We start from the raw sequence: 72,089 nt of genomic DNA, 5'->3' as shown, positions 1-72,089 counted from the left end.
TTTTAGTTTAAGGTTCTTGAGGTAGTTAATTGTTTGGTTTCAGCTGCTATAGCTGTTATCATAGCTGCTAAAAGTAAAACAAAAACTAGAACTAGAAATGCAAAATAGGAAGGACTTTATTCTTTTAAAACGTTAATAGTTTCTCATTCTATTTGCTGTAGAGTATACAAATGTCCTTTCTCTGTTTACCAGCTGTAAAGCATGGTGGTGGTAGCATCATACTCTGGGGCTTTACCTCTGGTCATTGTTATAAATTGTACAGTGGAAAGAACAACAAAAAAGGAGGACTACCACCAAGCTCTTTAATTTCATTTCAAGTCAACCATTAGACGGTTGAAACGTGGTTCCAACTAGGTGTTCCAAGACACATTAGAACTGATTTTGGAATGGTTAAAATAGACAAACATTAGGCTTCTTGAATGCTCTTCCCAAAACACTGATTTCAGCCCTTTTTGGACTGCTTTAAAAACTAGGTCCATCCCAGACAATTTAAAGTGAACTACACCAATTCTACAAAAAAAAAAAGTGGTCAAATATGAGATATGTACAATTTTAAACCCTGAGTAAACTGGAGACAATCCAAAATAGATTTAAACTTGTGCACCCAATTCTTGTTTTCTTAAAAATACATGCTGTACAGTGGAAAACAAACATTTCAAAGAAATAGTTAACCACCATCCCCCCAAATTACCATGACGTGTGTATGATGAGTGTATGTAAAAGAATTTACATATTTTCCATGGCCTCACCAAACTCCTCCTACAACTGAGATTTTGCTTGCTTTTTGCCACTGCCCGAGCCGTATTCCGCTTAACCTGTCATTACCCATTGGCGAAGTCCCACTGGTTGACCAATTTAGCCTGATGGCTCCCTGCTACAGACCATCTAGAGACAAATTAAGATGGTTTGGAAAGGACTAGCACAAATGTCAAGCAAGTTAAACCTGATTTGATTCAACAGTAGAAACCAAAGCATGCGGTTTTCAAATATTTCTCAACAGAAACTGTGGCAGTAATGGAGTGTAAGTGTGAGAATGTTAGTGTCTGTGTAAATCATGTAGAACAGCGCTGCCAGCGGCATCTTTCAGTTATTCTGTAGATAATTTGGTTCCAAGAAACCACGCCTGCTTGTAAGGCTTTTGCTAGGAAATAATTTGTTCCCCTTTCTTGGTTTTTTTTTTTTTTTTTTGCATACAACAAAGTTTTACTTCTGTTTAGTCTTTTTTGTGTGCTAAATAAACTGCTAACCATCATTCTTTTGTTTAGAATACCTGTGAAGTGACAAAACATTGAAAGTCAAGAAAACTTGTTAATGGAAAGATTTAGAACTTCGAAAAAGACAAATACAATGCTGATTTTTAAATATTTCAAGACTTTGTGTTCCAAGCAAATTATAACTGGAGTTCAAATCCTTTATAGAATAGAATAGAATAGAATAGAATAGATCAACGAAACACATTGGTAGCATGTAGATTTACATTCAGATTCTTACAACCTAAGTATCTACAAAGTAATAGATAGTAATATAATACACACATTTAATACACTCTTATCTATTTAATGTTATTTCTAATAAGAATTTTTTGTGATTACAGATTTTTGCAACAGACCACCTTAGGAGCAAGCAGCTTGCTGGTGGTGACTGGCCTTCTCCTAACTGTTGCTATTTTCTATAAAAATATGGCAGACTCCCAAGATTCACTTCTTGAAGAAACCAGGAGAGATGATATCATTAAGCCACCCCAAATCACTCCAACTCATCATTTTTCCTGGTCAAGATGTCAACAAAACATGTCTGTTGCTAATATTAAGAACTTCAGCACTCTTCCTGATCATATAAAAGACTTTCTGTATTATCGCCACTGTCGACATTTCCCCATGCTGCTGGACATTCCTGATAAGTGTGGAGGAGCTGAAGGGTCCTCGGATGTTTTTCTTTTGCTGGTCATTAAAAGCTCTCCTGTGAACTATGACCGCCGAGAAGTACTGCGCAAAACCTGGGCTAAGGAGAGATTGCAGAATGGTGTGTGGATCCGAAGGCTTTTTATCTCAGGAACAACGGGTGTTGGTTTTGAGAAAGAGAGACTGAACACACTCCTTAAAATAGAGCAACGTGAGAACAATGATATTCTTCAGTGGGACTTTAATGACTCATTCTTCAACCTCACCTTGAAGCAAATACTCTTCCTCGAATGGATGGAGAGAAACTGTCCACATGCTCGCTTCCTGCTAAACGGCGATGATGATGTCTTTGTCAACACAGACAACATGGTTGACTATCTACTACAACTTAAGGACAATGATGGACGGAAGCACCTCTTTACTGGATGGGTGATCCAATATGTTGGCCCTATTCGAGAAAAGTGGAGTAAATATTATGTTCCAGTTCAGGTGTATGAGTCAGAGTCATACCCTCCTTACTGTAGTGGTGGGGGTTACATTTTATCTGGCTACACAGCTTTGGTTATATACAATATGTCCCACTCTATCACTGTTCTTCCCATTGATGATGTTTACTTTGGAATGTGTTTGGCCAAAGCAGGACTTAGCCCTGAGTGGCATGGTGCAGTGAGGATAAATGGACTTCATGTTCCTTCCACTACAGCTGATGACTATGACCCTTGTTATTATAGAGGAACTCTACTTGTTCACAGATTCCTTTCAGCAAAAATGTACTACATGTGGAACAAGATACATGACCCTAATCTGAAATGTTTTGCTAGTGGCTAAAAAAATGACTTTGCATTTGCTCATTGATGCTGGCTGACCCATTTCTACTTTATTTGATATACATATACAATAAACTGTCAGTGTGGATAATATAGGCTCAACTGAAAGAAACAAGTTTTTTGTCATTTCTTTATGTGTTATTGAGGTTTTTACACTGGGGTTGTACATAATTGTGCGGACATATTTGGCAAGGTGCAATAGTCTGTTACACTCAAAGGCTTAGGATGTATCTGAATATAGGTCATAAACAAGAGGGTAATTATTCACTGCATATAGGGTTCAATAAAATACTTCCTGGTTACAAGTGGTAAGGTGAGGACATTTACAAATTAAAGTTAATAAGTGTGTGCTTTAAATTGAGTGAATAAAAAATTACATAATTAACACAATCTTTACATGGTAACGGGACAGTATAACTGCATATACTTACAAATATTTCAAAATCACTGTATTCTTCAGTTATGAATCTATTTTGTGCACATTCTGGGAATTGTAAATAAATAAACACAAGAGACAAACATCCCATTGATTTTTCTGTGTGTAATCAGTTATAATCTTTTTATTTATGAACCCTTTTACCAACGTTCTCAGGGCTGAACCGAACAATAGCTTTATTGCTGGATTTATAGATAAATAACACAAAGGGAAGGCTAAGTGGCAGATGCCAAACAGAACATGCTGATACAGAGAATTAACACAAGAAAAGGACACACAACAGGAGGAAGATTGCGACACTGGATCGAGTGAGACAGACGATACATACAAGAGGGAATCAGAGAAGAAACACCTGGGGAAAACACTGGGACAACGACCCAGGCACCCTAACAATGTGTCAGAAATGTGGGGAAATTCCTCTCTGCATTTAACCCATTCACTCAAAGGCTTTGACCAGCAGGAGAGTTTGTATGGACAAGAATTTTTGGAAGTGAAACTTTTTTTGAACCAATTGGATGGAAAGTTTCAAAGCTTCCTGAGGTTTCATCTGGCCATCACTAACGAGCAACACCCCAAAGAGTCAGGTAAGAGCTGCCCAAAACACTGACTTTTTCCTGCACAACAGGGGAGCATCAAATGAAGGTCTTTCTTCTCCTTATGCAGTAGCCAGGCACAGGATTGTCAGCAAGTGAGGTAATTATCACAGGTGAGCTGGAATGAATGGTAGTAAGCAGTCTTTACAGTCTGTAGTTTTCACACTCCATTTCAATTCAATTCAATATAATTCTGAACAGTTCCCCAGTGCTCTTGAATGATATTCAAAGTCTTCTTTGGATGTTGGCTTTGTGCTGTTCACCTTAAAGGTGATCCCACTGCTTTAAAAATGTTGAGATCTGGGCTCTGAGGAGGCCAGTCAATGACTGATAGTATTGTTTTATGAGATTTTCTTTCTGTTTTTACTGGTTTAGGTCGAGATAAAGGCTGAGATCTCCTGTGGTGACCCCTAAAGAAGAAGAAGAACCATTATAATTTAGTTTGATGGACTTTTAAATTATAGAAGATGATATTTATGTATGTGATCTCCACTTTCCACAGTGTCAGTAGAACAAGAATTAGTTCAGGTAAGAGTATACATTGAATCAACATAACTGCTAAAAGTGAAACACGATCTGGACCAGCTCTTTTAAAATACCTGCACTTTAAAATATTGCTGTTTCCAATTTTTAAAAAATATTTATATTTCCATATCTGCAATTGCTTTATTGTGATGAATACCTGAACACAGCAACAATAAAACCTTTCCTGTCTTGGTTTTACCCAAATACACTAATTATTTGAAGCCTTTATTTTAACCCTGTATTTACCACAGGCTTGGCAGAGGGCCCATTTTACAAACTCTCTCTCTCTCTCTCCTTAAATGACCGTAACTCTGCTGCCTTTTGTTCTAGAGACAAATGAAAATTGTTTTGGAAGGAAAAAAAGACAAGCTTCACAGAAGTATTCAATGTATCAGTTGCACAGCTTATTTACAGGTGTTACTGTCAGAACATAGACAGGAAGAATTAGCTCCACCTAGATTTTACTATCTGCGCTTCACATTACCTCACTCAACTATTTTGACTTAGAGAGAAAATTCATCCAGTTCTTTTAGTCTTGAATGATTTAATTTCTTTATGATTTTTCTTTATTGTTATCTTAAATCAACACCCCACTGATAGCAGTGTGTGTCTATATGACGTTCTTGTGCTATTGTTTAGTTAGGGTTTAGTTGTGTAAAGATGAAAGTGACTTCATACAGCCCCGATCTGCAGACGCTGTGCAGAGGTTCGGGAGCCGAAGTCCGACTGTAAACATACCACGGCAGACCCGACGATGTTTGCATGAACATGCTTTTCAACATCTCTTCATTCATTACTTTTCACATACAGTTGCTGTAAACACACAGGCTTTCCAGCTCACAGCCCGTCACATACCAACAACAACACAACAGCAGAGAGAGCACAGACTTTAAGAGGGCGAGGCGAGATTGCGGATGCCGCTCAGATGCGTCCGGCTTCCCCTGCCTCGGCACCGCAAGACCACGCCCCGCCACTCACGTTAACTATCCATCCATTCGCTTCCGCTTATCTTATTCAGGGTCTAATTGAACTCAGGACCTTCTTGCTGTGTGGTAACAGTGCTAACCACCGTGCCGCCTCACATTAAACTGGTAAAATAAATATTTATGCAGATATTTTGCAATGTTTATTTCTCATTTTTTGGATGATTTATTGTTTAAATTCAGGTCAAGGCTCCGCTACACACTCCGGAAGCCCAAAGGCGACATAATGATGACGGGTCACGACATTTTTTGTTTTCTGCATGGTTCAGCTTTTTAACTCTTTTAAAATAGACCTTTAACTCGGCGTATTTCTTTGTTGCTATTATTTTTTAAGAGTTCAAAATGTGTTCATTACATAAATAAAATTTAATTTTCACTGTAGCACTTCATGGATTTCATAATCAACACACTATAGTTGTTTATTCAAAGAATAAAGGTTAAAAAAAACAAACAAAGACCGATATATTGTGTTATCTTCATTGTAGATGTCAACAAGTATCTGCGGCTCCCAGTGTTTTCTTTTCTGTGGAAACCGGGTCCAAATGGCTCTTTGGGTGTTAAAGGTTGCCGACCCCTGGGTTAGGTATTCATTTTTTGATGGTTAGGGGCAGGGAAAGCGGCTATAGGGAAAGCATTATGTCAAAAGGTGTTTTCAGAGGAGGTAACATGGAGGTGAGGAAGAAAAGGAGCAAATAGTGTAAGATGACATGTAATGGAGCTCTTCCAAAGTATTGTTATATTTTAGCATTTTATAAAACAAGTGGAAAGTAGCTTTTAAAGTTTTCAGTAATTTGGTTAGTGGACCTCCGGACCCAGACACTTAAACATGGATTTGGTTCTCCTCCAAAAGATGATTACATGACTATGTCTTTGCATGAAGAATCTTGTTGTAAAGTGGTTTTGAATATGTTCTTTTCTGAACAGATCCATTTTAGAGAGCATCAGATTAGGTTGACAGCAAACAAAAAATACATTGTTGCATGGCCCTAAAACAATAAAAATAATGAAAATATAATGTATTTGTATTTTTCATGTGTTTTAATATAAACATACACTGGCCACTTAATTTGCAACACCCGTTCATCTGTTTATTAACACTAATTTCTAATCACATGGCAGCAACTCAGTGGATTTAGACATGGTCAAGCCCACCGGCTTACAGTTTTTCTCGATTGCTTAAACACTATAACCAGGCCTCTAAACTAAAATTTCAAAACCATAAACGCTATTGCTCAAAAAGCTCACCCATTTCCCTGAACTATAAACACTATTCCCTGCTTTGACACATGACTCAAATTTGGTGAACTGGTACTGCAAAACTCTACACACAAATCCCTACATTTTACAGTGCTTACACCATGTAGTCATGTAGAAAGCACTAGCATGCAATAATGTTAACGTAAGTCAGCATAGCTTGAGCCCAATTAGCACACAATTAACCAGGTGGAAACACTAGGAGTCAAAATTTAGCACACACCAATCAGAACCTGCGATGGATAGATAAAAGGGCCAAAGTCAGCTCATTCAGGTTTGAAACAATGGATCCAAAGAGATGCAAAGGAAGAGGACGTGGTGGAGAAAGAGGACGTGGTGAAGGAGGAGGACGTGGTGGAGAAAGAGGACGTGGTGAAGGAGGAGGACGTGGTGGAGAAAGAGGACGTGGTGAAGGAGGAGGACGTGGTGGAGAAAGAGGACGTGGTGAAGGAGGAGGACGTGGTGGAGAAAGAGGACGTGGTGAAGGAGGAGGACGTGGTGGAGAAAGAGGACATGGTGAAAGAGGAGGACGTGGTGGAGAAAGAGGACGTGGTGAAGGAGGAGGACGTGGTGGAAGAGGAGGAGGAGGTGGTGAAGGAGGTGGAGGTGGAGAACGACGGCGACAAGGAAGGGGAAGAGCAAGGGCACGAAGACAGTCAGTCTCGGATGAAATTCGAGCCACTTTAGTTGACCATGTCCTTGTCCATGGGATGACTATGAGGGAGGCTGGGCAACGAGTACAACCAAATTTGAGTCGCTTCACTGTTGCCTCCATCATCAGAACCTTCAGGGAGGAAAACAGGTAGGTGTACTTGCAGTAAGACTGCTTTGTACAGTAACGTTTAAGTTACTGAATTTATGTGTCTTGAGTTTCAGTATGTTTCCATTATTTTCCTGTAAAATGAATGTGTGACAGTTACAGTAATGAGTGCTTCTATTTTTGTAGGACACAGAGACGACCACCTGGTGGAGGCAGGTTAAGGCTTTTGTCGGAGGAGCAAGAGAGGGAACTTGTAAACATGGTAATTGCAAATAATGTAATCCGCCTGCAAGAGATTCAAAGGAGAGTGATTGAGGATGATCATCTTTTTCGAGGCATAAATGCCATCAGCCTCTCCACAATTGACCGCATCCTCCGAAAGAATCAATTCCGGATGAAACAGGCATACCGAGTCCCTTTCGAACGAAACTCTGACAGAGTGAAAAACCAACGTGTGGAATATGTTCAGGTATGAGTTTTGATACTGTATAAGGTATTGTGTACCATCACAGCATGGCAGTTTATGCTGCCATTTCAGCACTCTTGAACTTTGGTTCAGGGTACCGATTGACGCTACTGTGTTATGTGTTTTGCAGAGAATCTTTGAGATTGAAGGACGGCCTGTTCCCCATGAAATGATCTTTGTGGATGAGGCAGGTTTTAACCTGACCAAAAGAAGGAAAAGGGGGAGGAACATAATTGGCCATCGGGCTATTGTAAATGTCCCTGGTCAGCGTGGGGGGAATGTCACTATGTGCGCAGCCATCAGCCAACGAGGGGTACTCCACCGCCATGCCGTACTAGGACCCTATAACACTATGCTTCTCCTTGCTTTTCTTGATGGTTTAAGACAACATATGTTCCAGCTGGACTACAGGGAACCAGCACAGCCAGAGCAGCCTCACTACGTTGTTGTGTGGGATAACGTCAGCTTCCATCGCGCTGCTCTGGTTCGTGACTGGTTTACCAATAACCCAAGGTTTTCTAATATCTTTCTGCCTGCATACTCCCCCTTTCTAAACCCGATAGAGGAGTTATTTTCGGCATGGCGGTGGAAAGTGTATGACCGAGAACCTTATGTCCGTGTTCACCTCCTTCAGGCCATGGAAGAGGCCTGCCTAGACATATCAGTAGATGCATGCCAGGGGTGGATCAGGCATGCAAGAGGATTTTACCCCCGCTGCCTGGCTGGGGCCAATATAGCCTGTGATGTGGATGAGATTCTCTGGCCCGACCCAGACCAAAGACAAGATGCTGTGGTGGGATAATGTTTCTGGTGTGTGTTGTACTGTATAGTACATGAATGACAATGTGCCACTGTACATACATTGGTTGCGTCTTTTGTGTTTATCATGTGACAAGGGTTTTGAAGGGGAGAACCATAAGCAACCTAATTGTTTTGGAACTATTGTTTTGAATTAATTGTACCAGTGTGCAAAACTCTGTTGTAGTGTGTGTGTTTTTGAGGGCTTGTGTTTGATGTCTGAGGGCAAAGTTCGGTTTTTCAGCAGGAGTGAATAGTTTTGGGTGTAGAGCTTCATTTTGACCTGGAAATAGGATGTTTGGGGAATTGAGTGAGATGTTATGGATTTGTGTTTACTGTTGTGCGGATATGAGGCGTAGTTTCAAGAAATGTGTTTTAGCAATCGAGAAAAACTGTAATTTCAAACCTAGTGAAGTAGATTCTGGGTTAGGATGTTACATCATGTCCATAAACGCACCACTGACATCCACACCTTCCCAGCAGACAATTACCCGGCTATAAGAAACAGCTGCGCTTCACTACTGACAGACGGCATTTGGCAGTCTTGGCAATCCAGTGTGGCTGCGAGCATTAGGCAGTCGAGCACTGCATATCTCTTAAGGAAAGCTGCTCAGAATTGCCCTTTAGAGAGTGGTAAGTGCGACCTTTGTGTTCATCATACCGTGGCATAGTAGGGTGGACTTTGACTACTGTTTCCCTCCTTTGTTGCAGGTGTGTATTATACTGCTGCTGTCTTGCCAGATGCCGTTTCGTTTGTTACGCGCTACTTTTAACGAACAGCGATTTGGGATGTGTTGGTTTTATGTGGATCTTTTACTGAATTGTTTTAACGTTTTATCTTTTCTTTTATTGCTTTAGTGGAGGTGCGGCCGCTTGTTCAGAGGCTAGGCACGTGAGGTGGAATCCCCTCCCCGATGCATGCGAGTGTACACACCGGGCATAGGTTGATTGCACCATTTAGAGTTTAGTGTGAGTGAGGTTGCAGTGAAATCACATGGGTGAGTAATTGGTGGCACCCTTGGGCACTCCTCCCTGTAGGTTGCCTCCTCAAGTGGCCGGTCTCCACCATTTTGTCTAGTTGCTTCCTTTTAACATGTTGTGCTTGTTTTAGGGTAGCATTGTGGTAGGGAGTATGTCGTTTTAATCATTGTCTGTTAATAAAGTGTTTTAATTAATTATTTTACTATTTCACTCCTGCTACCCTAGGTGCCTTTTTGATCTTATAGATATATGTTTTAGTAGTTTCTCTTAATAAACTTTTGAATTGTAAACTTCCTTTGTCTCACCTCTGCCATTAAATAACGAGTCTGTGGGCTTTGGTAGCCAGTGCAATCCTTTCACTGGCTAGAGAAATCTTTCCTGGGGGTGTAACGCCCTCCCCCAGGTGACGTTGTCACTATTTTGGTAACCGTCCCCGGTTATTTCTCATTCGTGACACCACAATCTGGCGTTGTGTCGACAGGATATTTTCAGGCAGAGATCTGTTGTGTGTGTGGGGTTTTTTTTTTTTTTTTTTTTTTTTTTTTTTTTTTTTTTTGTTTTGTTTTTTTGTTTTTGGGGGGTTAAACCTGTTCGGTTTGTTTGGTTGTTGTAGTGCAGTGGCAAGACAGCAGCAGTGGCAGCGTCGGGACGGATTTTTTTTTTTGGTTTCTATAAAGTGATATTTAAATACTCTGGTTTATTATGGAGGAAGAGCTCACACAGCTACGAGACTTGGTAGCTCAGCTGCAAGCAGAAAATCGGCAGATGCGGCAAGAGCGAGGGTTGGAGCAACCTGGCACCAGTGCTGCTGCTACAGGATCATCCACCAATGGGCATTCTGCTGCTTCAGCTCCCGCGACTGAGAGACTGATTTATATTCCTCAGGAAAGGAAGTGCCCATGGTTCAACGGTAAGACTGGTATAGGTATTGCTGACTAGGTGGAAGAGGTGCAGGCCTGTTTGAGGGTACGACATCTTTCACCAGTCGACCAAGCCCTTTTCATCTAGAAGGCGAGCCCAGAGAAGAGATTAAATATCGGCTTCCAGAGGAGAAAGACTATCCCGAAAAGATTTTGACTATTTTACAGGAACTGTATGGATGTACTAAGTCATATGTCTCTCTGCAGGAAGAGTTCTTTTCAAGACGACAGCAGGAGGGAGAAACATTGCAAGAGTTTTCGCATGCTCTTATGTGCCTCATGGATAGAGTTGCGAAACAGTCCCCTCATGTTCTGCTGAACAAAGATGTGTTGCTTAGAGACCAATTTGTTGAAAATGTGCTTGATTGTTTCTTACGCAGAGAATTAAAACAGTATGTCCGCAGCCACCCTACTGCCACCTTGATGGATGTTCGTCATGAGGCTATATTATGGGAGCGTGAAGGAAGGTATTCCAGGGGGTGGGAGGGGTAGAAGCTATTCGGTCCCCTCGGTAGCTGGGTTTCAGCACACTGTTCAGGAGATCCCTTTTAGCAGTAACCAGGCAGGTACTGCACCCTATCACCCTGAATTACATGAATTGAAAGAGATTCTCAAAGATCAGCAAAGGCACTTAAATCAGCTTACAAGGAGTCTTGCAGCCTTGAACAGCGTTCCCAAAACTTATACAGCTTCACATAACAGGGCAGCAATTTGCCGGCGGTGTCAGAAGGTTGGGCATTCTGCTAGGGAATGCACTGGTGCGCCCACAGTAAAATATGCACAGCCAGCTGGTACGGTAGCACAATCCAGCTCAAATGATATTGCTTGGTCCTCCCATCAGGGAAGCTTCTACCCCCCTGAAGCATCGAGTCAAGGTTCAGGTGAGGGCTCCTTAAGCTCAGGGGCTGTAGTATCTAACCCTGAAAGTTTGGTATCCGCATGCCCTTACATGAAGGTACTAATGGGTGGGGTATGGGTGCCTTGTTTGGTGGACACCGGGTCCATGGTGTCCACAATAACAGAGCTTTTTCAGAGAGCATTTCGCGTCATGCGGCCTGGATAGCCTTCGGTCGTGCAACTGGTTGAAGTTAAGTGCTGCTAATGGGCTAGCCATACCTTACATAGGCTATTTTGAATTAGATGTGCATCTGTGTGGTAAAGAGATTACCTGGCGGGGTGTGCTGGTCGTGAGGGGACCCCCCCCCACAGGGTACAATGTCAGCACCTGGGGTTTTAGGAATGAATGTTATTAGGGAATGTTATCACGAGTTGTTCGCACAACATGGTTCTTCCCTTTTTAACTGCCCCCCCAGTGGCTCAGGCCCCTATTTTAATACAACAAGCTCTCCAGCAGTGCCATCAGATCCAGGATAAGGCCCCCCCAGAACGCTCAAGTCGGGTAAAGGTCAAGGGAGGTAGAGTTTGCCGCGTCCCTGGTGGTACCATGAAAATTGTGGCAGCTACATGTTCACAACATCTGGCAGGAGAGGCTTTGTTTGAGCCGCTCAGTTGTGGTTTACCTGCCGGCTTGTTGGCATCCCCTGGTCTTCTTTGTGTTAACAGAGGCACAGTGTATATCCCAATTGTTAACGTTGGTGTGCAGGATGTAGTACTGTCTCCTCGTACTATGATCGGCACCCTGAGCTATGCTCATCTAGTTAGCTCCCCCCAGGGTCTCCAAGAGGAGGGTATGCCAGCTACCGTCACCTCACAGACTGTAGTTAGTCCAGTGCAAGATAAGATTGCTGCTATTGACTTATCTACTCTTACTGCACCAGAGCAGGGTCATGTGAGGTCATTACTATATAAGTATAGTGGCGTCTTTTCCGATCACGACAGGGATATAGGCTGTACTAACTTGATTTCTCATGATATTCCCTTAGTGGAAGACACCCCGGTATGGCAGAGGTATAGGCGTATCCCCCCCCTCAGAATATGAGGCCGTAAAAGCCCACAATCGACAGCTTCTTGAGGCCCAGGTAATTGGGGAAAGCAGTAGCCCCTTTGCTTCCCCCATTGTGTTGGTAAGAAAAAAAGATGGCAGCCTTCGCTTGTGTGTGGACTACCGGGCTTTAAACAGTAAGACCCGCAAGGATGCTTTTCCCCTGCCACGTATCGACGAGTCACTCGATGCTTTATCCGGTGCCCGCTGGTTTTCCACTTTGGACCTTGCCACAGGTTATAACCAAGTCCCTGTTACAGAAAAAGACAAATCGAAGACTGCATTCTGCACTCCTTTCGGGTTGTTTGAGTGGAATAGGATGCCCTTTGGGTTGTGTAATGCCCCGAGTACATTTCAGCGATTAATGGAGAGGATCTTTGGAGACCAACACTGTCAGTCCTTGTTGCTCTATTTAGATGATGTTATCGTGTTTTCTTCTACAGTCGAGGAACATGTGAGTCGCTTGGATGTTGTCCTGGGACGGTTGCAGCAAGAAGGCCTCAAGGCTAAGTTGGAAAAGTGTTCCTTCTTCCAATCTGAGGTGAGCTACTTGGGTCATGTTGTGTCGAGGGATGGTGTGTCTACCGACCCTAGTAAAATTGAAGCCGTATCTAAGTGGCCTCGGCCTAACCATGTCTCAGAGTTGCGTTCCTTTTTAGGCTTTGCAAGCTACTATCGTCGTTTTGTTGAGGGGTTCGCAAAATTGGCCGCCCCCCTACATCGCCTAGTTGCTGAGCTGACTGGTACTAAGTCCAGGAAACCTGCTATACAGGTTTTATCTGCAGCATGGACAGATGAATGTGAGAAGAGCTTTGAAGGGCTGAAACAGAGGTTGGTGTCTGCTCCAGTTTTGGCTTATGCTAATTTTTCTCTGCCGTTTATTCTAGAGGTGGATGCTAGCTATCAGGGCCTAGGTGCAGTGCTCTCCCAAGAACAGGCAGGGAAGATTCGACCTATAGCATATGCCAGCCGTGGCCTTCGTCCTACAGAGCGTAATATGGATAATTATAGCTCTATGAAATTGGAGTTTCTGGCCTTGAAGTGGGCCATGACTGAAAAATTCAGAGATTACCTGTTGGGGCAGAAGTGCACAGTATATACAGATAATAATCCCCTCAGTCACTTGTCCACAGCCAAGCTGGGCGCTACAGAACAGCGCTGGGCTGCACAGCTTGCTGCCTTTGATTTCACCATCAAGTATCGACCTGGTCGGAGTAATAAGAACGCAGATGATCTCTCACGGCAACATCCCGCTGAAGTTACTTCAGTTAATGAACTAGGCATAGTCTCTGGTACCCCTCTGCCTGCCCCTTTGCAACAGGTTTTTGGGGTGGAACCACTAATTGAGGCTGTTCAAGCCACTATGTCGGTCTTTCCAGGACATGCGCCGTCTGACCTTCGTGTTTTACAGGAGGCTGACCCTATTATTCAGGAGTTTCTGAAGTTTTGGATACGGAGAAGGGGGGCCTGATGCAACTGAACGTGGACAAACCTCAAGGGAGGCCCTCAGATTGGTCAGGCAATGGCGTAGGTTAGTGGAGCAGGGTGGTGTGTTATATCGCAAGGTCTCTCATCCTAGGGGAGAAGAGATGCTGCAGGTGCTGTTGCCCAAGTCACTGCAGGGTCAGGTTTTGCATCAGTTGCACCAGGAGCACGGACAGCAGGGTGTAAAGAGAACCGTAGATCTGGTTTCTCAGCGGTGTTACTGGCCGGGGATGTACCATGATATCCAACAGTGGTGCCAGGAGTGTGAGCGATGCCAACTAGCTAAAGATGTTCAAATCTATCCTAACGCTTATATGGGCCATTTGCTTGCATCCCGACCAAATCAGATCCTTGCAGTTGATTTCACTGTATTGGAGCCGTCGCGTAATGGGGTTGAAAATGTTCTTGTTATGACAGATGTGTTCTCAAAATATACCCAGGCCATCCCAACCCATGATCAACGGGCATCGACAGTGGCAGAAGTGTTGGTGAAGGAGTGGTTCTGCAGATTTGGCGTGCCAGGGCGTATCCACTCCGATCAAGGTAGAAACTTTGAGAGTAATCTGGTTGAGCAGCTTTGCCAAATGTATGGTATTGAGAAGAGTCGGACTACCCCTTACCATCCAGCCGGTAATGGGCAATGTGAGCGGTTTAATCGCACTTTACACAATTTACTGCGCACCCTTCCTACCTCTCGAAAAAGGGACTGGGCTTGTTATTTGCCACAAGTGATTTTTGCATATAACACTACCGTACATCAGTCTACAGGCGAGTCACCCTTTGCTCTGATGTTTGGCTAAGATCCCCAGTTACCCGTTGACTTTTTGTTGGGTAGGATTCAGGAGCCTGTGGCTGGTAGTACCCATGATTGGGTTGTAGAGCATCAGACCCGACTACGTCATGCCTTTGAACATGCTAATAAACGCTTGGGGGCTGCAGCTACTTGGCGCAAGATATGTCACGACCAGCATGTGAGGGATGCTCCCCTGCGAGAAGGTCAGTTGGTTTACCTTAAGGAGGTTGGGTTTAGAGGCCGTCATAAAATTTAGGATGTTTGGAGTTCGGTGGTGTATAAAGTGCTTAAGGCCCCTGACCAAAATGGGTCCGTGTACACTATTGCTCCGGTAGATAACCTGAGTCACGTGAAACATGTCCACCGTTCACTACTAAAGAATAAGGTGGAAGGCGTGACCACCTGCCCCCCCAGTGCTCCGATCCAAACATTAGAAACTGCCCCTGTAGAAGAACCGATGCAAGATGGCGAGTGGTTTTTATTGGTCTCTGAACCTATTCCAGCTCCAAGCAATCGTCAACCAAGACCAGAGAATCCTAGCCCTCGTAGACCAGACGAGCTAGAACCCTCAATGTCCTCCGCGGGGTTGGCCTGCCCTGATCAGCTGCCAGTTATGGCTGGTGTTCATAACAACATAGCCCCTTTACGCAGGACTAATCGTGGTAATGCTGGGACGCACCCAAATCCGCACCATTTGCCCCAGGCAGCAGGAAGTAGAGCAATATAGGCCGTGATCTCGCAGGCACCTGTGCCTAATACAGTTACCCTGTTTAGACCTTGGCAGTGAGTGTCAATCGTCGGGACGACGATTCAAATCCTGGGGGTAGATTGTAGTGAAGTAGATTCTGGGTTAGGATGTTACATCATGTCCATAAACGCACCACTGACATCCACACCTTCCCAGCAGACAATTACCCGGCTATAAGAAACAGCTGCGCTTCACTACTGACAGACGGCATTTGGCAGTCTTGGCAATCCAGTGTGGCTGCGAGCATTAGGCAGTCGAGCACTGCATATCTCTTAAGGAAAGCTGCTCAGAATTGCCCTTTAGAGAGTGGTAAGTGCGACCTTTGTGTTCATCATACCGTGGCATAGTAGGGTGGACTTTGACTACTGTTTCCCTCCTTTGTTGCAGGTGTGTATTATACTGCTGCTGTCTTGCCAGATGCCGTTTCGTTTGTTACGCGCTACTTTTAACGAACAGCGATTTGGGATGTGTTGGTTTTATGTGGATCTTTTACTGAATTGTTTTAACGTTTTATCTTTTCTTTTATTGCTTTAGTGGAGGTGCGGCCGCTTGTTCAGAGGCTAGGCACGTGAGGTGGAATCCCCTCCCCGATGCATGCGAGTGTACACACCGGGCATAGGTTGATTGCACCATTTAGAGTTTAGTGTGAGTGAGGTTGCAGTGAAATCACATGGGTGAGTAATTGGTGGCACCCTTGGGCACTCCTCCCTGTAGGTTGCCTCCTCAAGTGGCCGGTCTCCACCATTTTGTCTAGTTGCTTCCTTTTAACATGTTGTGCTTGTTTTAGGGTAGCATTGTGGTAGGGAGTATGTCGTTTTAATCATTGTCTGTTAACAAAGTGTTTTAATTAATTATTTTACTATTTCACTCCTGCTACCCTAGGTGCCTTTTTGATCTTATAGATATATGTTTTAGTAGTTTCTCTTAATAAACTTTTGAATTGTAAACTTCCTTTGTCTCACCTCTGCCATTAAATAACGAGTCTGTGGGCTTTGGTAGCCAGTGCAATCCTTTCATTGGCTAGAGAAATCTTTCCTGGGGGTGTAACGCCCTCCCCCAGGTGGCGTTGTCACTATTTTGGTAACCGTCCCCAGTTATTTCTCATTCGCGACACCACATAGGGAAAGCATTATGTCAAAAGGTGTTTTCAGAGGAGGTAACATGGAGGTGAGGAAGAAAAGAAGCAAATAGTGTAAGATGACATGTAAAGGAGCTCTTCCAGTGTTGTTATATTATAACATTTTATTAAACAAGTGGAAAGTAGCTTTTAAAGTTTTCAATAATTTGGTTAGTGGACTTCCGGATCCAGACACTTAAACATGGATTTGGTTCTCCTCCAAAAGATGATTACATGACTATGTCTTTGCATGAAGAATCTTGTTGTGAAGTGGTTGTGAATATGCTCTTTTCTGAACAGATCCATTTTAAAGAGCATCAGATTAAGTTGACAGCAAACAAAAAATACATTGTTGCATGGCCCTAAAACAATATAAATAATGAAAATATAATGTATTTGTATTTTTCATGTTTTAATATAAACATACACTGGCCACTTAATTTGCAACACCTGTTCATCTGTTTATTAACACTAATTTCTAATCACATGGCAGCAACTCAGTGGATTTAGACATGGTCAAGCCCACCGGCTTAATTTCAAACCAAGTACCAGAACTGGGGAGAAAGGTGATTTAAGTGACTCTGAATGTAGCATATTTGTTGGTGCCAGATGGGCTGGTTTGAGTAGATCATGTTTATCTTCTGGCATCTTCCAACATAACCATCTCTAGGGTTTAGAGAATGGTGCAAAAAGGAGAAGTTATTCAATAACCAGCAGTTCTCTGTGGATAAATGCATCGTTGATGCCGGAGGTCGGCGAAGAATGGTCTTCTGCTTCAACCTGACAGGGAGGTAACAGTTACTCAAATTTGTTACAACCAAGGTATGCAGAAAAACATGTCTGAATCCACAATGTATAAAAACGTGAACATTGCCTACAGCAGCAGAACACCCCACTGGGTGCCACTCCTTTCAGTAAAGAACAGGACGCTGATGAGACTGTTCCTGCTCAGGTGTTAGGGTTAGAATTTGGTACAAAGAAGCATGCATAAATTGTATTAACAGCTCAGGCTGCTGCTGATGGTGGAATGGTATAGGGGCTATTTTCTTGCTTTGGGCCCCTCAATACCAAATAAACATGGTTTAAACACCAGTCTACCTTGTTGCTGACTATTTCCATCTCTTCATAACCACAGTGTACCCATCTTCTTATGGCTGAGCTCAGATCGTCTTAAACATAACAACGCAGCACTGTACTCAAACTGTACAGTCCCCAGTCCTCGAACCAGTATAGCACCTTTGGTATGTCACGTAATAGGAGAGTCATGTGATGTGCAGTTAACAAACGTATCGTTTCTTTAAAATGATATATTCTCAGTAAAAATGTAATAAGTCAGATTCAAATGTGATATTTCAAAGCTAAAGACAAATTCAAAAACACATTTTAATCACACCTAAAAACTTTGGGCACTGAACAACAAAGCCCTGTAATAATTTTGCAGATATCTGCTACTTGGGAATCTTGGAGCATACCTATCAGCCTCTCCTTTCCCTGCATTATTCTAGATTTTCAGTTTTATGCACCTGTCAACCCTTCAAACAGATGAAACTCTTCAGACATACACAGTTTAGATTCTTTTATCCCGTCCAAAACCTAGCTAACGCATTTCACTTGCAGCTAATATGACTCAGCACACTCAGAAATTTGCCAAATATGACATAGTGGATTAAGTAAATTTATCCCTGTCTTTTAAAATTACAGTAGGTCCTGCCATGGCTGTAGCGCAGCTTGCTGCTGTTTTCTTTCTGCTCTTCTCTGCTCTTACCTTCTTAGTCTCTCTCTTGCCCCCAAGAACACCTACCCATCAGCTTAAAATCACAGCCATAGCATTTTGTAGACCTGCCCTCATACTGTCCACCCACTTTGTGTGAAACTGGTGGGGGTGTTTATTTGTTTTGTGTTATCTCATTCTTATCTGTACTTTGGATTCCTCACATAACCCCAACAAACTAGTTTTCTACCTATCAACTCACTTTTTCACTTGAGAATCTTAACCTGTTTGCTCAAGTCCAGGTTATACTTGCATCTTTGCTTTCCCCTAGGCTACGTGCTATTTTCTACATTCCAGTTTGTTTATGAGGACATCACAGTATATGAGAGTTAGGCCGATGCACATCATGGTGACAGTTCTCATTATGAAAAAACAATAAACATGTAAAACAAGTCAACTGTCAAGAGTTGATGCCAATCACCTTTCTTCTCCAGGTTTACATTCACCATCGCAATAAGTTGCTGTCATGTGATTGGGTGATTCCGTACGTTAAAAAGCAGTTGAACAGGTATGTCTAGTGAATTGGCCCACGAGTATACATCGTGCAATCCAGAGAGGGAGAATGAACTTGAATGTCCATAAGCAGTTGATGAAGCCAAAAGAAGTCGCTTCTTGTCATGCTTGGGTGTGTGTGTGTGTGTGGTTCACAACTTTATGATCTGCACTGTGAATTCGTACCGTGTGCTTTCTCGTCCCTCTCCACTCTGCCAACACATGTCCTGAGAAAAAAAGGATTGAGTGCTGTCCAAAATTTTGATGCAGCATTTTGTGCACCCCTTCCTATGATAACAAAGCCTTTCTCCATTGTCTTATTTATTCCTTACTGACATACCTTACCCACTAAAAAACACTCACTGTAATGAGTGTTACAGTGAGTGTTACAGCCATGCTTCCTCAGTTAAGTATGGCTGCATTTAAAATGAATGGACATATTAATGAGTTCACTGAGCTCTGTGATGTTTTTATTTGAAGGACCTTTTTCGTCGTACACACGGAACATGTAATCCTCCTCCAAGCATCTTTCCACCTCAATTAACAATCTCTTCCAAAAGGATGCTCTGCTCCTCCAAGCACAAATCAGAGTGACACTGAGAGTGCAACACCCACAATGAATAGGGTCACACTGCACCACACTGAGTAGGCAAAGGCAGTACTTACAGTGGGGTGCCTACGTTTTGAGGAGCACCAACTTATATGGAAAATTACTTTTCATTTCTGAAATTTCTGAAACACTACAATAGGTAAAAGAGAATGTGATCTTCTACAGTTGTGCAAGAGCGCGACTTAATCCTTAATCATAATGATGTCCTGCATGAATGTGAAGAAGAGAGTTTTTTTCCTTTTGTTGTTTAGTAAATTGCTGCTTCAGAATCGGTCTGTAACACGAGCTTGTACTCCTCAGATGTTTTTTCTTTCTTTGGTCAGTTGCTTTCAACTTTTCAAACTTTGCTTCCCTTCAATGCATTTATTCTTCTTATGTTTCACTGCCTCAAAACAAAACAAAACAAAACAAAAATCAAGGAATAATTAAGTGCATCCCTTTGAGAGTGCTGATTTTTTCACAACATATTATTCAAGTTTTGGACATATTCCGCATACTCTGAATAAATAAACATCCTCTTTGAAACAGTGGCTACAGTTAAATGAGACATTACCATAAGATGTAATTTTCTTTTTATAGAATTTTATTTAGCAAAAATATCAACCGAGGCAATATTATTCTTTGGCCTAACGCATATGTCTGCCTTTAGCAGCAAGTACTCTGAATTTACTGAGGGCAGACCGTTTTCCAAGAAAGAAAGAAAGACAGACAGAACTTGAACAACTTTGTAGTCATTTACTTGATAGATTCAAAAACACCGGTTAGACTGATGAGCAGGTGGATATTAAACAATAAAATTTTCCAGACTCTACAAATGCCAGAGACAAAAAATAGGAGAGGCTCGCCTGTAACTCGGTGAACAAGTTCTATTCCTTTGCACTCAACCTGAAACTTCTATCAATTCATCTTGAGATAGATGCAGGGGTGTAGTTAATATTTTCAGATGATTGATCTGTTATCATTAATTGTTTAATCATATTAAATATCAACTTTAAGTTCCTTGAGTATGTTATCTATGATTCAAAAAGGATCAAGACTTTGCATGTTCGAACAAGTGAAAGATTTCGCACTTTGTTGCTTGTATCGACAATGTGAGGATAGATGTTTATCAAGAGAAATGAGTCAGATAAGAGAAGGCATAAGAATGCCTACCACGGAGTAGTTTCATTTCGATACTTTTAAGCAACATTCAGCTTAAGTTATTGTGAAAGAACTTGTTGAAAGGTAACTTGGTGTCATGGAATAAAACACATACTGTATTTTAATAATACATATGATTTTTACATTCGTGATTTTTAGACCTTAAAAAAATGTGTCCTGTTTGAAGAGACCTAATAGGACAAACAAGCCTTTTTCATGAGAAAGGGGATTTCTTTATATTGTGGAGGTATGTAATAACGACAGGAGAGGCCTCAGTGTCTCACTCCAACTTTATTAACTGACTCTCTAGAACTTCACATACATTAAGCGCCAAAATCTCCACCCCAGCACTTCCCTTCAACCTGAATGGGCCGTCATACAGCGGCCGCAGCGGTGTCCTGTGGGCATCGTGCCTAACAAAAACAAACTTAGCAGTCTCTAAAGTCTTTGGAACAAAAGTGTCAGGCAGGCAATGGTGCACCGGACCAGGAACCCGAAGCGAGTGCAAAAGCGGGTTGAGAGATAGCACCGATGGATCGAAGCAGGGGGGAGGGTTCTCGGGCAAGAATTCTCCAGGCACGCGGAGGGGCTGACCAAAAACTAGTTCAGCTGGGGAAGCACCGAGATCCTCCTTAACCGCAGAGCGCAGCCCAAGCAAAACCCACGGGAGGCGGTCAACCCAATTGCCATCCTTTAAGGAGGCGCGAAAAGCAGCCTTAAGCGACCGGTGGAACTGTTCACACATCCCATTAGCTTGCGGGTTGTATGCGGTTGTGCAGTGGACCTTGGTCCCCAGTCCATCAGCCATGGCCGACCAAAGCTCGGAAATGAACTGGGGGCCTCTGTCTGAGGTAATGTCCGCGGGGGGGGCGAAACGCGAGACCCAGGTTGACAAAAATGCCTTGGCCACCACTGCTGCGGTAGTGGACGCCAGGGGGATCGCCTCCGGCCACCGGGTGGTGCGGTCAACAATAGTCAAAAGGTGCGTAAAACCTTGTGACTGCGGCAGAGGACCCACCAGATCGACATGCACATGATCGAAACGGTTGCTGGGTATGAAGAACTGCTCCAGGGGTACCTTGGTGTGTTTATGAACCTTCGCATGCTGACAAGGAATGCACGCCGCCGCCCATTCCTTCACCGATTTGCGAAGGCCCGGCCAAACAAACTTAGAGCTGACCAGTTTAACAGAGGCCCGGACCCCCAGATGAGAGAGAGCATGTACCGAGTCAAAAAACTTGACGACGCCATGAAACGGGAACCACCGGGCGAGGGCGGCCGGTGGAAACGTCACAGACCAGGAGAGGGCCGCCGTCCTGCACGGGTCTGTCCTCCAGTATGAGGCCCATCTGCGTGGATTTAAGCGCGAGGATGTCTGGGTCACTGCTCTGAACGGCAGCCATGGCGGAGTAGTCTATGCCGAGAAAGACGGGAGAAACCAGCGCACACGGGACAAACAGTCAGCCACATGATTGGACTTACCAGCCACGTGCTGAATGTCCGTGGTAAACTCAGAAATGGCTGCCAACTGGCGCTGCTGGCGTGCACTCCATGGATCAGAAACCTTGGGGAGGACTTCCGGTTAGGCCATGAGAGGGTGAAGACGCGTGTGCCAGCAGCTCCTACACCTGATTTGATGAAATTACGATAATCATCAAAGTAATACATTTTTCTCTTACAAAGTAATACAGGGATTGTAAAGAGTTCACTCTTCTTCAAATGCCACCAAAAAAACCAAATCCGAAGCAAGCGCGACCGAAACGACCGACTTTGGCGTGGCCTCGGCTGAAAATGACGGCGTTAAAACCGGCACGCCAGCCATCTCCGCATTTGAGGCATATACACAAGGTAACAAACAAGTGCTGTCAGCGATTGCTTCTTTGGACACCAAGATAACTCAAATGAAAGCAGACATTTGTGATACCCTACGCGGGGAAATTGCAACGCTGAGGGCTGAAAATGACGAGGCCATCTCAGCTTTGAAAACCGTAATGGAAAACCATAATGTCCAGCTGAAAGATCTATCAGAATCGGCGACAATTACTTCAAACTCCATGGTGAAATTAGAAGAAAAAGTCAAACAACTTTCTAACAAAGTGGAACAATTGTCTGAAAAATGCATTGATCTGGAAGGGCGTTCAAAGAGGAACAATATAAGGATAGCCGGGGTACCAGAAGGCAGAGAAAATGGACAGCGTGTCAGGGATTTTGTGGCAAAGTTGTTACGAGATCTATTGGACCTGGATGAAACTCCGCTATTGGACCGAGCACACAGAGCCCTGCGAGCGACCCCAGAAGACGAAGCCCCGCCACAACACTTGATCGCGAGGATACACTATTATCACACCATGGAAGAAATACTACAAAAAGTTTCTACCAGAAAGAATCTGAAGCTTGGAGATATTCGCCTTCAGATTTTCCGCGATCTACCTCAGGCAGTGGTAAAACGACGGGCTGCGTTTACTCCAGCAAGAAACCTGCTTCGAAACCAACCCGGAGTCAAATATGGACTTCTATACCCTGCTAAACTTAGGGTGACATACAATGGTACGGAGCTGGTTTTTACGGATCCTAACGAAGCACGCCGCTACGCACAAGAAAAATTTGGATCTTAACAAGGACGGCATAAGGTAGATAAATCAGAGCTCAGCCTCTGGCCTAGGGACACGTATTTACTTTGATGTAAAGAGTACGGTGGCCCTGAGAGGCCAAATGGACTGCAACTTCAGAAAACACTTGCAAAAAGAAAAATGCTGCAAAAAGAAAAATGCTGCAAAAAGAAAAACACCTGCAAAAAGAAAAACACTTGCAAAAAGAAAAATGCTGCAAAAAGAAAAACACCTGCAAAAAGAAAAACACCTGCAAAAAGAAAAACACTTGCAAAAAGAAAAATACGGTGGCCCCTAGAGGCAAAGCACTTGCAAACTCCAAAACACTTGCAAACTCCAAAGCACTTGCAAACTCCAAAGCACTTGCAAACTCCAAAGCACTTGCAAACTCCAAAGCACTTGCAAACTCCAAAACACTTGCAAACGCCAAAGCACATGCAAACTCCAAAACATAACGGAAGTGCTCCGGGACGCTAGGGGCGGTGTTGAGCTTTTGTTACCTAGTAACTACACAAGCCATGAAGTACCAATGACCGTCGCGCTTCCCAGGTTGCCTAGCAACCATGATACTAACCACTGGAAACGAGTCATACAACTTTGTTTGACAGAAATGAAGGAGAACATATTTTGTTCATTTGTTTGTTTGTTTCTACAAGAGCTTTGTGTGATTTGATAAGTATCTGAGGCTGAGACCACACGACAGTAAAACATGATTTTTGGGCTTCATTTCTGTACTGAACAGTCATTTAAGATTAGTTAATAAATAACAATTTGCTAATGTTGTTTATGAGACTAAAGTCATATCACATTGGTAATGTAAATATAATATGGCCAATATAATAGTTATTATATTGATCATTATTAGCTATTGCGGCAGTTAACATGAACTCTGTGTTAAATACTGAGCTTACAGATTCAAGTTGCAGTTATTTATGTCTTATCACCTTAAATCTTCACTCAAAGACAAGTATCTTTGACAGTGCATATATATATATATATATATATAGGTGTATCATATATAAGAGCATATATAAGAGACAAATGTTGGTGCTTCAGTATGTTGGCATTACTAAATTTGGCTCAATGCTTACATATGTGTGTAAAAAGCAAATGTATGAACTGTGATAACTGTTTCTGATAAAATGAAGAGTAGACTGATATATTAAATATTCCTTTATTGGGTGAGAAAATCAGACCATGTCATAACTGCTTTAAGTCATACAGAATAGATATCAGGGCCTTAAACAGGCTGACTTCTGCTAAATGGGTCATATTGGGCAGAAAGTAAACAAACACATAACATCCTTATAGAATATGGTGTAATACTATAGATCAACTTACCTCAGAATATATAAAGCATATAAACAATCACAGCAACATGATGCAACAAACACAGCAGGACTACTAATCCAAAATACTCAAAGCTTCATAGAACTGAAACAAACATTTATTTTTAGCTCCATTCTGCTGCTGATACATACTTTAGGTTTCTGAATATTAAACTTGTTGCTGCCTTTCATAGTGTGTAACCTGAAGGCCCTGAGTACTTTCTCCCACACTGAAAACACTGGGATGATAACATTATTTGAAAATTACCTAATAAGATTGATTCAGGACAGACATTAGTGATGTTAAACTTTCCTAGCAGTCCTTCACAAACAGGAAACAGTCTGTCTATTCTCTCCATCTGTCAGCTGCTGCTGGCTCTTCCTCTTCCTCACACACTGCTGAGTTTGTCCTGGTGGATCATCAGGGGTGCAAAGCCTCACAGATGATGTGCAGCAGTGGGTCCCTCAGTCTGTCCTCACTCTGGACACTTGCAGTTGTCACACATGGAAATCAAATGTGTGATAAGCTGCAGGATTCAAACACAAGTGTAACTTATAAATACATGTTCATACTTTTATTCCACAATCAGAGAGAAAGAAACAGAGAGAGAGTGCAGGACAGACAGACAGGTGACAGTCTCAGGTGTACACACTGCTACAAAACGGCACAGAGAAGGAAGATTTAGCGTTTGTGTTATTACGAGTGCTAAATAAGAAGAGTTCCCAGATGGTACAGTGGACACATGTGTGACTCCTGTGATTAAAGCATCTTTCTTTCAGCTTAACGAGTGAACCGTCAGCTCGTTCAAACACACGTTAAAGTCCGTTTGGCTCGACACCACCGAACAGAGGCAGCAATATAACATAGCTAACATTAACAGTGCAGTGGATCCTGCTTGTGCCGTGATATTCAGGACTGCAAACCGAGCTGCATCACTGACTTTCAGCTTGTTGTGTTTGTGGATTTATGACTGACTTTAATTATCCATGAAATCCTCACATTCTCTGTAAGACTAAGGTCGACTAATATTTTTAAGTAAAGGCTTTAAAACCAAGCTAATGTCACATAACTTTCCCAACATGTGGCCAACAGTAATGTTTTAATGATCTTCATTATAAAAATATTTGCGCATAAATAAGTGACATAATATTCAGCACTTACTTCTGAAAGTTTACTCTTCGGCCGCTCCGCTTCCGCCGTTTTTTCGGCAAAATTATCCACACCACCGCCGCACTATGAAATCTGGGGTATGTTGGGCCATGAAGGCTTCACCGACCCATCCTTAAAATTCAGGGAAATTAAGGACCGCATTTGAGGGCCGCAGTTGGAGCAGCCTTTGAATTAGGACAGCCTTCGTCGTGTCACTGTGACGTAATCGGCCTTAAAATGCGGCCTAGAGCCCAAATCCGGTACTTCATGGCTTGTGTAGTTACTAGCTAACAAAAGCTCAACACTGCCCCTAGCGTCCTGGAGCACTTCCGTTGTGTTTTGGGGTTTGCATGTGCTTTTGAGTTTGCAAGTGTTTTGGAGTTTGCAAGTGTTTTGGAGTTTGCATGTGCTTTTGAGTTTGCAAGTGTTTTGGAGTTTGCAAGTGTTTTGGAGTTTGCAAGTGTTTTGGAGTTTGCAAGTGCTTTGCCTCTAGGGGCCACCGTATTTTTCTTTTTGCAAGTGTTTTTCTTTTTGCAGGTGTTTTTCTTTTTGCAGCATTTTTCTTTTTGCAGCATTTTTCTTTTTGCAAGTGTTTTCTGAAGTTGCAGTCCATTTGGCCTCTCAGGGCCACCGTAAAAGAGACTATAATTTGTTACGGAGCTACGTTGGATAGAGGAAGTTTTGAGATAGAGTATTTTGGTAAGCTCAGTTTTTGTTACAGCATCCCTTTAGATTTTTTGTTTTTGTTTTTATTTTCATTTGGGAATGCACGGATGGGGATGCATCGCTTACGTATTTGTCTTATTTTGTTATGGTTATACATGGGCAGGGCGGTGGGGGGTGAGGGTTGGGGCCCATATCTTGACTGCATAAGTATGGAAAGTACTAGAATTAAGCCGCCTTAATTTATTCAAATGGAAGACAATGGAAATGTAAAGAATGTGGATTTAACCTTTTGTACTTGGAATGTGAAAGGTGTAAATGAGCCCGTTAAGAGAGGCAAAGTGTTGTCACACTTGAAATCTCTTAAAGCGGATATTATTTTTTTACAAGAAACTCATCTGAAAAATGCGGCTCACAATAAACTTAGGTGTAGATGGATTAAACAGGTGTATTACTCAACATTTTCCGCAAAAACTAGAGGGGTAGCTATATTAATTAAGAAAGATACCCCGTTCAAACATACTTCCACCATAGCTGACAAGAATGGTAGATATGTATTAGTGACCGGGGAGCTGCACGCTACTCCGATTATCCTACTGAACATCTATGGGCCTAATCATGATGATCCAGAATTCTATAGAAAGGTTTTCAGCTTAATTCCGGATATACCTAATGGTAATTTAATAATTGGAGGTGATTTCAACTTAGTGCTAGACCCATACTTAGATAAGTCCCTGTCCAAAAGAACTACATCGTGTAAAGGTAGCAACTTTATCAAAACATATATGAACAATATGAACATCTGTGATGTGTGGAGAACTTTAAATCCATCAGGTAGAGAGTATTCCTTCCATTCTCCTGTACATAATAGTTATTCAAGGATTGACTATTTTTTGGTGGACGGAAAAATGCTCTCCCTAGTTCGTAATGTAACCTACCACAATATTATTATTTCTGATCATTGCCCTGTTACCTGTTCCTTCACACTTAGTAATCTCACTAAAGCATACAGGAATTGGAGATTCGACCCACAACTACTGAACGACTTAAAATTTCAACAGTATATAAGTTCCCAGACCTCTTTATTCTTCGATATAAACGATAATGCCGAGACCTCACCGGACATATTATGGGAAACGTTTAAAGCTTATATTAGGGGGTCCATAATATCATATCAAGCTTCACGGAATAAAAATAATAAACTAGAACAATTAAAACTAGAAAAAATAATCCATGACTTGGACGCTAACAATGCAAAGGCTCCCTCTTTAGATAAGTACAACACTATTTGTGCATTAAAATATAAACTAAACCAGATATTAACTAGCAATATTAACAGAACGTTCATTTTTGTAAGACAGAAGTATTTTGAATTTGGGGATAAACCACACAAGTTGTTAGCTAGACAACTAAAGAAATTAGAAAATGACAGAACGATTCACAAAATTAGATCACGTAATGGAAACCTGGTCACATCGCATAAAGATATTAATGATAACTTTAGACAGTTTTATGAATCTCTTTATACCTCTCATCCCACTGCAGGGCCTAGAGATATGCAGGATTTTTTAGATAAGTGTGATCTTCCTGTGTTAGATCAGGTGAATCGCAATATTTTGAACGCCAAGATTACAACTGAAGAAATTACTAAACCTATTGGTTTATTAAAAAATAACAAGAGTCCAGGCCCAGATGGGTTAGGGAATGAATTCTACAAACACTTCAAGATTAAACTTGTTCCATATCTATCTAAACTGTACAACCATGCATACAAAGTGGGCACCCTACCACTAACATTGAATGAAGCAATCATTACAGTACTCCCAAAAAAAGGTAAAGTCTTGGAGGAAGTGGGATCATACAGACCTATTTCTTTATTAAACTCAGATCAAAAAATCCTGGCTAAAATACTAGCGAGTAGACTTAATACAGTAATAAATAAACTGGTACATCCAGATCAAACAGGCTTCATACCAAATAGGAGTTCTTTTAATAATTTCAGACGTTTATTTAATATAATTTATTCCCCCAAGGTGCAACAGGACCTACTTGTACTTAGCTTAGATGCCGAAAAGGCATTTGATCATGTGGAGTGGTCCTATCTCTTTGCAGTTTTAGAGAAATTTCAACTGGGACAAGATTTTATTTCCTGGATAAAACTACTCTACAAGAACCCCACAGCTAGAATTCTTACAAATCAAACATTATCAACTCAGTTTAAGCTCAGCAGAGGGACAAGACAGGGATGTGTTCTTAGTCCATTATTGTTTGCTCTGGCTCTGGAACCCCTGGCACAGACAATTCGAACTCATACTGATATACATGGTTATGACACAGCATACACTTCTAATACTATATCGCTTTATGCTGACGACATTTTACTATACATAACAAAACCCCTAACTTCCCTTCCAGCAATCCTCTCCGTTATTGACAAATTTAGTACCTTCGCCGGCTACAAGATCAGCTGGGGAAAAAGTGAAGTATTGCCCATCAAATTAGAAAGTAAAGAATGGCTTACATCTCTCCCATTTAAAATAACTTACAAAAAAATTACATATTTGGGCATCACAATAACAAAAAGATACAGTTCCCTAATGAAAGAAAATTTTCTCCCTCTACTGGAGAAGCTTAAAAACAACATCCAGTATTGGAGGACACTCCCTATCTCATTGATAGGGAGAGTGAACTCAATAAGAATGGTATTTCTCCCGCAGTATTTGTATTTGGTCCAAAATATTCCAATTTTCTTGCCCAAATCTTTTTTCAAAAAGTTGGACGCCATCATTATGCCGTTTATATGGAACTACAAAACACATAGAATAAAAAAAGACCACCTATGTAAACACGGATCCCTTGGAGGACTCACACTACCCAATTTCATGCATTACTATTGGGCATCAAATTTAAGAATAATTTCCCTTCTACTGGATGATACAGCGCTACTCCCTCACGGCCTGCAAATGGAGCGGGAGGATTGCCTTCCTTATTGTGTTGGTGGAATATTACTCTCTCCTACTCCTTTGACAAATACACATTATAATTCGAACCCAGTGATTCACACCACCTTGCAAATCTGGAGACAAATAATTAAGCACTTTAAATTGAAAACACTATCAATGTGTATACCTGTTACAGCTAACCCTTCTTTCCTTCCATCATGTGCAGACGGAGCTTTCAACGTGTGGCAGGAATTGGGAATTTGTAAACTAAAAGATTTATACTCAAACGACACCTTCATGTCATTTCAACAATTAAAAGATAGATTTGACTTACCGCACAGCCATTTTTTTAGATATCTTCAATTACGAAATTAATCCGTACACATCTGCTGCAGTTTGAAAACATGCCGTCTGAATTTCTGGATAGTTGCCTTAGTTATAGACGGGGGTTTGAACAGAGAATTTCATTATTCTATAACTCAATACAGGAGATGAGTATACCCTCAACTTTTTCAATTAAAGAGGAGTGGGAAAAGGAATTTGGGATCCCCCTATCAGAAGATTTTTGGCAGGAGGTCTTACGCAACATAAACACGCCTTTTATTAATTCCCGTCACTGTTTAATTCAGTACAAAATTGTACACAGGTTACACTACTCAAGGGAAAGACTTCACAAAATGTACCCAGACTGCTCCCCCCTCTGTGAAAAATGCATGATATATTATGGAAATTTGTTACATTGTTTTGCACTTTGTCCAAGGCTTCAGGGTTTTTGGTGTGACATTTTTACCTACTTGTCTAATATTTTTAAGAGTAAGATTGAGCCAAATCCGATAGTGATTATCTTTGGGATCTCCAAAGAAACACAAAATTTACAACACTCTCAAAAAAGGTTTATGTCATATGCATTAATTATTGCAAAGAAACTGATCCTGCAGCTTTGGAAAGGCAACGAGACTCCTGTATTAAAGATGTGGCTTACAGAACTTATAAATACTCTTCATCTTGAAAAAATAAGATATACTATGAATGATAATGTAAAAGATTTTGAATTAATCTGGCACCCTTTACTTACATACCTTGGGAAAATATAAACTTTTTTTTTCTGGCAGTCGGGGGATTGGGGCCCATAGTGGGTGTTTTTTTTTTGTTTGTTTGTTTTTTTTTTGTTTTGTTTTGTTTTGTAAAAAAAAAGGAGAAAAAAAAAAAGAAACCTTGGACATCGCAAACATCAAGGGTTTGTGGTCCACGTATGCGGTAAAGTGACGACCCTCAAGAAAAAAACGGAAATGACGAGTCGCCAGGTGGAGAGCCAGTAGCTCCCTGTCAAAAACACTGTAATTGCGCTTGCTGTCACGTAGGGTACGGATGAAAAAGGCGAGCGGTTGCCAAACACCCGAGATTCGCTGTTCCAGCACCGCACCCACCGCTATGTCCGACGCATCGCTGGTCAACGCAATTGGCGCCGACGGGGATGGGTGGGCCAGAAGGGCAGCATTAGCTAACTTAGCATCAGAAAACGCTTGGATGCTTTCCGGAAACCAGCCAACGTGGTCATTAGCCTTCTTACCTTTTAATGCCCCATAAAGGGGCTTCAGCAGATGCGCCGCTCTGGGGAGAAAACGGTTGTAAAAATTCACCATCCCCAAAAATTCCTGCAGTGCCTTAACATTCGTGGAACGCGGAAAATCTGAAACAGCTCGGACTTTGTCAGGCAACGGAACCGCGCCCTCGGCGGAAATACGGTGCCCGAGGAAGTCGAGAACCGGCAACCCAAACTGGCATTTAGACGGATTAATGATCAGTCCATGCTCTGCCAAACGCCGAAAAACCTGACGCAGATGGAACATGTGTTGCTCCTCCGAGCTGCTGGCCACCAGTATATCATCAAGATATACAAAAATAAAGGGCAGCCCGCGCTAGACTGTCCATCAACCGCTGGAAGGTTTGAGTGGCACCTTTCAGGCCAAAAGGCATGCGCAGAAACTCGAAAAGGCCGAAATGTGTAATGACGGCGGTTTTGGGGACATCCTCCGCGCACACGGGAACCTGGTGATATCCCCGTACCAAATCGATCTTCGAAAAAACAGAGGTCCCCGCAAGATGGGCGGAAAAATCTTGGATGTGGGGAATGGGATAACGATCGTTCTCTGTGACATTATTTAGACGGCGGAAATCCCCACAAGGTCGCCACCGACCGTCAGATTTGGGCACCATGTATAACGGGGAAGCCCAGGCACTATTCGAACGCTGCACGATGCCCAGGCGCTCCATGGTGGCAAACTCTTCCCGAGCAGCAGCCAGTTTGGCAGGGTCGAGGCGGCGCGCGCGCGCGAACACCGGGGGCTCTACTGTCGTTATGTAATGCTCCACCCCGTGCTTCGTCACAGTGCTCGAGAAAGTGGGGACAGTGAGTGAGGGAAACTCAGAAAGCAAACACTGAAAAGCCTCACCCGAATCTACTGAGTTAGCATGCACCACGGTCAATACCCCGAGTCAAACAGGGTAATGAAGAAAATGACACAGCATCAATTAAACGTCTGTTAGCAACATCAACCAGCAGTCCGTGAGCACAAAGAAAATCAGCGCCTATTATAGGCACAGAGCTAGCAGCAACAACAAAGTTCCACTGAAAGTCACGGTCATGAAAGCAAACAGTCACCAACCTTTCACCGAAGGTTTTGATGGGGGAGCCATTAGCCGCAGTTAGCAACAGCCCGCAGCCCTCAGCTAGCCTGTCGAGCCAGCCGGGGGAAGAAGGCTCTTCTGTGAGCCGGAGTCCACCAGGAAACGCCTCCCCGAGCGTGAGTCCTCTATGAAAAGTAGCCTTTCCTTGTTGCCAGCGGTCGCGGCTGCTACAGAGCGCCGGCGTGCCCGTTTCCCTGGGTCTGGAAACTGCAAGGCGGGAGACAGTGCCGTGCCTTCGCTCCAAAACGCTGGTGATAAAAAGCCCTTTTCCGCGGTGCCGCCGTGCAGCGATTCCAGCCACCGTGGACGAGTCGGAGGGCCCCTGGAGCATCGGTGAGGGGGTGGGGGAAACCACTGGTGAGTCCGGGACAATCGCCTGGACGTGTTGCCAACCCCTCAGTAAGGTTGTCCTAAAAGTCGTTAAATGACGTCATCACCTAATTTGTATAATTGGTCATGCTAATGTAATTGTAACCTACGTTGTTGGAGAGAGAAATAACATCGTGGAAGAGACATAAAGTGAGTAAAATACGTCCTAAATGCATTTAGAATTTATTTAGAACTACAAATTAAATTTCTTTTAGCAATTATTGTTTTTTAATGTCACAATTCCAACCCTTTATCCGGGCTTGGACCGGCAAAAGTGACACGAAATAGGCACTCTGGTGGAGTTACTTTGTGTGTGTGTGTTTATAAGTAGTTTTAAACCTTGTGATCCACAAAACAGCATAACAGTAAAAGAAGAACTGACAGTCAGTGCGGGAGCAGCGGCTTCGCTCTTTCGCGATTCATTTGCAGTTTGGACGCATAGGTGTGAACGTCCCCTGTGAGCGCTTTGGCACGGGTGAGGTGCCCACGGCAGCACCCGCTGCTTGTTGAGAGTAGAAGCGATACACCCTTTCACGTCAAAAAGTCGTCATAAATAAGTCTCCAATAACACCAGAAAAAGTCACCAGATTTGTCGCTAGTCGCTTTTTAGAAAAAAAATTCGCTAAGGGGGTCTGAAAACTCGCTAAATATAGCGACAACACTGCGCCGAAACTCCTGGTAGCCAGGAGGATGCGATCCGCCTCTTCCGCAAGGGAGCGGTAATCCTTCGTGGCCAATAGCGGGGAGTTGGCAAGGCCAGCACGCACCGGAGCCGGCGGCTGTCGGAGGAAGAGGTGGGTGAAGAGGAATCCTCCGTCATCTGCGCCCAGTAAGGACAGCATGCTCTCCGTGAGCTCGAGAGCGGTACCATCGCCCAGGCCCGCGGGGGAAAGGAGTTTCTCGGCCCGCTCAGCATCAGAGAGGGAGTAACGGCGCAGCAGCAGCGCCTTGAAGGCGGTGTATTTGCCTTGGGCTGGCGGCTCCCGGAGGGGAGTCATCACGCGGCGGGTTGACAGCGGATCAAGTGAGGTCTCCAAATGGTGGTATTTGGTATCGTCGGCTGAAACTCCACGAAGAGCAAACTGAGCTTCTACATGCACGAACCATGAAGGAGGGTCATGACGCCAATAGTCCGGCAATTTAAGCGCCACAGCAAACGCAGCCATCGGCGGAGGTGGAAGTCCGGCGGCAGCCGATGCTTCCAGGCCGGAGCTGGCTTCGTCTTCGAGCCTTAGCATGTTTGCCACAGGGGTCACCAATGTGGAGGTATGTAATAACGACAGGAGAGGTCTCAGTGTCTCACTCCAACTTTATTAACTGACTCTCTAGAACTTCACATACATTAAGCGCCAAAATCTCCACCCCAGCACTTCCCTTCAACTTGGGTGTGAGTGGAGCCACCTGGTGGTCCGCCACAATATGATTGAATAGTGGTTATATTGATCAAATTAATATTGTAGTTCCCAATCCCATCCCAGTTAAAACGTAGATATTTAAGCTGAAACACAAGCAGGCCATGTGTTAAAATTGAGAGATCTCTTTTTGTTTTACCTAGGACAGTCTCTGCATGGAAGCTGTTGTATGCTACCTGGATTGCGTCTCTCTAACACAAACTTTTAGCTTTATAATACCACTAAGGTATGAAAGGTGTCTTTGTATTATTTAAATATATTTTATTCTACATCAAATAATAACAAAAAATATATTTTAGAAGAATGGTTTGACTTGGGTTTAGGGCTGGCCTCAAAGACTACACCCAGTCTAAATACTTGCGGGTAACAGGCTTCAGTTAGGAGCTGTTTCTTTTCTGCACACATTTTCTGTTGACTACCTGAGGGATACTTACCAAGTGAGCTCATCTACCAGTATGTTAAGGTAACTGCTGTCTTCTACACATTCTCACACACACACACACACACACACACATAGCAAAAAACCGAAAGAGAAAATTTAAGAATAAGTAAAAATAAAAAAAACTAAAAACAGTTTTATATTGTTCATTTTGTTTCAAAATTTATCACAAGAATATTTATTAATACTCCTTTTAATACTCTACAAATTAGGTGATGTCATTTTCAGTCTTTTTGCACACACATAAAAGAAAAAACAAACTCAAACTACTCTGTAAGAAATCAGAGAAGCTGGTTTGTGCTTGAGATATCATTGATGATACCTTTCCTTGTTTAAGAAGTCAGTTAAGTCCATTGTTTTTCTTAAATATTTGTAACACTACTTCACATTATGTGAAAGTGTACAAACAAGTTTTTACTCATTTGTTGATACATATATGTACATATATATGTGCTTCATAGACATATTTGTCCATAGAACAAAAAGGGAACATTCCTTGTAATGACAAAAATATCATCTCACATTCCGTCGCTGAGTCTTAAATGCCTGTATACTTGCTATAAGTATCGGGAGATTTCAAGGCAAACAAGGAAACAACTTATGGAGTAAACAGCTAACATGACTCATGTCATTTGTTTGAAGTGTGCAGAGTTTTGTGTTTAATCTGAAAGGTAAAATCTTAAATGCTTGATCATTTGAAAGGCTCTGAAAAGTCAGAGCATTAGAAGGTGAAATGGCAGCACAGTGAGTCGGGGGTGTTAGGAATTTTAGAAGCTCTGTTATATAATCTTCTTTTTGCTTTAGTGTTTTAATTGTGTTGTTTCAGCTGATATAGTTATGTTATTACTACATCAGTAGCAACAGACCATCTAGAGACAAATTAAAATGGTTTGGAAAGGACTAGCACAAATGTCAAGCAAGTAAAACCTGATTTGATTCAACAGTAGAAACCAAAGCATGCGGTTTTCAAATATTTCTCAACAGAAACTGGCTCCAGTAATTAAGCGTGAGTGGGAGAATGTTAGTGTGTGTGTGTGTGTGTGTGTGCTATCTAGAACGCCGATGCCAGCGGCATCTTTCAGTTATTCTGTAGATAATTTGGTTTCAAGAAACCACGCCTGCTTGTAAGGCTTTTGCAAGGAAATATTTTGTCTCCTTTTCTTGTTTTTTTGCATACAACAAAGTTTTACTTCTGTGTAGTCTTTTTTGTGTGTGCTAAAACAACCTCTAACCATCTTTCTTTTGTTTAGAATACTTGTGAAGTGGAAAAAAACCCCTGAAAATTAAGAAAACTTCTTAATGGAAATTTAGAACTTTTAAAAAGACAAATACAATGCTGATTTTTAAACATTCCAAAACTTTGCTTTCCATGCAAATTATAGCTCCAGCTCAAATCCTATAGAATAGAATAGAATAGAATAGAATAGATCAACGAAACACATTGGTAGCATGTAGATTTACATTCAGATTCTTACAACCTAAGTATCTACAAAGTAATAGATAGTAATATAATACACACATTTAATACACTCTTACCTTTTTAATGTTATTTCTAATAAGAATTTTTTGTGACCACAGATTTTTGCAACAGACCACCTTAGGAGCAAGCAGTTTGCTGGTGGTGACTGGTGTTAGAGTAGATTGTTAAATGTTTGTCATTTTTATGCTTGCCAACTTTGATGAAAGGGATTCCACTGTCCTTCCCCCCAGATTCTCGGGGTTCTGGGTAGGGGGCTGTAAGGTTTTATTGCAGATACATCCTATCTGGAGGATCTACTTCTTTTGATCTAAGCTTCCTGAGGTTACGACCCTTTGGTCAGCAGGAGGTCTAACACACACACACACACACACACACGCGCGCACACACACACACACACACACACACACATTCCTACTTACATATAGAAGTTCACACATATACATACAATGCGGGGGGCGTTGCTTTGCTGTGTTTTGTGTGAACTGTCTCTCAATAAAAGCCAGCGAGAGGAGGCCATCATGGGGTTCATTGTCGTGCTGGACATAGATGTGGCCTCCCTTGCGCAAGTAACACTGTTGCCTTGTTTTTCTTTCATGGGAATAAGTCCTGGATACAGCGGGGTCTGTGTTTAGACCCAACAACTGGCCTTCTCCTAACTGTTGCTATTTTCTATAAAAATATGGCAGACTCCCAAGATTCACTTCTTGAAGAAACCAGGAGAGATGATGTCATTAAGCCACCCCAAATCACTCCAACTCATCATTTTTCCTGGCCAAGATGTCAACAAAACATGTCTGTTGCTAACATTAAGAACTTCAGCACTCTTCCTGATTATATAAAAGACTTTCTGTATTATCGCCACTGTCGACATTTCCCCATGCTGCTGGACATTCCTGATAAGTGTGGAGGAGCTGAAGGGTCCTCGGATGTTTTTCTTTTGCTGGTCATTAAAAGCTCTCCTGTGAACTATGACCGCCGAGAAGTACTGCGCAAAACCTGGGCTAAGGAGAGATTGCAGAATGGTGTGTGGATCCGAAGGCTTTTTATCTCAGGAACAACGGGTGTTGGTTTTGAGAAAGAGAGACTGAACACACTCCTTAAAATAGAGCAACGTGAGAACAATGATATTCTTCAGTGGGACTTTAATGACACATTCTTCAACCTCACCTTGAAGCAAATACTCTTCCTCGAATGGATGGAGAGAAACTGTTCACATGTTCGCTTCCTGCTAAACGGCGATGATGATGTCTTTGTCAACACAGACAACATGGTTGAATATCTACTACAACTTAAGGACAATGATGGACGGAAACACCTCTTTACTGGCTCGGTGACCCGAAATAATGGCCCTATTCGAGAACGGTGGAGTAAGTATTATGTTCCAGTTCAGGTGTATGAGTCAGAGTCATACCCTCCTTTCTGTAGTGGTGGGGGTTACATTTTATCTGGCTACACAGCTTTGGTTATATACAATATGTCCCACTCTATCACTGTTCTTCCCGTTGATGATGTTTACTTAGCAATGTGTTTGGCCAAAGCAGGACTTTCCCCAGAGTCACATGGTGCAGTGAGGATAAATGGACTTCGGGTTCCTTCCACTACAGCTGATGACTATGACCCTTGTTATTATAGAGAAACTCTACTTGTTCACAGATTCCTTTCAGCAAAAATATACTACATGTGGAACAAGATACATGACCCTAATCTGAAATGCTTTGCTAGTGGCTAAAAAAAAAAACATGACTTTGCCTGTACTCATTGATGCTGGGTGACTCATTTCTACTTTATTTGCTATACATATACAATAAAATGTCAGTGTGGATAATACAGGCTCAACCGAAAGAAACTATTTTGCTTCAATTATCCCTTTTAAAACCTACAAAGTTTTCTGTCATTTCTTTATGTGTTATTGAGGTTTTTAAACTGAGGTTGTACATAATTGTGTGGACTTATGTGGCAAGGTGCAATAGTCTGTCTGTTACACTCAATGCCTTGTGATGTATCTGAATATAGGTCATAAACAAGAGGGTAATTATTCACTGCATATAGGGTTCAATAAAATACTTCCTGGTTACAGGTGGCATGGTGAGGACAAATTTACAAATTAAAGTTAATAAGTGTGTGCTTTAAATTGAGTGAATGAAAAATTACATTACATAATTAACACAATCTTTACATGGTAATGGGACAGTATAACTACATATACTTACAAATATTTCAAAATCACTGTATTCTTTAGTTATGAAGTTATTTTGTGCACATTCTGGGAATTGTAAATAAATAAACAAGAGACAAACATCCCATTAATTTTTGTGTGTAATCAGTTATAATCTTTTTATTTATGAACCCTTTTAACAACGTTCTCAGGGCTGAACAGAACAATAGCTTTATTGCTGGATTTATAGATAAATAACACAAAAGGAAGGCTAAGTGGCAGATGCCAAACAGAACATGCTGATACAGAGAATTAACAAAAGAAAAGGACACACAGCAGGAGGGAGATTGCGACACTGGATCGAGGGAGACAGACGATACATACAAGAGGGAATCAGAAAAAGAATACCTGATCAAATAGATGAGACGGGAAGTAAAGTAAACACCAAGCACACAGGAAAAGAGAGCGCTAGGGACAGAGGCATGACTAGGGAGACTGACTGGCAAATAAACATGGAGACAAGACTGACTTAACAGGGAGATGCTGAAGGAAGCACACAGAGACGAGACCAAATAACAAACAAGAAAACCTAAACTAGAAATAATGTTAAACTCAAGAGTGGGAGAAAACTAAACCAAGAAACTTAAGTCTATAAGCAATGATGAATAAACTGGACCCAAAAACTCATAAACACAAAAACACTGGGACAACGACCCAGGCACCCTAACAATGTGTCAGACATGTATCTGTAATGTCAGTGCAAACGCATTCTGCACAACAGAGCAATCCACCGTGTCTTTCTTTAAGGTAGTTTACAGGGTAAGTATTGGGCAAGCAAGCTGTAATGTGTAGCACTAGAGTAATTACTGAGTATATGGTCTAGTATTAGTTATGAATTAGAATTGAGTTAAAATTAAATTTTGGAGAGGTTGTTACCAAACACCAACAGAGTCAATCACAGTGGGAAAAATACATTATACAGTAAACACAGTCACTGTGCAATCATTTGAAACCACTGCAACGGTTTTAACATAAACATGTCGTGCCCTATTGCATTTATTCAAACACTCATTTAAATCATACCGACAGGTTTATTGACATTGATAGACTTCCATAACAATTACTCACACATTACTTACAAACAGATGAATGAATGAATGACAAAGAAATTAGATTAAGGTGTTTTTATTTCTATTTACATTTAATGTAACGTAATGTATACTTCCTCTCTGCATTTAACCCATTCACTCAAAGGCTTTGACCAGCAGGAGAGTTTGTATGGACAAGAATTTTCAGAAGTGAAACTTTTTTTGAACCAATTGGATGGAAAGTTTCAAAGCTTCCTGAGGTTTCATCTGGCCATCACTAACGAGCAACACCCCAAAGAGTCAGGTAAGAGCTGCCCAAAACACTGACTTTTTCCTGCACAACAGGGGAGCATCAAATGAAGGTCTTCCTTCTCCTTAAGCAGTAGCCAGGCACAGGATTGTCAGCAAGTGAGGTAATTATCACAGGTGAGCTGGAATGAATGGTAGTAAGCAGTCTTTACAGTCTGTAGTTTTCACACTCCATTTCAATTCAATTCAATATAATTCTGAACAGTTCCCCAGTGCTCTTGAATGATATTCAAAGTCTTCTTTGGATGTTGGCTTTGTGCTGTTCACCTTAAAGGTGATCCCAATGCTTTAAAAATGTTGAGATCTGGGCTCTGAGGAGGCCAGTCAATGACTGATAGTATTGTTTTATGAGATTTTCTTTCTGTTTTTACTGGTTTAGGTCGAGATAAAGGCTGAGATCTCCTGTGGTGACCCCTAAAGAAGAAGAAGAAGAACCATTATAATTTAGTTTGATGGACTTTTAAATTATAGAAGATGATATTTATGTATGTGATCTCCACTTTCCACAGTGTCAGTAGAACAAGAATTAGTTCAGGTAAGAGTATACATTGAATCAACATAACTGCTAAAAGTGAAACACGATCTGGACCAGCTCTTTTAAAATACCTGCACTTTAAAATATTGCTGTTTCCAATTTTTAAAAAATATTTATATTTCCATACCATTTTTTTAATCTGCAATTGATTTATTGTGATGAATACCTGACATAGCAACAATAAAACCTTTCCTGTCTTGGTTTTACCCAAATACACTAATTATTTGAAGCCTTTATTTTAACCCTGTATTTACCACAGGCTTGGCAGGGGGACCATTTTACAAACTCTCTCTCTCTCCTTAAATGACCGTAACTCTGCTGCCTTTTGTTCTAGAGACAAATGAAAATTGTTTTGGAAGGAAAAAAAGACAAGCTTCACAGAAGTATTCAATGTATCAGTTGCACAGCTTATTTACAGGTGTTACTGTCAGAACATAGACAGGAAGAATTAGCTCCACCTAGATTTTACTATCTGCGCTTCACATTACCTCACTCAACTATTTTGACTTAGAGAGAAAATTCATCCATTCTTTTAGTCTTGAATGATTTAATTTCTTTATCATTTTTCTTTATTATTATCTTAAATCAACACACCACTGATAGCAGTGTGTGTCTATATAACGTTCTTGTGCTATTGTTTAGTTAGGGTTTAGTGGCGTAAAGATGAAAGTGACTTCATACAGCCCCGATCTGCAGACGCTGTAAACATACCACGACCATGCTTCACCTTTAAACTCTGAGTAACCTTAGCCAAAATTATTTTGTACATTAGGCTAAAGCAGTGTGATCATCAAACATTTTAGCGCAAAAAATATCAAACCCACTGGACTCACAATACCTCCATGCTTATTTACTGTCGGGCTCTTTCAGCCAGTTATTTATACAAACTAGCCTGTTTGATTTTACCACCACTGCAGTGGGCAGTCTGTCTCACTGATGGTGGATTCTGGTCTGTACAAACTCAGGGCCCTGTTACACAGGGCTTCCTTATCTGAATCAGAGTCTGAAGACAATGAAGAGAGGAAGCAGCTCTTTGTCTTTGCTGGCTCCTTTGTGGTGGCATCGTTACACTGTTCCTGCAGCAGAGCCTCAAGGCTGGTCCAAACCTCTTCTCGCTCTCCCCTTGGAAGACACTTTAAATCCTTAAAGCGTGGGTCAAGCACAGTAGCTATCTTGAGCCACTGATGGTTGAGTGTAGCTACACGTTGGATGGATCCTTTGTGAAGACAGCCTTAAATTTCACTATGTTTTTTCAGTCATCATCAGAGACCTCCATGGTGTGATGCAGGTGGCAGAAATCAGGTAAAACCACTGAACTTGAGACATATGTCTCATCTCCAACAAGCTCAATCACAAACCCATAGTAGACAGTTCAAGAAAGTAATTATTAATCTACGCAATAACTGTCAACTATAGAGCTTTTTGAAGAAACAGTAACAGTAAGTTAAAAAATAGTTTTATTTACCTGCATGGCTTAAGGACAGTTGCCAGCTTTTGGAGTTTTACCAGCTCTAATGTAGTTATAATGAGTAGCTTGTGCTTTTGTTTGTCTAAAGCAGCGAAAACAGCCTCTTAATTCTTTAGCAGATGAGAAACCATATCCAGTGTTGAATTCCGCCATGTGGAAACATCCTGTATGAGTGCCTCTTTCTTTAAGCCCACCCCTCGGCCAACTCAGGCACAGGTAACAGTGTTAACTGGAGAATGATAACCAAAAGCATTCATGAGTCAAAACAAAAGAAAAATAAGTTAATCGGGCTCTCCAGTTTCCAGCAAATACAAACATTTTCATTTAGTGAGATTACTCTTAAGAGCTTTAAGCGATTGTGCAGAAGTTGGTGGAAACTTATAAATGCAGGATAAAAGCGAATGGAAATTTTTGGGATTATTTATACTCTTTGCCACCCGTCTAACCTGTAAATAATGCACTGTATATGTAAATTCTTCTGAGAGAACTGCTAAAGGTTTGGACTTTTCAGTTCAGTTTCTATGGCTCTGTTTTTCATAATCCAGGGCCATTCCCATATGGAAAAGAAATAGAAAAAGACTTGCATCAGATTTGGCCTACTTCATATAGTGAATCATATAAGGCTTATATGATTTACTCATGAAAGTGGCCACTTTCATATATTGTTTTAGTAAGTATCCAAAACATACAAGTTTCATTTATATAAATTTTCAAGGCATCTTACATCTGTTTTCACTCTTGTATTCTTTTCATACAAGTTTCACACAAGACAGATACAAACTTTATAAGATTTATATATATCTTTTCCATATGGGTTTCCTCACAGCTTGCCTTACCTATAATGAGGTGAGCACAGTAAATGGCATATTATAATATTCATTCCATGCACTATTCAAATGGACAAGCCAAAGGTATATTGGTAAACATTACAGCGTTTCTTTGCAAGACAAAACAGCATGTGTGATGCTGAGCTCACTTTCTGAGTCAGCTATATGCTTTGCTTTACGCATTTAAATGTTTACTGCTTTTTTCTCTGCTGAAACTCAAAGATGTCTCAGAAACTTAGACAAAGTCTGGTGATCCTACTCTGCATCTCTGAACATTGTTTTACCAGTTTTTTCTTTCCTCCTTCCAGTTCCGTTGTTTTGTACTTCATTTTATTATAAAATTCTTGCAGTTTTGGATTTTTCCTCTCAAAGTCCTGGAGAAAAAGTTTTTCTTCTTTCTGTTTTATGTCCAGTTCTTTTGTCTTGAAGAAACTGCAGTGTATCATCAAGCTTTATTTGGAGCGCTTTGTATTTTTCCTCCATGTCTTCATGCTTGCAATAAATTTCTTTCTGTTTTATGTCGTGTTGCTTTCTCTCTTGAAGCAACTGTTGAACTGACTGAATGTAGTGTAACATGCTTTGGGGTCCTTAGGGACTAAGTAAAGCACTATACAAATACAGGCCATTTGCCATCTAACACAAGCACCATTGTAGCCAACACTCCAAACTTCAGTCTCCTCTCACAGTCTTTTATTCAACTCAGTTACACAGCCCCCCACCGTAAAACCCCTGTGGCGTGCCATAAAAACTAAGGCACTGTGTGTGTGTGCATGCATGTGTGAGCATGTGAATGAATGTGTCTGTGTGTGTATGTCTCTGTATACATGACTTCCTGCCACACAATATATGCTTACAACTGTTTAACCACATTTCCTGGTTATCCAAAGGTCATCTCCCCACACCCGTACGTGACTTAACTTTAATGGTTCACCATAGGACTGGGCGATATGACCCAAAATTCATATCTCGATATTCTTTAGCTGGATGGCGATATACGATATATATCTCAATATTTTTTTAAAGCCATAAAGTAAGAACAAAAAGAGAATTCTTAGTCACACTGTGTCCCAGATCTCACACAGGCACTTTTATTAACATACAGCGTAGATGTGCATGAAAAAATTACTCAAAAATAAATTATCAGCATTTATTAAATAATAATGCTCCATAAACAAAATAAAACAATGTTGTTTTTGTGCATAACAAAAAGCTCACAATTGTGCAGTCAAAATGTAAACTAAAAGACGCTGAGCATAATGACAAAGACAGACAGATTTCGCAGCTGCTCTGTTCCCAAGTTACTTAGTTACTTAGTTACTTTTCAAAAACATGATACACTACCTGAATGCGTGATAAAGCAATAGACCTTTTGGCCCAATTCTTTTTTCTTTTCTTTTTTTTTGCATAATCCATCATATAAAAGTGAATCAAATGGAAAAGTGTCTTTTTAAAAATTGGTTTATTACTTTTAATCTTAACTTTATAAACACTGCATCAAACAAAAATTAAATTAAATTCAACAGTCTTTGACTTTAATAAATTTGTTTAACATTTAAACATATTTCTGCACATTACACCATATTTTAAGAAAATATAAGAGATTTAATTTTGGTTGAGGCTTTTGTTGATATTATGATTAATATTCATGATTAATGATGATCAATATCCCTGATTTTTAACAAGGGGTAAATGCTTGGTCTTTTATTCTATCATTTTAATAATTGTACACGCTGCTTAAAACAAAGTATAACATCCACCCACTGTGAATGGTATAATAAATTTAACAAATCCACCCAAAGCAATTAATAATAATCTTACCTTTATAATGACATCTGGAAGGCTGGCTGTCATTCTAGAGAGGTCATCTTTCAGGGCAAGTGTCTTTGACATCAGGCTTGTGAGTGTTGGTAGTAAAGCCCAATAGGTGCACTCATCCCCTTGTAAGATGTCCAGAGCCACTGTCAGGGGCTTCATCACAGTACAGTACTCTTTCAAGAACTGGTACTCCCTTTCATTAAGGCACTTGATTCCCAGTTTTACACACAGGGGATTAAGTTCATTCAAGGGAATTGTGATGATTCTAGAAATGGGAATTCCACCTTGTGGATGTCGGTACTATTAGTTTCCTCCAGCTGACTTCCTCCACCTGTTCAGAGGCTAATGTTGATCGACTTGATTTAGTCCAAAGAGCAGAACATTTTGCAATGCTACTCCTATATACAGCCTTGGTGTCTGCACAGGAATTTAGATGTTTGTCAACATCGCTTGTTGAAATCAAGTTAATTGTGTGCGATGCACATCTGTAGTGTGGAGGGAGGCTAAACTGTGCATCACCAGATATGACATCAGTAAAGGTCGGTTCCTTGTCATCACCTTCTTCATTTTCAGATTCAGACTCCAAACGACAGGGCTCACATACTCTGAATGCTTTGGCAAAATTAGATGCATTATCCGTTACAGTGGCAATAACTTTGTTAACTTGTAGTCCATATGATGAATGGATTTCTTCAATCTCTGCTCCAGTTACATCATAGTTATGGCTGCCTCTAATTCTCTTGCATGCTAGGGCGGCCTTGTTGCGTTGTAATGTGGAATTAATCCAGTGAACTGTTACAACCATAAAACCGTTATAATTTATTGTCCAGATGTCAGCAGTGGTGGAAACAAACTCTACCTCTTCGAGTGTAGCCTTCAAGTTAGAGTTCATTTTGTCATATTCTCTCTCAAGGTATCCTACAAATGACTTTCTCTGGGGCAGCTTGACACCACTTTTAGTTGGTATTTTTTGTACGGTGCATCGGAAAGATTCAGAGTCTACAGTGGAAATCGGCACTATGTCCTCGACGATATAGGCAGCAACGAGCTTCTTCAGTTCAGCGGCACTAAGTCCTGTCGCTCTTACATCTAGTTTAACCTGTTTAGCAGGAGTGGGTCCATCTGAGGTTTGCCCGGTGGAAGTAGATGTGGTAGCCACAGCGGTCATGTCAGTGGGGGGATCCTGGGGGTTTTCTGTCAATTTAGCATTCTTGTGGCAGCGTGCTTGGTGCTTGCTCAGGTTGGAAGTGGAATTTTTCGATGTAGAAAGAAGTTTTCTTCCGATGCAGAGTGTACAATGTACGCTTATGTTTTTGTCGCTTTTTAAAGAGTCAAATTAAAAGTAATGTCAGTATTTCCAAGTATTAAATGCTGCACAATCGTACTCTATCCCTCGCTCCATGTTTTCTATTGTTGATTTACAGATGTGCTACCACAGCCGTCGCACACGCTTGCGTCATTGTCAGGAGACACTCTCACAAACAAAATCACAGTTTAGTAACGCAGTAACGCAGCGTGCTTACGGGAAAGTAAGTGTAGTCTAATTACTTTTTTTGCAATCGTAATCCCTTACTTTACTCGTTACTTGAAAAAAAGTAATCAGATTACAATACTGCCCATCTCTGCTCCTGACTATGGTAGCCGTAATGCTCCAACAATCCATCAAGCGGTGCGGCTTCTTAGCTTACCAAAGTCGTACTAAAACATTTTTTGACAGATTGCTGAGCGCCGTGTACCACATAAAAGCGGTTCGCGGTCAGTAAGCACAACCAGAACTCATACATAAGGTGCATTGTCGAGTTTTGAGAAAATGAAAGGATTTTAGGCCGTGCAGCCCCCGTGTGTGGGGCTGCATGGCGTCAACGTGTTAGCGCTGTTAGCTCGTTAACGCGTTGATGCTGTCCAGCCCCATGCACGGGGCGATCCGCGGTAACTCGTTAACGGAGATTTGCCGCTTTAATGCAGTTATGGCGTTAACGTCATTCTAACAAGATTACCGCTACCAGCAGTAAAATAGTAATCTTCAAATGTTTTCTTTTTACCGACCAGCTCCTCTTTGATAGCCGATCTTGTTGTTGCCTGCAGGTGAAGAGATGGGGGAGGGGTCACGGAGGAGCGGCGCGTCATCCTCCATGACCGTTGTCATAGGCTAAGTTTCATTATCTGAGTGACATACGATGTGCTACCTTCCCTAATAAATCTGCATCTGTGGTTTGGAAAGGACCCATCCTGCCCCCTGTGTACAATCCCAGCCACACTCAAGCACTTCTTGGTTGGTTGTAGGCAAGGGTGTAGATTTGGTTTTGGCATTGATGGAGACGGATGATTCAACCACCGAACCCTGCCCTGTTTTTTTTTTTTCTTTTTTTTCCAAAAACCATTGATTTATGGTTGAGCAGGAAATTAAAGCTGCTAACACATGGACTATTCCATAGCACCCTTCTCACAGTGTTACATCTCATCAGGCAGTGGGGAAATTCCATTTAAGCTTAAGAGTTGACCGGATGTTTTGTCAGAACACTGGAGATGACAGTTGGAGCTCCTGCACGGCATTCTCAGCTGTATCAGGTAAGAATGTAAGAATTTAGTTATTCGTTATTTGAACTAATTGTGTTTTAATCACACTCATTTTGTGATTCTGATGTCACAGCATGCAGCGATGCATGCCTTTTATTTTAAAAACGGATCAAACGGGAATTTCTTCCGTAAGGGGTTTCATGGTTTCAGAGTAGTTTTTAACACAACAGATGGTCACAAATAACATTCAGCCCTTTAGAAAATAAACGCTGCAGTGATACTTCTAAAACCAGTTGCACAGACCCGCTCCGTCTTTTCAACAGTCGGTTAATTGTTTGAAATTGTTCAGGATTGCAAAAGCCCACTGCGGGTATCATTTAATTGTTGTGATTCCTTAGGAAAAGGTAAAGGATAGGTGTATCACTTACAACAAGGGCCCAACCATTGTTTAAAGTGGCCGGTATCGTATCTTTTGAAATTTCTTAGGAAAAGGTAAGGTGGTTCTGTCCACCAGTTCAGAAGTTTTGGCGTGAGATATGTGAAGACTTATCGAAGTGTCTGAAATGTAACATTCCAACTTCCCCTTTAGTGTGTTTGTTGGGCAGCTTAGATAATGTCACTTCAGAAAAGAATATAGCCCACATGGTTTTCACTGCCCTATACATAGCCAAGAAAACAGTCCTCATGAACTGGAAAAATAAAAATAATCTTAATTCTAACCAGTATAGAAATTATCTATTAGATTACATTAGTCTTGATACAGCCTCTGCCACCACATCAGATCAATTGCTCTGGGCTCCTTTGATCAGCTCCATCACCTAGTGGGGGTGGGGGGTCATAGTTTGGTCCCACCTTCACTGTTGTGATTGGTGTGGGGGTAGGGACAGGCTTAGGGCGTCGGGGGGTTCCCCAGGAGCATCTTCCTTGGGGGGCTCAACCCGGGGTAGCGGTCATGGCCAATTAAGGGCTCTGTTGGCTCTTAGGTGACGGTTTCCTCATGGCTGCGTGCAGCGGGGCTAGGGGAGGGTCTGTGCTGACGGACGTGGGTTACTGACCTGGTAGCCTGGCTGCCCCTGGGTGGGTCCGGGACAGGCGTGAGGTTCTGGGGGCGCTCCGTCTCTGGGCTGGGGCCCTGGCCGGGCCTCCGGGGCTCAGGTCCTGGTTGGTGTGTTGCTGGGGTTGTGGGCGGGTGGGTATATGGGGGCCCAGTCCTGGCGCAGGGCGCCGCCGGTGCATCGAGCCACCTGGGGGACTCTTCAACTGGTGGGGGAGGTTGTCACATCTTGCAGGAGCTTTCCTCTCCTCAGGAATTCTCTCTGCAGGAGGGGGAGATATAGGAGAGGTGGAGGAAGATCTCAGCCTGGGCGTCTATTGTCTTGTGTAGTCTGGAAGATGAGTGGATGATGGGGTGGGTGCAGTTTTCTCTGTAGTGGGGTCGGGTGGGCTGTCCCGGGCTCTGTGGGGCCGGGCGGCGCTGCTGCACTGGGCCCTGGTCCGGATGGGCCTGGGCCCCCTTTCCCTGGCGGGTTGCAGAGCATGGGGGTGCCTACTGGGGTCAGCGGGGGAGCTGGCCCCAGGGAGGGGTCACTTGCCCCTCCCTTTCTTCCCTCCCCATCTCCAGCTGCCTCCCTCTTCCCGCTCCACCACAATCACCCACACATGCAGGGCCTTGGGGTAGGGGTGTGTCACCAGGGTGCAGAGGAGGCATCCCCCCCCTCTGTCCCCTTCTGGCTGCCTCTGCCTCAATTTTATCTCACAACTTAGACATTCACATTACTCACACTCTCATAACACATACATATAGGATCTTGGGGGTGGGCTCACAACACGGACTCCAAATTACCATCAGGGTGTACACCGCACCCCTGGCGTCGTTGCCCACCTCTCAATTTTAAATACACGTAGACATTGAGGGCTATCAGGAGGGGCTATGCGCTTACCTGCTGCTCTCTGGCAGGTAGCTCCATGCCCTCCTGGGTTTTAATTGCACCTTAGAACACATATACATCAACACTACATATGAGCGGGTAGAGGGAGGTTTGGAGTCTTCTCACACCCCCGGTCTCTGCGGCCTGCTGGAGCGGGGGGGCTAGGAGGAGGAGTTGGCCGTCCGACTGGGGTCTGGTGTGTGGGGCCTCCCTGCTGCTGCGGAGTCGGGGCAGTCTGCTTCTCCCCACTGCAGGGAAAAGGGTAACACCACCTGGGTCTGGGTGCAGTTTCCCCCTCCAGGGGCAAGGGTACCTAAACCCGGTTCTTAGAGTACGCTTGGGGAGTGTGATTGTGTGTACAGCGTCTCTTTATGTCTGTCTCCACGTTAGTTGAGTGTGGAGTAATTGCCTATGAGAGCATGAGGGTGGGAATGGATGTTTGTATTTGAGTGTGCCTGTATGTCTGTGTCTATATGTCAGGTTGGGTATCAGACGCCACCTCTCTGGGGACATCTCAGGCCCTCCAAGGTTTGGAGGCCTATCTCCCCCCACCATTTCCCCTGCCGGTGGCAGACGCCCTCAGACATCGATGCGTTGGTGGTTCTTTGTGTCCGGGGGTGGGCGTCCGGGTACACACCGGCTCACTCCTTGGTGGCTGCTTATCCGGGCCTGGAACCTGGGGCTCGCTCGGGCCACTTCGGGGGTGGGGTGCCCTCGGCCTCTCGGCCTGGGGCTCGGTCACTCAGGCACAGCTGGCTGCCGGCGGAGCTCACGGGCACGTCACTGCAACCCCCCCTGGCTTCTGCTCTGCGGCTGCTGAGTGATCCCTCATCTGGGACTCTCCTCAGCTCTTTCTGGGACAGTGGCGCGGCTGCCCCTCTGTTGGTCTTCCTTGGTCTCTTGTGTTCTGGGGGCCTCTGGATGTCTGGAGTTTTGATCTCCTCCATACCTGCGTCATGCCCTGGAGGATGGGACTGTGGCCCCCCACACCCTCTAGCAGATCATTACATTAAGGAACCTTTTAAATACAAGCGCGCTCATGCTCACAGGTGTACACACAGGTGATCACACACACAAACTACACCCTTTTTGGCTCCTACCTCAAAGCACACTGTGCGCTGTCGATCTTACGTGCTGCACAATAATGTTTAATATTAAGTATTTAGTGTTATATTCCCATATATCATTGTGATGTTGTTTATTCTATTACTCTCGTTTTCTTCTGCTTGTTTTCTTTTTTCTTTCTCAACAGGTGATCCAGGTGATCGATATATGTATTTTTTGTCTGCTTATTTTGTTGGTTTTTGTTTTTTGCCCTTTATCCCCGTCCCTCTTCTCCGCTGTTTTTTTTTTTGTTTTGTTTTGTTTTGTTTTTTCCCCCCTCTTTCTTTCTCCCTTTTCTTTTCCCCTGTCCCGTATCTAGCAAGTAAAAAAGATAAAATAAAATAAAATAAAATAAACAATAAAAGGTAAATCAAATGGACCATTACGGCAAGGCTGGGATGGTCCATTTGGTAAAGTAAATCCGTTGGGCATCTTTCTTCGCCTTTAGACAATAATTCTGATGGCAAAAGAACCAAACGGGACAGGTTTAAAAAAAAAAAAAAAAGAAAAAAAAAAGGAAAAGGTAAAAGGGGCAGGTGTAGCAGTCGGGCGGGGACCCCGCCTATTGTGTGAAGTATCGGCTCCTTGAGAAGACAAAAGCCCTGAAGGGTCTCATTTAAATTGGTTGGAGACATACCTTCTTTTTGGAAACACCCATCCTATATAAAACACGCTCAGAGCCCGAAACCCTTAGCTATTTACGCGATCATCAACACTAACATCGTTCTTTATAACATGGACATCGTAAACGGTAAGTAAAACAAAACCTATTATTGTATTTTTAAAGGTGTTATGTTAACATATTATAGGATATTCAAACTATTTTTTTCCTAAAACAAAAGCTTAATTTTAGGAGTTCGGGAGAACGGCACAGGACCCGTTTCTTTAGAAACTGCCGCTTTTACAGCTGGAACGAGTTCTCTAACAGGCACAAGGTGTGTACAGAATTACGGGATTTTTAAACGTATGTATGTTTTAAACGCACGATTGTTTTAAATTACGTAATAACAGCGTTTTTTTTTTTTGATTTGTTCCAGGCTTAACAAACTGAGCAGGAAAACATTCAGACACCGCGACCACAGAGCCCAACCTTACAACAGGTGTGTATACAACGGGGTGTATAGCTGTGTATTTAAAAAAAAATGGGTTTAAACAATTACAAATGTTCTAAGACCGACCGTTTTACACATATAAAGCCACGCCAGAGAACCGTGTGTGTGGAGAAGCAGGACCGTCTGGAATAACGCACACTACAAGGTAAGCATAGGCATATATAAATTAGATAAAAAGAGAGAGGGGGACATATGAGGGGGCGTATGATGCTTACATGGGCGTCTGCAACGCCCTGTGTGTTTCCACACATGAACTCGCATACCCCGAGCACACCTGAATGCGCATGCGCACACACATGAAACCGGTCAAACAGGTTGTCAAACCGGTTTGGTTGGCCGCCATATTGGACTAGTGCCATCGTATTACTACTCATGTCATACCTTCATGTCTTTCCGTTATAAAGCTCCAAGGGTGCTTTTGTTAGCCCTGCGGTCGGCTTGCCCACCGTGTACCCCAGCTCTCGCTCTATGGCTGCTGTATGCAGAGTAAATTCCCTCAAACAATTTACAAATGTGTGCAATATGATCCAGAAACGTAAAGTTGCCTCTACAAATGTGTACAATGCGTGTGTTACATTTGAAGATTTGACCGCACCTGCTTCCATTTATAAACACGTGAAAGAGTCGCCTGAGACTAAATGATCACGTGACATGCCCACAGTGACTTTCCGTTTCCGTGACTTTAATAATGAATGTTCCCTACCTGGAACTTATCTTGAATATCATGTTTTTCCTCTTTTTATTGACATTGTGTTTGTTTTTTGTTTTTTTTATTTTCTCATTTCAGATCAGTAAAATACAATCCAACCATAAACACGAGTTTATGGTTGGATTGATACTCGTGTCTTCGAATTATGGTTAGTTTTTAACCATTTCTGTGTGATGTTGTAAATTTTACTGTAACTTAAGGCAAAATAAGCAAAAAACACAATGCAGTTCAAAACTAATGTTTTGGGGTTTTTTTAGACCAAATCCCTTATACAGTTACAGACTCTGATCAGAATCAGAATCAGAATACTTTATTGATCCCTAGGGGAAATTATTTTTCGTTACAGTGCTCCATTATAAACAAACATTAAGAGAGACAGACAATACACTAACTAAGAATAGCACAATATATACAAGCATATATATACATAAAAGTCGCTTATTAATAAATAGCTGAAAAAGAACATGTGCAAGAAGGGTGTAGCTGTTGCAGTAAACAGTGTGTTAAGTGGATGAGTTGTACAGGGAGATGGCCACAGGCAGGAATGATTTCCTGTGTCGTTCAGTGGTGCTTTCGGTAATCTCAGTCTTTCACTGAATGTGCTCCTGTGACTGACCAGCATGTCATGGAGTGGGTGGGAGGTGTTATCCAACATTGTCTTTATCTTGGACAGCATCCGCCTCTCTGACACCACCTTGAGGGAGTCCAGCTCCATCCCCAGAACATTACTGGCCTTACGAATCAGTTTATCGAGTCTGTTGGCATCTGCGACCCTCAGCCTGCTCCCCCAGCATGCAACAGCATGGAGGATCGCACTGGCCACAACAGACTCATAGAAATTCCTGAGCATTTTCTGGCAGATGTTGAAGGACCTCAGTCTCCTAAAAAATAGAGACAACTCTGGCCCTTTCTGTAAAGTGCTGTGGTGTTTTTAGCCCAATCCAGTTTATTGTCAATGTGTACTCCAAGGTATTTATAGTCCTCCACGATGTCAACACTGACCCCCTGGATTGAAACAGGGGTCAAGTGTTTCCTGGTCTTCCTGAAGTGCACTATCAATTCCTTGGTCTTTGCCACGTTGAGCTGCAGATGATTCTGCTCACACCACGTGACAAAGGAGTCAACCACAGCCCGGTACTCTGTCTCATCATCCCTGCTGATACATCCAACCACCACGGAGTCATCAGAAAACTTCTGAAGATGGCAGGTCTCTGTGAAGTGGCTGAAGTCTGTGGTGTAGAGGGTGAAGAGGAAGGGGGAAGAGGACAGTCCCTTGTGGTGCCCCTGTGTTGCTGATTGCCTTGTCAGACACACACTGTGGGAGATGTACATATTGTGGTCTTCCTGTCAGGTAATCAACAATCCAGGACACCAGAGAAGCATCCACCTGCATCGCTGTTAACTTATCACCCAGGAGGGTCGGCCTGATAGTGTTGAAAGCACTGGAAAAGTCAAAAAACATGACCCTCACAGTGCTCGCCGGCTGGTCCAGATGGGTGTAGACACGATTTAGCAGGTAGATGATGGCGTCCTCTGTTCCGAGACTAGGCTGATAAGCAAATTGAAGGGGATCCAGATGTGGTCTGACAATGGGTCGCAGCTGGTCCAGGATGAGCCTTTCCAGGGTCTTCATGATGTGGGAGGTCAGTGCCACGGGCCTGTAATCCTGGGGGCCAATGGGACGTGGCGTCTTTGGAATGGGAACAAGGCATGATGTCTTCCACATCACTGGTACCCTCTGCAGACTCAGACTCAGCATAAACAGTTTATGAAAGACCACACACAGCTGGGGGGCACAGGCCTTGAGGACGCGAGGACTCACTCCGTCTGGTCCAGCAGACTTGCCCGAGTGAAGTCTCCTCATTTGCATCTCAACCTGGTATTGAGTGAAGGTGATGGGTGAGGGAGGGGTCTCAGGAATCTCACAGGAGGCAATAGCGCCATGTGAAGAGAGAGGCTGGCACAGTGGTGTGGCTCTGGGTTCCAGGCTGACTACAGGTGAAGTTGTGGGGGTGTGAGCAGACACTGTGGTGTCGAATCTATTGAAAAACAGATTCAACTCGTTAGCTCTATTCTCACCTCCCTCAGCTCCCCTGCTGTTGGTTGGCCTGAATCCAGTGATGGTCTTCATGCCCCTCCACACCTCTCTCATGCTGTTCTGCTGGAGTTTCCACTCCAGCTTCCTCCTGTAATTGTCCTTAGCCTCTCTGATCTTGTCCTTTAGTAACACCTGGACCTTCCTCACCTCCTCTTTATTGCCCCCTCTGAAAGCCCTCTTCTTGTCGTTGAGGAGGGCTTTGATGTCCTTAGTCACCCACGGCTTGTTATTTGGGTAACAATGAACAGTCTTAGCTGGAACAATGGAGTCGGTGCAGAAAGTTATGTAGTCTGTGATACACTCAGTAAGCCCATTGATGTCCTCGGCATGAGGCTCACAGAGTGTTTCCCAGTCGGTCACCTCGAAACAGCCCTGTAGTAAGGCCTCCTCTGACCACCTCCTAATGCTCCTCGTGGTCACAGGTTCCCTCCTCACAATTGGCACATAGTGTGGGGTGAGGTGAATCAGGTTATGATCTGACCTACCAAGTGGGGGGAGGGAGGAGGAGCTGTATGCATCTTTGACATTAGCATACAGTAGGTCTAGAATTTTCTCTCCCCTGGTGGGACAGTCCACATATTGTCTGAATGTTGGTAGTGTATTGTCCAGTGATACATGGTTGAAGTCACCCGAGATCACAATAAAGGCACTCAGGTGCTGAGTCTGTAACCGGGCTATGGCAGAGTGGATAGTGTCACATGCAGCTGTGGGGTTAGCAGAGGGAGGAACAGAAACAGCCACCAAGATGACATGAGATAATTCCCTGGGTAAATAATACGGCCTGAGTCCTACAGCACATAGTTCAATGTCCGGGCAACAAATCCTTTCTTTGATTGTTATGTTGGCAGGGTTACACCACCAGTTGTTAACTAAAACAGCAAGCCCACCTCCTTTCCGCTTACCGCTAGCGATGCTGTCCCTGTCCGCTCGAACAGTGTGGAAGCCTTCCACGGAAGCATTCTCGTCGGGAATGTCCTGGTGCATCCATGATTCAGTGAAACACATCAGGCTACACTCTCGGTATTCCCTCTGACTCCGTACCATTGCTGAGAGCTCGTCGATTTTATTCGATAACAATCACACATTTCCCATTACGATAGACGGCAGACACGGTTTATACCTCCTCCTCGCTTCGAGCCTCCGCTGTCTCACCATCTCCTTCTTTCTTCTCTTCTGTCCTTGACCTCTGCATCCCCGATGTGTTTTTCTCCAAATTTCAGCTGGTACTTCTGCGGGTCTGGCCAGCGAGCCGGCCGGCATCAGGCCGATCAGCTGATCTCTGGAGTAAACAGTCCATGCATGTAGGAGATGTGCCGCGGTCCCGTTCCTTGATAAAAGTAATAGTTCCACGGCCACCAGAAGAACAAAAACTCTCTCAATCCACATGATTGAGTGAAAGATCATAAACGGATGAAAATACAAGTCAGAAAAAAAAGAATACGTAAGAAAACAGAGCTAAACTAAGAGAAAAAGCAGGAGCGACTGTAACAGGCTGCACGCTGGTTGGCGCATGCGCATTCAGTGCGCACAGTGCGCACATGCTTTTTTAAATTCCAGAGAGTCTGAGGCAAGTTCTAAAATGTTGTACTTTGGAATTTTACATAGGATTTCATTTATATGTTAAAAGGCTAAATTGTAAACAGTTTCAACAGACTGAACTACTTAAACCCGAATGCAAAATGTGAAGCCATCACTTATGGATATAGTTGTTTTTCTCATCACAATGCTTATCCAGTTTATCACAAGCCAGTATTCTTTGTGTTAGTGTTCTTTTCAACAGATGCAGCCTTCCAAAAACTTATAATCATGGTAACAGAGCTGATCAGAGAAGTCGGGGACCTCTGTGAGGAGTTCAGAGCCTTTCGTTAATCCTGCAGCACTGAACCTGTTGATGCTGGGGTATTGCCTCTGGATTAGCCATTTAACAACATAGATGAGATGAACTGCAGTGACCGGAGGCAAATAAAGCAATGGTAAGTTCTTAAAGATTATGGGAGTTTTGTAGCCCTGAACTTTAGAAATTGTCAAATTCGGTTTGAGCTTTTCAGCTAATGGCTCTTTGAGAATCAAAGTTAGGCAAGCAGTTTGCTGATTTCTGCCTTATGACTTTCATATTAATCAGCCTAGTAGTTTAGATCCTTTCTCCCTGCTGAAGACAACTGACAAGAGGTTATTCATATTTAAGCTCTAATTTGACTTTTTTTCTTCTTCTTGTGTTTGTTTGTGTCCTAGACTCCAAACATATATCTCTCAAACTTCAATAACTTCCCCTTTGTTGCTGGCTTTGTCATAACATCGGCCACCATCAGACCTGTCGAACAATATTCCAATATCAAATTTCCAGCATTAACTGTTGATCTTACAAAATGATACTTGATATCGATATGCTTACACCTCTGTCTGTTAACAGGATTCTTTGCCAATGCGATAGTCCCTTGATTGTCCTCAAAAATCTTTGGTGGTCCCTTTTGATGCTCATGGTCCCTTTTGATGACACAACTGTTACAAAGCAACAGTTGTGTCAAGTACAAACATTCTTGTGTTGTTGCTGCCAAAGCTGTGTACTCTGCTTCACAAGTTGACAAGGCAACAGTTGGCTGCTTCTTTGTTCGCCATGACACCAAAGTACCTTCTTCATTCAGGCTTATGCAGTAACCTGTAGTACTCCTCCTGTCAGTCACATCTGCAGCCCAGTCTGAGTCACTGTGACCTTGTACTCTCAAATCTGTGTCACTTTTCCTGTAGCACAATGTCTTGTCTTTTAATTGTTTCAAATACCTTAGAACATGTTTCACAGTAGTCCAATGTTCCACAGTTGGTTCTTTGAAGTGCTGTGACAGCTTACTTGCAACAAAACTCAAATCTGGTCGTGTGCAAGAGGTCAAGTAAATAAGGCTACCTACTGCCTCTCTGTACATTCTGACATTGTTCATTTTCTCAGCATTATGATTGTAGTTCAACTTTTGTTCACAAGGAGTTGATCTTGGTTTACAGTCTTGCATTTGAAATCTTTCCAGTATGTTTTCTACATATCTCTCTTGTGACATTTTTACACAATCTTTGGTTTGCTCAAAATCAATACCAAGAAAATGTTTGAGTTTCCCCATATCTTTCATTTTGAACCTTGCAGTTAGCATTCCCTTCACAGTTTTCAAAACCCTTTCATCACTGGCTGCAATAATAATATCATCAACCCATATGATCATGATCACTTTGTCTTTTCTTATTTTCCTTGTGTAAACACAATGATCTACAGGACTCTGCATGAAACCGTTCTCTATCAAATAGTCATGTAATGTCCTGTTCCAGTTTCGGCATGACTGTTTAAGCCCATAAAGTGACTTTTCCAGCTTATAGACCAGTTTCTCATCTGTTTTTCCTTTTACTTCATAGCCTTCCGGCTGCTCAACGTAAACTTCAAAGTCTATTGGTGCATGTAAGTATGCAGTTTTTACATCCATTTGATGCAAAATCAGGTTTTCTTGTATCGCACACTGCATCAACACTCTTATGCTTGTCAGGTTAGCAGTTGGAGAAAAAGTTTCATCATAGTCTATCCCAAAACACTGGTTGTAACCTTTAGCTACGTACCGTGCTTTATATTTTTCTGATCCATCAAAGGTGTTGTTCTCTTTTAAGGATTGCATTTCCTCATCCATAGCTGCTTTCCACTCTTTAGAGTTGGGTGACTTTACAGCTTCACTGAATGTCACGGGTGAGTTACTTATCAGTCTGTAACAGTAGTCTATATTAGTCAGCACTTGATCATCAATGTCTTCTCCTGACTCATATTCATTTAGATAATCTGGTTTCTTTCTTGTTCTAGAAGGATACCTTCTGGAGTTTTCAGTCTCATCACTAAGTGGCATCTGACTGTTCACTTCTGGTTGGTTGTCAGTACCTGGTTCCTGTGAACTGGTACTGGGGCTTTCCCTGTTCAGGTTTGGTCTCTCCTTCACCTGTATGTCCCCATCCTCAGATGTCGTATCAGTTTGTGTTTGCTTTTCCTCATTGTGTTTGGTTACAAACTTAACCAGCCTAAACTTTTGCACTTTAGCGCTGTCTGGGAAATAAACCTTGTATGCTGGACTGTTTTTGTCGTAGCCTACAAAAATCCCTTTTGTACACCTAGAATCCAGCTTACCCTTGTCTTGCTTGTAAGCATAACACTCACACCCAAACTTTCGCATTCTGGATAGATTAGGCTTCCGCCCAGTCAGCAAAAAGTAAGGTGTCTGTCCTGTCCGGTTGTTAAAGCACCTGTTTCTCACAATGCCGCTGTTTGAACTGCATACGTCCATAATTCCTTTGGTACGGCACTCTCAATAAGCATGCACCTTCCCATATCAAAAAGTGTTCTCCAGCCACGTTCTGCTGTACCATTCTGGTGAGGGGAATATGGGGCTGAAGTTTCATGTCTTATTCCATGTTTGTTTAACAATGCCTGGTAACTCTTTGCCATGAACTCTGTGCCATTGTCTGACCTGATACACTTTACCTTCCCGTGAGGGGCTGTATCGGCCAAAAAGATTTCAGTTGCTTGCATTGTTTCATTTTTGTTTTTGAGAAAATATACAAATACTGCACCGGAAAAGTCATCGGTAAACAATAATGCATATCTGTGTCCATCTCGTGATTCTGGATCTATTGGCCCTGCTAGATCCATATGTACCAGCTCGAGAGGTTTCTCAGCTCTTCTGTCAGGGTTTCTATTCCTAGTCTGGACAAATTTTCCCTGGATACACACCTCACAGTTCAAACTTTGGTTGTCTGTTTTCCCCTTGATTTTCATACCTTCAACCACATTTTGTAACTTCAGAATGTCACTATGATTGCAATGTCCCAAAATTTCGTGCCATGTCTGCACATCAAAACAATTATTACACTTATCATCATACTCACTTACAGTTTCAAGGTAATAAAGTCTGTTGTGCTCATGGATGTAGAACTTTGTACCGTCTCTGTGTTGAAGGACGTTCCTTCCTTTCTTAAAGATGATAGTAGCTCCATTCGTGGTGGCCGCTCTCACAGAGAAGATATTCTGTGGAAATGAGGGAATGTATAGAGCGTCTTTCAGTGTTGTTTTACACTGTCTCCCTCTGCTGTCAATCAAGCACAACTCTGCATCTCCTCTGCCTTCAGCCACTCCTTTACACCCGGTGCCATCAGCTAATTCCACACAGTGTGTTCCCGGCTGGAAGTCGTCATTAAATTTCTTGAACGCTGTTTTATAAGATAAGATAAGATAAGATAACCTTTATTAGTCCCACACGCGGGAAATTTGTTTTGTCACAGCAGGAAGTGGACAGTGCAAAAGTTATGAAGCAAAAGTAGAATAAAAAAGAATAAATACAGTACACAACTGTACAGAATAGAATAAAATAAAATACTATATACAGTAGAATAAAATAGAATAAAATATACAATAAGATAAAAATAGAATACAAATGCTATATACAACTGAGTAAAAATACAGTGATGCCAGAAAAGATTATTGCACATTAGTCTTATTGCACATTTGTGGATGTGTGTGTTTGATCAGTTAAAGTCTTTGTTGTGGAGTCTGACAGCAGTGGGGAGGAAAGACCTGCGATATCTCTCCGTCCCACTGAAGGAGCTGCTCAGTGCTGTCAGAGTCTCCTGCATGGGGTGGGAGATGTTGTCCAACAGGGATGACAGCTTAGCCGCCATTCTCCTGTCACTCACCACCTCCACTGGGTCCAGAGGGCATCCTAGAACAGAGCTGGCCCTTCGGATCAGCCTGTTCAGTCTCTTCCTGTCCCCAGCAGAGATGCTGCCGCCCCAGCAGACCACACCATAGAAGATGGCTGAGGCCACCACAGAGTCATAGAAGGTCTTCAGGAGTGGACCCTCCACTCCAAACGACCTGAGTCTCCGCAGCAGGTACAGCCTGCTCTGCCCTTTCCTGTAGAGGGCGTCTGAATTATGAGTCCAGTCCAGTTTGTTGTTCAGATAAACACCAAGGTACCTGTAGCTGTCCACAGCCTCAATGTCCATACCTTGGATGTTCAGTGGTTGCAGTGGAGAATGCTTGTGCCTGCGGAAGTCTACCACCAGCTCCTTGGTTTTACTGGCATTGATCTGGAGGTAGTTCAGCTGGCACCAGTCCACAAAGTCCTGAGTCAGTCCTCTGTACTCCTTGTCATCCCCATCAGTGATGAGGCCGACTATTGCAGAGTCATCAGAGAACTTCTGCAGGAAGCACTGGGTGGAGTTGTGGGAGAAGTCTGCAGTGTAGATGGTGAAGAGGAACGGAGCCAGAACCGTTCCCTGTGGGGCCCCCGTACTGCAGACGACCCTGTCCGACACACAGCCCTGAGTCCTCACATACTGTGGTCGGTCGGTGAGGTAGTCCAAAATCCAGGTAGTGAGGTGATGGTCCACTCTAGAGTTCTCCAGCTTGTCCTTCAGAACCGAGGGAAGAATAGTGTTGAAGGCACTGGAGAAATCAAAGAACATGATTCTCACAGTGCTTCCAGCGGTCTCCAGGTGAGCGAGGGAACGATGTAGGAGGTGAATGACGGCATCATCCGCTCCAATGCCAGGCTGGTAGGCAAACTGAAGTGGGTCCAGTGATGAGCTTACCAGGCGCCGAAGCTGAGCCAGGACCAACCGCTCCAGGGTCTTCATCAGGTGGGATGTCAGAGCCACCGGCCTGTAGCTGTTGAGGTCCTTGGGGCGTGAAGTCTTTGGCACTGGTACAACACAGGAGGTTTTCCAGAGCTTATCATTCAGGATGTGTGATGTTGCGCCAGTATCCACCATCAGGCCTTTGGTCCTGATGTCCTGTCGCTGTTGAGGTTCCGCGTAGTCGTCGCTCATCCGGAAGACATAGGTGTCGTCGCTCTCTGCGTTGCCGCCCTCCTCCGAGGCTGTGCGCGCTTCATCATTCCATTGTCGTCTCATGCAAGTCGACTCTCGATGGGTTTTGCTTCTACAGTGACCGCACCACTGTTTGTAGCGGCATGCTCTGGCCTTGTGTCCCCGCTGGCCACACTTAAAACAGACTATGTCTGACATGTCTCGCCTGTGGTCACTAGCAGCTGCTGCGGGTCTCGCGCTAGGTTGCACTCTCACCTTCATGATGTTATCCTCTTGTTCCACTAAGCGCATTTTCTCAGTGTCCTCATAACTGCGGAGTTTTGTTTTAAATTCCGCAAACTTGATTTCTGATTCACTTTGCGTTATGTGAACAGAAAAGGGTTTAAAAGCTTCTGGTAAACCTTTTAACACCATCGCTACAAGCAGCCCATCACTAAGTGTCTCTCCAGCATTTCTCAGGGCTGTAATAAATGTCTCTGCGCGTATGATGTACTCTGTGATGCTCTCACTGCTTGCCTTCTTCAGAGAAGTCAGTTCAGTATAAAAGCTGATAATTCTTGGTTTACCTTTTCCCGCATAATAGTCTCTTAAAATTTTCAGTGCCTCGCGTCCATCATCGGCAGCTTCTCTCATCACGAGCGATAAACTCTTATCATCCAGGAACTGTACTAACTCTGCATAGGCCTGGGCATTCTTATCTTCGTCGTCCTCATCTTCGTCATTACTTTTCAATATTGTGTCTTTCAGACCTTGTAATCTAAGATGTCCCAAATATTTTGTCTCCCACAGTTCATAATTCTTCTCATCTCCGTCAAAAACCAACCTTGCCCATCGGCCACTGGGTTCACCGGCACGCTTACTCATGGTGCTAACTTAGCATGCTAGTCCTCACCGAACACGCTGTACTTTGCGACTTTTCTGGTGGTAAACTTTCCCCTGGCGTAGCTTCAATATTTTCCTGGGCCCATAACCTGTTAGCAGAGATGGGTCTTCCAACAGAATCTGCATGAATACTTAATATCTAGACGGAGGAATAATCACACGTGGGGCATCAGCTTTTACCGGAACATCCACACCAAAAGGTGACTTTGTTTATTGAACTCTCGTGTATACTCCGCAGCATAACAGGAAGCATCCTTTCAAAATAAAATCACAACAGATGACAATGAGGGCATACCTATTAACTAGCTCAACAAGTGAACTTGACTTTAAGTGACTTACAGGTTTCTTTGAAAAATACTTTCTTATATCCAGGTTCTTCCTTTTTGCTGCCGTCCTCCTCTCCTCCTTGCAGGTCCTCGCAGCGAAGGCTTGCCGCTGCTAAAACTGAACAGAGCTCCCTGAAAGGCACAGCCAATCACATTGGATATATTTGTCACATGAGGTAGGACTCCAGTAGAGAACGTAATTTAACTCTTTCTGCACCGCTAGGTGAATGGGATGTTGACAGATCGTTTTTTTCTTTCTATCAGTTTTGTTTTTCTTTACTCGAAGAGATCAAATTATTGGTGGGGACAATTCAGTAATCGCCGGATATTGGTGGGGACATGTCCCTTCCGTCCATGCCAAATCTACGCCCTTGGTTGTAGGACTAGACTTACTCAGAGCAAATACACATGGAGACACAACCAGGTCCTCAGGTGTCTAGCCGAGAAAGTTGAGAGCAAAAGAAAATCCATCGGCTTTCATCAACATTTGTCTGGGAGGGAGACAAGTCGAGGGCAAGCCCCTCAACCCCGGACCTGGGCCCGCTGAAGGTTGTCAGGGATTGGCAGATGCAAGTGGACTTGGATCAGAGGCAAATTTTTCCCACAGAGTACAGACTACTCTGCGACCAGACTTCGTCCTTTGGTCTAACTCCCAAAAACTTGCGTACATCATTGAGCTGACGGTATCATGGGAGGAAGCAATTGAGGAAGCATTTGAGCGTCAGAAGCTGCGATATGCCGACTTGGCAGCTGAGGCAGAGGACAGAGACTGGAAGATCAAGGTGCGCCCAGTGGAAGTGGGATGCAGGGGCTTTGTTGCCAGTACAACAGCAAAACTGCTTAAAGAGATTGGGATCAGAGGACAGGCGCAACGGCAGGCTATAAGAGAATTAGCTAACACTGCTGAGAGGACCAGTCACTTGCTGTGGTTAAAAAGGGCTGACATCACTTGGGCAGCTAAGGCAGTCAGCTAACTGCGCGAGAAAAGAAATATTCTGCTCTTCTCCCCTCTGCTCTTTTTCCCTTTTCTGGGAGGCAGTGGGGAGGTAGAGCATACAGCCCGATCAGGCGGGGAGGTGTGGGAAGCCAGATCGGGCGCCCCCCTTCCGGCTCTTCTCTCTGCTCTCTCCTTTCTTGTCCCTTTTGTCTTACTTCTCTCTATCACCTTTTCTATTCCTTTGAAGAAGTGAGGATCCATAAATGTTAAAGAGGTAAGTATTATTTCTCAGATGCATTGAATAGATAGGAGAAAATAAACTGTAGAAAACTTAACAGAAGAAAGAATAAGAGAAATAACAATTTAACATTTTTCAGTGAGCTTTTGCACACTGAAGGAAGATGCAGCAGAAAACCAAAAGTGAAGCTTCCATTCTGTGGTTATTGCTGAATAACGTTTCTAAACATGAAAGTTTGGCATGGCAATGTTTTTTAAATTCAAAAATGAAAATCAAAATTTAAACCCAAATTGATTATTGGTTGATCCTGTCAGAGAAGACAGTGTTTTAGAAGTTATACAAAAGGGCAAGTCAGACAGAGAGCACCATGAAAGCAACAACAGTGTATGTGTATGTGCTTGTGCATTCCGCGATAATGAAAAACGTGAAAAATATGTTAGGCTCTTTTCTAAGGTTTTAGATCAGTGAAATGCTGCTGTACTGCAGGAGAAGGAACCAAAGCTTTGGTGCTGCCCTAGCATCTACTTTACATGTATGGACAATCTGTACATGCCACATACTGTATGCATTGGCTTTACAAATAAACAAACAGTTATAGCAGCAACCATTACACACACGGTTACTTCTCACAGTACTCAAAGCAAGGGCGTAGATTTGGCATGGACGGAAGGGACACGTCCCCACCAATATCCAGCGATTATTGAATTGTCCCCACCAATAATTTGATCTCTTCGAGTAAAGAAAAACAAACCCGATAGAAAGAAGAAAAACCCCGATCTGTCAACATCTCATTCACCCAGCGGTGCAGAAAGAGTTAAATTACGTTCTCTACCTCATGTGACAAATATGGCCAATGTGATTGGCTGTGCCTTTCAGGGAGCTCTGTTTAGTTTTAGCAGCGGCAAGCCTGCGCTGCGAGGACCTGCAAGGAGGAGAGGAGGATGGCAGCAAAAAGGAAGAACCTGAATATAAGAAAGTATTTATCAAAGAAACCTGTAAGTCACTTAAAGTCAAGTTCACTCATAAAATGTGTCCGTCATAATAACGTTACAGGCTATGCTAGGCTTTGGCCCACATCAGTCTAAAATTGTATGTAACCATGAATAACGTGTTTTGGAAACTAACTGCACAACAGGCAGCACTATTAGCAGCATTTCTAATTTTGATTGAAACTGTCAGAGAAAACGGCAGCCTCGAGCAAGCCAGGATATTAGTTTACAGAGGCTGTTAAAATTATATGTTTAACGTTAAAATGTTGGTGACACAATAATTTCATCCTAATGGTGCTGACATATTCATAGGGTTCATTTTTGAGACAATATATCATGAGGTAGTCGTGATTTTGCAAATATTTCAACTTGTAGTGCAGTTTGCACAAATTGTTTTAAAAATGCACCCACCCTACAAACATTACTGATGAGTCAAGATCTGCACAAACTGACAGAAACACTGAAGCAGCTACACATTTTATTCTTATTGTCATGTATGTCCTATTTGTCAGATGACAGAAGAACTAACACAAAGCTCAGAGAGTGATGGTGATACAAGATCACAGGTGGAATTGGATGATGACTTGTTGGTTCATTACTGTATTTGAAGCACATGTGTGACTGCATGTATGTGGAATGTCTCACTGTTATTTATCAGGTGACAGAGGCAGCTCTGCCATGTTGTAGCTCAGACAGAGGTAAAGAGGCGAGGTCACAGGTGACTGACTGATGTTTTGGTGCTATAGATTAACTAGTATTTATTATCATGACAATTGTTAGGCTGCTGATGTAAATTGATTCATTAGTGTATATTTGACAAAGAATCTGAATTGACATGTCTCACTTTTTATATGGCACGAATCAATGTGTTATTTTATCAGGTGGCAATATGTCCTAGTGCAGTCAGAGGGGAAGAGCCAGGGCCAAAGGTGAGGCACATCAAGCACAGAATAATAATTTTAATCTGAGGATAAAACGCATGTACTGAGGATGAAAGAAGCTTCAGTGCTCTCAGAAGACTAAAAACATGGCTAAGGTTAACAGTGACTCAAATGAGATTAAACAATGCTGCTGTATGCCATGTTCACCAGGAGAGACTGGACAGTATAGATGTAAAATAAATATCCCAGCAATTTATCTCAGTTAACAAGAGGAGAAGGCATGCGTTTGGCTCCTTCACATACTGGACATTGAGTTGTTGTGTGGGGCACCAGTAGTCCATGTCTGTTGCTGTAACAGTAGTTCACGTTTAGAATAAGAAGTCCCAGCTCACTGATTTGACAGGGGCAACAGTGTGCCTAAACTGTTGCATGATTTTGCTGAGAGATCTTTTACTTTGTGGTAATCTTAGATGGACAAAATCCACCAGGTCATTCAGTGTTCCCTTAGTGCTAATGTATCAGAGATGTTGGTGTACTATAACTGAAGTAATGTTGTTAAGTCCTTAAAGTCATATTCTTTTATTGTCATGACTGTATTTGAAGCTATTTTTATTTTTGTATGACACCTGATTTATATGGAATATGGCTGAAGTAAACTAAAGCCTAAAATACTTAGTCAGTCATTTGTTTAATAGTAATTTAACATTATATAATTCACATATAAAACTATGAATTGTGATTTTAAATGGTTTAAAAGGATGTAGAATAGCATATGTAGGCAAGTATATTTCTCCTCTTTTTTATTAAGAAGCAAAAACAAAAAGGAAAAAAAAAAAAAAAAGAAACAGGGCAGGGTTCGGTGGTTGAATCATCCGTCCCCACCAATGCCAAAACCAAATCTACGCCCTTGACTCAAAGGATACTATAAAAGGATACTTGAAGAAAGGCTGGCAAAGATAAAAGTCAAAAAACTCTATTTACTAATCATGCCTACGTTATTATGAATCAAGGGAGGTGTTGCATGAAGCAAACATAAAACTTGCTTCATAGCATTTAGCAACAATGCTACAACAAGAACATCTCTAATATGTGGTGATAAAGAGGACAGCACCCAAGCACACTGGAGGCAGGATAAAATCCAAAATACAAAGGTCTTTTCTGAGACTGCCAGCAGTACACAAGAAAACAGTGAGTGTGGAAAGACAATCCAAGATGGAACAGTATAAAGGAAGAAGCCAAAAAACAAGCAAAGGAAATGTACTGGAGGGGGGGATAGATGAGGGAGCGATTTACAAGACTTGCAAAACTTGGAACTTGAATTATTTAGACATTGTGTTTGAAAGAAATGCTGGAAAGCTTTTTACTCCAAGTTCAAAAACAATGAGGCAAAGAACAAAGGGTGACAGAGCACAGACAATTCACTGGCTGATTAGTGACAGGTGGCACATTTATTCACCACTGGTAGGAAAATGAACCAGGAATGAAGAAAAAGTAACATTAAATAGAATTATAAAAGAAAACAAGCAGTTTAATTCATAGAATAATCCTTTAATCGTCCCACAAGGGGAAATTTGGTTGTAACAGCAGCTAGAAAGACACATATACAAACAAACAGTACACAGGGCACAGAACAGAAACATACACAATTTTTCTTACATATTTACATTAAGGACAATGGTTACTATAAACAGAGTACTGTACAGTTATTAAATTAAATAAAAATAACTACAGATAAGAGGCAAACCAGGTTGTAGTGCGAATCGGTTGATTAACTTATTGCAGTTACAGCACAGATGCAAACATGTATGTTTGTTGGGAGCAGTTCTGATTGTACAGTCTGACAGCTGCAGGGAGGAAGGACCTGCATTTTGTCATATATTAACTTTCATGTAGTTGAATTTGTAGGTAGCATTTTTGTTTGGTCTTATCAAACTCTGATGCTCTTTAAAGAGAAATTCGCACTCTGTAAAACAAAGACATGTGCAAGTACAATGCAAATAGGGGGATGTTAGCATTTTGAAATGGCATTTATAGAAATAAATCAATTATTACTGAATACAATTTTATCTCCTCTTCATTCATCATTTTATCCTGTCCAAACTAAAGAATACAGCTTCAGCACCACTTACTGGACAAGCGTCATTACAGCAGCAAAACATAACCAAGCAAAAAACACAGGAAATACAGATAAACTAAAGAAAAATGGAAAAGAAACAAATGTAGGTCAAATTAAATATCATTTGTGCCATGTAAAGGCAAACTTGGAATGAATTCTTTTTTATATCACCTGATATTTTTTTTCATAGGATGAAGTGTGAGGTGAATCCACTGGATATAGACAGATTTTTGAAGTGTGTGTTGCAACATCTAGTTAAAAATGCATGCCTATATATAACCAGCTGTCTCTCACAGAGGAGATGGTTAGACTGTGTCTGCAGTTCTTGTTATCAGAAATTATGCAATTTATGATTTGACAGGCTTATCAGAGGTCTATTTCTGCCATATAGTGAACTCAGCTTAAGATAGCAGATTGCTTTACCAACAGCCTCAGTGCACAGCAGTTTTTGATGACATGGGCTTGTATTTAATGAGGAACTGATCCTTTTGTATGAATATAAAGGATCGTATTAGTGACTCGGAGCTGTTCGGGTGGCTCTGAAACATGTGTTGATGTACCAGTCCAGACAAATGTTCATTTAAGAATATTTCCAGCAGTCTGTGAGGCTAGACAAGGCTCAATGCTCAGTACAGCTTGACATTTGGACAAACCTCAGAAAAAGTAATCTGAGCTACTTCAGTTGGTCACAATGTAAAACACTTTTTAATGACTCTAATTCAAAGACGCAGGATCTAGCCAGCTGACTTCACTGCACATGGGAGTGCCATTAACAACTAGATCGGGACCATCTGCCTGCATAACATTGTCTTCTTAAAAGACAACGCTGCATCATCTACACTCAATAAATTAAAGTGTGTATGACCGTTCATTGCTGATGCAAACCACAACTGCAGTGCAAATAGCTTTCATTTCTGCAGCCAAGGCAGAGTTCATGTGACTTGCACCATGTGTAACTAGCCCTTTATGCAATGTCATTTGAAATAGATGAAATACAGTGATAGTACTAAAAGGCTTATACGCATGACCTACGAAATTGAGTAATATAGGCCTTTTAAATGATATTTACAAGATAAAAGCCTTATTTGGTGCCTATTTCTTTGTTCTTTTGAAACAGAGGTTGGAAACAGCTATTCATTACTATTTGAAACAGACATCCACATGTTTTCTTATACCTATAGGCTGTACCATGTGGCTAGAGGAACAGGAAATACAAGCTAGTCTGATAAGTGTCTTCATTTAGTAGTCAGTTGGACTACTGACTACTGACAGCTTCCACTGCAGCACTAATACAGACTACATAAATATGACACGTTAAAGATCACAGATTTGGAGTAGTAAAAAAAAAAACCACACAAACACGCGCGCATCATTTGCCTTTATTATATATTTCTCATGCACTTGAGCAGATTATGTTATCATAACACAAATTCAGAGAACACCATTCTCTTCCCTTCTGTATGTCACATGTGAAACTGAAAAGACATGTGGCCCCACATGCGGACACAGAGAGGGCAGCTTCTCTGACGCTAAACAAAATAGTTTATGAAACTGAGAGAAACTGATCACATATATACTTTTGTGTAATGATAGCTGAACCGAGTAAAACCAGAAAAATTGTCTGTCTGTCTGAACATTGTTATGAAGCCTTCATGATGCAAATAAGATAGAAACAGAGCCTATTTGATACAAGTAAGATTATTAAACGACTTTTAAGTAAACCATTAGCTTGCATATGAATTACTAGAGCAGCAAAGATGATGCAGTACCTAAACATTTTACTTTCATTATTATTAATTTAACACTTTAACAGCTCAAAACCTTTACAGGCAATGTGTTTTATGCCCGTTACCTTGGAGTTCTCAACTTCTATTGGGTTAGCAGAGCACCCCGTGGAGTTGGCGCATCAGCTTATGGGGTGATCTTAACTTGTAGACAAGTGACACCTCACTTGGGGTATTTGACAAACTGACACTCACTGATACAGAGTGTCCAACTCAGCTTGTCAAATACACTAAGTGGGGGGCCTGATCTCATGCAGTACCAAAGACTCTGGCTCTGTAGATTCAATGAACAAGGCATCAGGACCACTTTAAAAAACATGATCAAAAACCTAACAAAGCACACCAAGTATGTATTAATCTGATTGCATAAAGAGGTTTCCTTGGTATTGTTTCAGAAACTTCATGCAAATGCGTGTGTTACCTGTTGCAGACGAGAGTCCAAGAGCAGCACTCTTCTTTCCTCTCCTTCACAATGATGGCACTGTGCACAAGACAGCTCGTTTGACCAAAGCACTTCAGCGCGTCAAAGAGGAAGTCAAAACAAGGAAGATAACTGCAAAGCTAGCTCTCAGGAAATGTGGGGAAATAAAGTGTCAACATGTCATGTTGTGAAATGCTGTTGAAGGCTTAAATGGCTCACAACTTATGGTTTCCTGAGCCATATTCAACAGTTTTGTTCAGCTTTTGTCGCACTTATGGTTTCTTGATGCCTGCATCAGTAAAGCTCCTACATCAGCATGCACAGAGGCTCAGAGCATTACAATTCTAGGAAGTAGCGACCTCTCATGTGAGACCTAATTAATAACACTTTCACACCAGTTTGTGCAAAGTGTAGATACTGTTTCATGGTTTTATTTCAGAAAAGAGTTGCACAATTAGACCACGAGGACATCATCATTTATTTTACTTTGTTTTATATCACACTTCACTGTCATCACTTTAATCAAAAACATCATCTCTCACATGATTTCTCTACACTGGCCCTCATCTTCCCCTTCCAGGAAAAGTGTTAAAGCCACACGGTTGATTGAGGGCTTATTCATTTGTCTGTTTCCACCAGTACTAATGCTGCCAGACAGCTAAAACGATACTTTTTATTGCCATACTGTTTCACATTACCGCCAAATTTTCACAACGACTAGAATGTGCCACGCACTTGTGCTGTGTAACTTCCTCATGTTACTCTGGACCAATGACCATGAATCAGTTGCTAGACTTCCCTATATAGATACAACTATACTGTATGGTGAACTTCCGTAAGACACTGAGTGAACACTGAACATACTGAATACTGGCTGTTCAGTGGGGACTGCAGAATGAACTGCTGTTCTCATGGAGCCTCATCACAGTTCACTGTAGCGGCATAATCTGCAACATCAAGGTCACAGGCAAAGAGTAAAGAAACAGTTTGGACGATTCAAATTTGGATGGTTTGGATGAGGCACAGCTCGAGAGGGAAAAGGCCTAAACTTGAATCTTTTAACCTTTAAATTAAACTAATCCCCTATAATCAAAGATAAATGACAAGGTCTGGTATAGCACATCCTGTTTGGCACTTGGACACTGGCTGTAGATCTTTTGGGTCCTATAAGCACTTGAGCACATTGATGCCCAATCACACTGGGATCTGAGCAGGCCAGAGAAACCTTTTTGGCTCTTTGTCATGTTTATGGCTTCTCTCACTAATATTGTAGGCTTTTTCCCTTTTCAATGCAGTTAGGTTCACAAGTTTTCAGACAATTTTGCCTCTATACATCACAAATTAAACAGAAGAATGATCAGGTTCATTCAAAGTGTTGTCTTACATTTGGTAGCTCTTCACTGTAACTCTCAATACAAGTCCCTAAATATATGTTGATGTAAGTGAAGTAGGTCATTATTATGGTAAAAATAAAAATAAACCTAAAAACAAAATTGGCCAAATCTGGGTCATTCTTAAAATTAATGAATGCGCTGTTCACTAAAGTGGATGTTTGCTGAACTTTTTTCTCAGGTAGGAAAACCCATCTCTTTTTTTTGCCTGTCCCATTTGGTTCTTTAGCCGTCAGAATTGTTGTCTGAAGACCAACAAGGATACCCAATGGATTTACTTTGCCAAATGGATCATCACGGCCTTGCCGTATTGGTCCATTTGATCGACCTTTGTTGTTATTATTTATTTTATTTTATTTTCAGATGTTACAGATGGGACAGACATGACTGGGGGATAGGAAAGGGAGAAAGAAAGATGAAGGAAAAGAAAAACAGAAGGGAAGAGGGACAGTGAGAAAGGGCACTTAAAAAGAGAAAGAAAAAAAAATCTCCTGGATCACCTGTTGAGAGAAAAAGAAGAGAAAACAATAAAAAAAAACAAAGCAACATACTAAACACAACACCATCGCATTAATCTAGCTAAGTGTAAACAGCAGTAAATACTAAATATTGAATGTTGTTGTGCAGCACGCAGGACACACAACGTGCTTTGAAGTAGCAGCCAAGAAAGGTGTAGTTTATGTCTATGAACAGTGAACACCCGTGTGCACACCTGTGTGGATCAGCGCGCTTGTATTCAAAAGGTTTCCCCATGTAACGGTCTGCTAGAGGGTGTAGAGGGCCATAGCCCCGTCCCCCAGGGCATGAAGCAGGCATGGAGGAGATCCAGGCTCCAGACATCCAGAGGCCCCAGAGTGCGAGAGCCCAAGGAGGACCACCGGAGAGGCATCCGTGCCACCCTCCTGGGAAGAGCTGAGGAGAGCCCCAGACGAGGGGTCACCCAGTAGCCACAGAGCAGAAGCCAGAGGGGGCTGCACTGGTGTGCCCGCCGGCTCTGCCGGCAGCCAGCTGTGCCAGAGTGAACCGAGCCGCAGGCCCAGAGGCCCGAGGGCCCCCCACGCCCCGGAAGAGGCCTGACCGAGCAACAGGCGCCAGGCCCCGCAAGTAACCACCGGGAGTGAGCTGGTACATACCTGAGCGCCCAGCCCTGGACACCAAGAACCACCAACGCACCGACCCCTGAGGGCATCAGTCACCGGCAGGGAGTGTGGTGAGGGGAGATACGCCTCCATACTTTGGAACGCCTGGGAGTTCCTAGAGAGGTGGAGTCTAAGACCCGACCTGACATATAGTCACAGACAAACAGGCACACACAGACACAAACATGCATTCCCACCCTCATGCACACATATACAAACACTCAGCACTCACCCAACATAAGGATAGACATAAATGGACATGTACACACAATCACACTCCCCAAACATACTCTATACCCCGGGTCCAGGTACCCTCACCCCCAGAGGGGGAAACGGCACCTAGACCCAAGAGATGTTACCCTTTCCCCCGGGGTGGAGGCAAGCAGACCGCCCCAGGCTCCGCAGCAGCAGGGAGGCCAATCGGACGGCCAACACCTCCTCCCAGCCCCCCCGCCCCGATGGCCAGCAGAGAACGGGGGTGTGTGAAGACCCCATACCTCCCTCCTCCCGCTCATGTGTAGTGTTGCTGCGTGTTGTTCTAAAGTGCATTTAAAACACGGGAGGGCATGGTGCTGCTGCCAGAGAGCAGCAGGTGTTAGCACGGCCCCTCCCGAGAATCCTCAATGTCTACATGGATTTAAAATTGAGAGGTGGGCACCGGCGCCAGAGGTGGGGTAGGAAAACCCATCTCACAACACATAGACAAGTATTGTCAAAGGTCTACAATCAGGAGACACCTTCATCAGTGGACATACAGAGGGTTTACAACAAGGAGCAAACTACTGGTTACACAAAGCTGAGCATGAGAAAGACCCATAAACAAGCAGCATCCGAAGGTGGCTGCATTAAAAGCCT

The 72,089-nt window shown here is 42.6% G+C and overlaps 2 protein-coding genes across 2 annotated transcripts; both read left to right on the top strand.

The window, feature by feature from the left end:
* Nucleotides 1-1,679: 1,679 nt before the first annotated feature.
* On the top strand, nt 1,680-2,729 carry LOC134635353 (N-acetyllactosaminide beta-1,3-N-acetylglucosaminyltransferase 3-like). Its single transcript, XM_063484742.1, has one exon. The coding sequence runs from the start codon at nt 1,680-1,682 to the stop codon at nt 2,727-2,729; it is 1,050 nt and encodes a 349-aa protein (XP_063340812.1).
* Nucleotides 2,730-36,301: 33,572 nt separating this feature from the next.
* LOC134635352 (N-acetyllactosaminide beta-1,3-N-acetylglucosaminyltransferase 3-like) lies at nt 36,302-37,351 on the top strand. Its single transcript, XM_063484741.1, has one exon. It carries the CDS (start codon nt 36,302-36,304, stop codon nt 37,349-37,351), a length of 1,050 nt encoding a protein of 349 aa, XP_063340811.1.
* The last annotated feature ends 34,738 nt before the right edge of the window (nt 37,352-72,089 follow it).

The sequence above is a fragment of the Pelmatolapia mariae genome, linkage group LG10_11 (assembly GCF_036321145.2).
Source record: "Pelmatolapia mariae isolate MD_Pm_ZW linkage group LG10_11, Pm_UMD_F_2, whole genome shotgun sequence".
NCBI classification, from domain to species: Eukaryota; Metazoa; Chordata; class Actinopteri; order Cichliformes; family Cichlidae; genus Pelmatolapia; species Pelmatolapia mariae.
Note: the sequence above shows the minus strand (reverse complement) of the source record. Positions and strands in the feature narration are given on the sequence as shown.

Excerpts from the sequence above, each read along its gene's own strand:
- LOC134635353 (XM_063484742.1), top strand. The coding sequence starts at position 1,680 with ATGGCAGACTCCCAAGATTCACTTCTTGAAGAAACCAGGAGAGATGAT.
- LOC134635352 (XM_063484741.1), top strand. The coding sequence starts at position 36,302 with ATGGCAGACTCCCAAGATTCACTTCTTGAAGAAACCAGGAGAGATGAT.